Source organism: Sprattus sprattus (genome assembly GCF_963457725.1).
Source record: "Sprattus sprattus genome assembly, chromosome: 1".
NCBI lineage: Eukaryota > Metazoa > Chordata > Actinopteri > Clupeiformes > Clupeidae > Sprattus > Sprattus sprattus.
The window spans coordinates 58,181,137-58,253,225 of record NC_137920.1 but is presented as its reverse complement, the minus strand read 5'-3'; the positions used below and the strand labels follow the sequence as shown (position 1 = coordinate 58,253,225).

The following is a 72,089-nucleotide window of genomic DNA, read 5'->3' as shown; positions in this document are numbered from 1 at the left end:
AGTGTTTTAGTCGCATAGTCAGGAATTTTGGGCGACGCACTTAAGCACGTAAGGGGGGGTATTTTACCGCGCAAGGGGGGGTTGTGTATCTTACGTGCTTACGCGTTACGTCTAAAACAGAGCATAATTCGGCCTTAACACTTAACACAGTGGGCTTTAGAGACACACACCTCTTCATATCTGTTAACCTTTGGTGCAAAATGCACTACAACAACCACACCACAACCAATTCTGCCTTTACTTTACGTAACACATGTTCCTCTCAGAGTACAATTACCTCAAAAACACTAACAACTTGAAGCATTGTCATTTGCATATATAAAATGTCGCTGTGCCCTTCAGTTTGGCATAGATTTCCTGTAGTGTTGCATTGAAAAAAGAGAAAAAACACAGACAAACACTTCTTTGGACTACAGTAATAAAGTTGTTAATTTGACAGTAAGCAAATAATTCTGAAATGCTGAAATATGTCAATCCAAGCCAAGAATCTGCTGACAGTGTTCATATGTCGGTTTTCCTCTCACAATAGATGTCACAATTGACAAGTGTTGTAAATGTACTTTACTGTAATTGCAAATACAGTAAGTTAGTGTTTTATCAGAAACCTAGAATAACAATTTTTTGGGGAAATTACATAGTTCAATTCAATTCAATTCAATTCAATTTTATTTGTATAGCGCCATAACAATACAATTGCCTCTCGGCGCTTAACAGAGCCCAGAGCCTGAACCCCCTTAGTGCATGCACAACGGCAACAGGGGCAAGGAAAAACTCCCTGTTAGGCAGGAAGAAACCTTAAGCAGAACCACGGCACATAAGTGGGGACCCATCTGCTTGAGGTCGGCCGGGTGGAGACAGGAAGGTGGGACGGGGGGAAGGTGGGAAGTGGAAGGGTTGTGTGGCAGAAGGGGAAAGGAAGCAACAGGGGCAATACACAGCCAGCATTTGGTCACTGGACATATGTATACATACATCTGGTGGTAAATACATGATACAGACAAGACCAGATTACTGTGCCAATAGGGTTACTGTTACAGGGGTAAGGGATGTAGGGACAGAGAAACATTTCGGTGGAGGCAATAATGTATATTGTATATAAAGGCTAGCATAGGGTATTGGGTAGAGAAGGTGTACGGCAAAGCAGTGGCGGTGGGTGCGGTTGGCCGAGGGTTTCTCTAGGTAGACCAGGTAGAGAGACTACGTGCAGAGTGGTGGGGGTGGGGAGGGATAGGTCCACTTCCATCAGCGATTGGAACACGCCTGGCTCCGGGGAGGCAGTGGACCTTGCAGGGGCCGCTTGTTGAAGGGGGGGTGTGGACATCTCGGACCATGTGGGCGTTGGTTATAGACCTTCCATCTTTTTTTGAGGAAAGGAGAGTACGGCGGCAGGAATAGGGACACCATCCTAGGATGCGCTGCAAACTACCCTGTGACTTGGCGGGAGTTGTGAAAGGCCAGAATATCCCATACAATCACTAAAGTTGCTAAATTCTGCCTGTCTAGCAGTATTTCAAAAAAGGAATTCCATGCCAATTCACCAAGAACTATGGTGCACTGGAAAACAAAAATAATAATCATTAAAATAAAATAAATAAAATATCTGCTAAAATAAGAATAATTTTTCTTATTCAAACATATACAGTAACTTACAGTTTTTCACTATTGTTAAGACCTAAAAAGCGAAAATTCGGCACAATCTGCACAACCTTCACGTCATGTATCAATCGCTCAGCCTAAGTGGGCAATATTCAAGACTCCCTTATCTGCATTAGACTCTGATTTTCCTTGTGAACACTCTAATGTTAATTACACATCACGTTGTTGTCAAAACACTGTACGCAAAGTTCTGTTGTTGCACACACTTCTCAAGTAAAATCTCAGAGCATCAACCTGCAAGACACAAATAGTCAAATCTCTAAACTTTCAGGTCTTTTGACCAATTTGCAGTGAGGACTGCACCATAAAAGTGTCTTGAGCCTCTGTTTTGTTTGGTAAACTATTGAAAACTTTGATAAGATCGACAACCAGAGAAGGAGAGGGGTAAGAGTGAGAGGAGGAGGAAGAGGAGGAGGTTGAGGAGTAGGAGGATAGAGAGAAGGAAGAGGAGGACAAGGAGGAGGAAGAGAATGAGGACTAGGTGAAGGAGGAGGAGGAGGAGAAAGAAAAAGGAGAATGGTCATCTCTAATGAGATTTGGGCCGCTGTGGTAGACCATGTTTTCATGGTTTTTCATTAGAACCTTGGGGATGGATAACAAGTACGAAATCTGTTTGCCTTGTATACTGTAATACTGCATATCAATAGAATATAGTGTGCTCACAGTATTTGTATTTTGCAGGACTGAAAGAGAACCACACTGTGGATGTCAGGGTTTAGGCAGGAAAGGATCCAATGGCAGACCAGATACAGTTGAACTCAGGCTTTATTTCCAAAAAGGTTAATGCACAGAAGATCCAAAGCAAAAACTCAGAGGATCAAAAATGGCAAGACTCGAAAAAACGGCAAAGAGACACAACAAGGAAGCTAGGCAGAGAAGGAATACATTTAACAAAATCTCTCACCATGCTACTCGAAACTGGGAACACAAGACTTGGACTGACGCTGACGTTGGACAACGACCCGACAAAGGACACAGGAAACACTGAACTTATAGCACAGGGGACAGGTGAAACAAATCAAACAGGGTGATATTGGGAACAGGTGAGGGAAGGAGAGACAACAAGGGAGCACATGTCAGGAAACACAATGACAAGACACAGGAAGTAAACCAAAAGCACATGTACAGGCAAACAAACACAAAAGCACATGGGCACACAAGTAAGACTCGAGTTGGCGGCCTCTAGAGGCCCGGAGGTCCCAACTGGTGACACAGGGTGTCAAGTCGTGACAGTACCCCCCCTCTAAGGGCCGGATCCCAGACGGCCCAAAGACAATCAAAATGTCCATATAGGGTGGGTGGAGGGGGTCCAGGGCAAGGACGGTGGGCAGGCAGGGACCAGGCTGAACAGGGAACAAGGGTCCGGCGACCAGCCGGGTGGGCGGCAGAAGAGGGGTGGAGAGTCTGGTGGTCGACCGGGTGGGCGGCCAAGCAGGGGCAGACTGTCTGGTGGCTTGCCGGTTTTCCGGCCAAGCAAGGGCAGAGTATCTGGTGGCTGGACAGGGTCTGCCTGGGGGGCTCGAGACAGGGGCGCTCGGGACAGGGGCAGGAGAACCTGGGACAGGGGCACAGGAGACATGGGCACTCGAGACAGGGGCAGTCGGGGCACTGGAGACAGGGGCAGTCGGGGCACTGGAGACAGGGGCAGTCGGGGCACTGGAGACAGGGGCAGTCGGGGCACTGGAGACAGGGGCAGTCGGGGCACTGGAGACAGGGGCAGTCGGGGCACTGGAGACAGGGGCAGTCGGGGCACTGGAGACCGGGGCAGTCGGGACACTGGAGACCGGGGCAGTCGGGACACTGGAGACCGGGGCAGGGAATGGCTCTGGGGCCAGAGCAAAAGCTCTGCGAGGTGCAGGGGTAGGCCGGGTTGCTGGAGCTGGAGCTGGAGCCCTGCGAGGTGCAGGGGTAGGCCGGGTTGCTGGAGCTGGAGCTAGAGCCCTGCGAGGTGCAGGGGTAGGCCGGGTTGCTGGAGCTGGAGCTAGGGCCCTGCGAGGTGCAGGGGTAGGCCGGGGTGCTGGAGCTGGAGATGCCTGGGCAGAAGCAGGAGGTGTAGGAGAAGGTGAGCGAGGAACTTTGGGGGCAGGGAGGTTTGGAACAGGAAGGGACCAGAAATCAATGAGGTCACCAGTGATCGGCAGAGCAGGGACGGAGGCAGTCGCCCTGCACGGAGCAGGAGGGGCAACTGCAGAAGGAGCAGCAGCAGGAGCTGCAGGAGCAGCAGAAGTGAGGAATGGCTCAGGGGCTGGAGCTGGAGCCTGACGAGGTGCAGGAGTCAGCCGGGGAGCTGGAGCTCGAAGAGGTACAGGGGCCAGCCTGGGAGCTGGGGCTCGACGAGGTGCAGGAGTCAGCCGGGAGCTGGGGCTCGACGAGGTGCAGGAGTCAGCCAGGGAGCTGGGGCTCGACGAGGTGTAGGGGCCAGCCTGGGAGCTGGAGCTCGACGAGGTGCAGGGGCCAGCCTGGGAGCTGGGGCTCGAAGGGGTGCAGGGGCCAGCCTTGGAGCTGGGGCTCGACGAGGTGTAGGGGCCAGCCTGGGAGCTGGGGCTCGACGAGGTTCAGGGGCCAGCCTGGGAGCTGGGGCTCGACGAGGTTCAGGGGCCAGCCTGGGAGCTGGGGCTCGAAGAGGTGCAGGGGCCAGCCTGGAGCTGGGGCTCGAAGAGGTGCAGGGGCCAGCCTGGGAGCTGGAGCTCGACGAGGTGCAGGGGCCAGCCTGGGAGCTGGAGCTCGACGAGGTGTAGGAGCCAGCCTGGGAGCTGGAGCTCGACGAGGTGTAGGAGCCAGCCTGGGAGCTGGAGCTCGACGAGGTGCAGAGGCCAGCCTGGGAGCTGGGCCTCGACGAGGTGCAGGAGTCGTGTCCGCCATTACCAACTCATCCGTGTATACAAAGTACTGGTCACGCATGAAATAATCCCCCCCGATCCACCCACCGGGCTCACAGTGGACCGTAGGAACGGAAGGGACCGAGACCTGAGGTGGCGTCTTGAGCGGGGTGTGCCTGAAAGCCAACCGACTGCCCGCATACAGTGAGTCCCATCTGGGTCCGGGCTCAAGCAGAGATGAGAACAGTTCTTCCTCCTCATCTGAACTGTCCCCATAGGTGAAGTCAGTGTAGTCGCCTCTGACTACAGGCTTCTCAAAAAAGCGATCACCTAGGATAGGACCCCCATCAATAAACGCACCTTCTGTGAGTTGATCATCTGGGTCGGGGTCCTCCTCACTTGATGAGCTATTGTCCCAGAAAAGTTCCCAGGGGAGCAAATGTAAGGCCTTATTGGCCTCGCAGTCAAAAACTCTGCAATCTGGGTCAAAAAGTATCCGGTCTGCTGGGTCCATCTTGGTCGGGTCGTTCTGTCAGGGTTTAGGCAGGAAAGGATCCAATGGCAGACCAGATACAGTTGAACTCAGGCTTTATTTCCAAAAAGGTTAATGCACAGAAGATCCAAAGCAAAAACTCAGAGGATCAAAAATGGCAAGACTCGAAAAAACGGCAAAGAGACACAACAAGGAAGCTAGGCATGCTACTCGAAACTGGGAACACAAGACTTGGACTGACGTTGGACAACGACCCGACAAAGGACACAGGAAACACTGAACTTACATAGCACAGGGGACAGGTGAAACAAATCAAACAGGGTGATATTGGGAACAGGTGAGGGAAGGAGAGACAACAAGGGAGCACATGTCAGGAAACACAATGACAAGACACAGGAAGTAAACCAAAAGCACATGTACAGGCAAACAAACACAAAAGCACATGGGCACACAAGTAAGACTCGAGTTGGCGGCCTCTAGAGGCCCGGAGGTCCCAACTGGTGACACAGGGTGTCAAGTCGTGACAGTGGAGGAAGAAAACACACTTTCAATATTTTTTTTTTTTACAGTTTTTCACTATTGTTAAGAAGTAAAAAGCGAAAATTCAGCACAATCTGCACAACCTTCACGTCATGTATCAATCGCTCGCCCCAAGTGGGAAATACTTAAGACTCCCTTATTTGCATTAGACTCTGATTTTCCTTGTGAACACACTGATGTCAATTACACATCACGTTGTTGTCAAAACACTGTACACAAAGTTCTGTTGTTGCCCACCATTTTTAAGTAAAATATCAAAGCATCAACCTGCAAGACACAAATAGTCAAATCTCTAAACTTTCAGGTCTTTTGACCAATTTGCAGTGAGGACTGCACCATAAAAGTGTCTTGAGCGTCTGTTTTGTTTGGTAAACTATTGAAAACTTTGAAAAGATCGACAACCAGAGAAGGAGAGGGGTAAGAGTGAGAGGAGGAGGAAGAGGAGGACAAGAAGGAGGAGGAGTAGGAGGTTGAAGAGTAGGAGGACAGAGAGAAGGAAGAGGATGACAAGGAGGAGGAAGAGAATGAGGACAAGGTGAAGAAGGAGGAGGAGGAGGAGAAAGAAGAAGGAGAATGGTCATCTCTAATGAGATTTGGGCCGCTGTGGTAGACCATGTTTTCATGTTTTTTCATTAAAACCTTCAGGATGGAGAACAAGTACGAAATCTGCTTGCCTTGTGTACTGTAATACTGCATATGTAGTGGGTTGGAATGAAGGTGCCTACACCTTTAAGCCCAAAGCTGCCTGGCGGCACACCTGAACAACGTCACTTGATGCGACGCTGTTGTTCTCAATGATTAGTTGCAGGATTTCTTTAAAAGCACTGCATTGGTGGTAGTCAGGCAAGCGTCAGGACCGATTGTGTCTTTTGGTGTCCGGTTGATGTTGGCTGTTCGTCCCGGTGGGTAGTAGCCCGTGGATGCGCTGTTAGGTACCTGGAGTGAAGGTAGGCTGGCTAACATTGTAGCTTATACATCCTATGGTGTTATCCTAAACTCCCCCTTTCGCCTTAGGGTGCGATTGTTGGAGTATGCTCCAGAATCATTGATTTGCGTGTGTTTTTCGTGACTTTTCCGTCGTGGGCAACCATCATTGTTGCAAACCCGAGGCTGTGCGGCTGTTCTCCACTTTTACGGGTACGTAGCTACTTGTTGGCTAACCGTAGCTATTGTGACTATGTTGTCATTCATTCTTAATTGTCCACGTTAGGCTGCTTGGCGGTCGTGGCACTACCTTCTGCTGCAAGTGGAGTCTCTGTAAAACACTACAGGCCGAATTATGCTCTGTTTTAGACGTAACGCGTAAGCACGTAAGATACATAACCCCCCCTTGCGCGGTAAAATATCCCCCCTTACTTTTTACTTTTAGTCGCATAGTCAGGAATTTTGGGCGACGCACTTAAGCACGTAAGGGGGGGTTGTGTATCTTACGTGCTTACGCGTTACGTCTAATACAGAGCATAATTCGGCCTTTACGTGCTTAAGTGCGTCGCCCAAAATTCCTGACTATGCGTCTAAAACACTACGGCCCTACACAGCTCGCAAAGGCTGTGATTGGCCGGCTACAACAGCCTTTCACAGAGTCTCACGTTTCCGGGTTAATAGCATACAGTCTTTTTTAGACCCAGACATTTTTTTAAATCATGAATACCCCGCAGACCGTCTCACAAGCCGTTTCTTATGGGTTAGGAACAAACATAACAGAAGAGGTCCGCAGACATGAACTCCTTTACAAATCCTCTTTAAACACTTACAGGACGCTCAAATTACCGCGAATATCCCACTCTCACCCGCGATTGTTTGGAGAGAATGTGGTCATTCACGAACAAATAGGTACTTTCATATTCATTTTCCGCCACTTGTGAGTCATGGTGATATCTTTCATTGAGTTCATATTGACGTGAATCCATCAATTGCACCAGCGAGTTTGATAGAATGAACCCGGTCTGCTCATATACAAAAGTTAACAGTATCCTGCCGTTACCTTGTGGCCAGCACCATTGTAGTTACAAGCATTGACAACATGATGAGATTCTCTCGCCGTTTACCATCTCATCTTTGAATAATGTAACTCATAAACACATCGTTTTAAAGCCTGTCGCAGTCATTAAAAGATGTCAATAAACGAACTTTTGCGTCATGTGCTGTCTTTTTCGCCACTGGTACTGAATTGCCAACATTTGTATTTTGTGTAACACATGTATTCATAACATCAAGCCTTTCGCCCACTACACTTTCATGCTCCGGTAAGTTTTTTTCCTTTGTCCTGCTGCAATAAATAGGCTTACTTAACTCAAAATAAATCTACAGTTCTGGCGTCAATTTGCTTTGCAATACACAACACGGCTCACAAGCCTTGCAACACGGCTCTGCGTCTAAAACGAACCTTAAATCAAAACTTGTCTAAAACAAGTTCCTTGTGTAAATTACGTGCTTACGCGTTACGTCTAAAGGCTGATTCATGCTTCCTTACGTAAGCGTAAGCGCAAGCGCAAGAGGCCGCGCAAGCCCCTTGCCTACCCTTGCGCGACTTCTTACGTCTTGCGTGCGTCGGCCCCTTTTTCTAGACTTGCGTCATTTTTTACGTAAGCCCTTACGCGAGCCTCGCAGCCTGCATTCTATCAACGAATGATACGAGATGAGGTTACTAAAATATTCTGCATGTCTACTCAGTTTTACAGTGCTTCCCAAGTAAAGGTTTGAAAAGAACTTCAAGCTTCAGACTTTCTGTTGGGAACCTGTTATCTATCTGCAGAGCAAATGTCAGGCTCATACAAAAACATTAACGTGAATTACTTGATGCTAATACCTAGCGCGGTGTCTATAGGATTTTCCATATACGTTAGCATTAAGCTAACGTATTTTATACCACAGTAAAACATGCAATACTATGTGATTGTTTTTAGAAAACGAATGTTACGTGATGAGATTACTCAAATGTAGTCTGCATGTCTGCTCAGTTTAACAGTGCTACCCAAGCAAAGGTTTGAAAAGAACTTCAAGCTTCAGACTTTCTGTTAGGGAAACAGCTTTCTATCTGCCAGGCAAATGGCAGGCTCATGACAACACGCGCAACCTTTGGGAGCATGAACTGCACCGAGTAAATTTTGCGCAACCGTTAACCCCCAACGCTGTAGCATGCAGCCGCCTTAAAACAGAGCATAATTCGGCCTTACGGCCCTACGCAGCTCGCAAGGACTGTGATTGGCCGGCTAACCTCACCTTTCACAGAGTCTCACGTTTCCGGGTTAATAGCATACTACAGTCTTTTTTTAGACCCAGACATTTTTTTAAATCATGAATACCCTGCAGACCGTCTCACAAGCCTTTTCTTATGGATTAGGAACAAACATAACAGAAGAGGTCCGAAGACATGAACTCCTTTACAAATCCTCTTTAAACACTTATAAGGACGCTCAAATGACCGCAGATTTATGGAGAGAATATCCCATTCTCACCCGCGATTGTTTGGAGAAATGTGGTAATTCACGAACAAATAGGTACTTTCATATTCATTTTCCGCCACTTGTGAGTCATGGTGATATCTTTCATTGAGTTCATATTGACATGAATAAATCAATTGCACCCGCGAATTTGATAGAATGAGCCTGGTCTGCTCATATACAAAAGTTAACATTAACCTGCCGTTACCTTGTGGCCAGCACCATTGTAGTATACAAGCATTGACAACATGATGAGATTCTCTCGCCGTTTACCACCTCATCTTTGAATAATGTAACTCATAAGCACATATTTTTAAAGCCTGTCGCAGTCATTAAAAGATGTCTCAATAAACAAACTTTTGCGTCATGTGATCTGTCTTTTCCGCCACTGGTACTGAATTGCCAACATTTGTATTTTGTGTAACACATGTATTCATAACATCAAGCCTTTAGTCCACTACACTTTCATGCTCCGGTAAGTTTTTTTCCTTTGTCCTGCTGCAATAAATATACTTACTTAACTCAAAATAAATCTACAGTTCTGGCGTCAATTTGCTTTGCAACACGCAACACGGCTCACAAGCCTTGCAACACGGCCCTGCGTCTAAAACGAACCTTAAATCAAAACTTGTCTAAATTCACAAGTTCCTTGTGTAAATTACGTGCTTACGGCTCTGCGTCTAAAACGACCCTAAATTGGCCTTTAGTCCCTGGCTGTGGTAGGTCCCTTTCTTAAATTTCTATGTTGCGGGAGTCCAATTGTATTTACTTTAATATTTACCTTTGTTATCCAGCAGGTTGGCGGCCGACCGATAAATTAAGGCTGGTTTTCCATCACCAGCTGCTGTTTTGTTTCCGTTTGATTTTCCCTTTTATTTCATGTCAACTTCCTGAGTGTTGCCGTTGCGCTGCGTGCGTGCGGCCAGGTCCTCTAGGTGGTAACCTGCGTGCGCGCGTTTGTGTAGGTGCTCGTGGGTGCTGTAACCGGGTGCATGCGTGTGCGTTGTGTGTGTGTGTGTCTGGTTATATGGATTGTGTTAGTGTTTGTACGTCTACATTGTCTGTATACTTTTCTGTTTGTTTTCTGTGGAGCCTCACTGGCGAACTTACCCCTGTGCCTGAGTGCATAGCCTAACACTAGATGGTTGTGATGTGCAGTGTTCTACTTTAAGGCGCTTGTAGTGCCCATTTGGGGGGTGTATGGTCTTGCAGGGCTTGAATTGTGTGCTCTTTTCATTTCTTTTACCGCCCAATCAGTCCAACGGGGTGAGACGTCCGTTGGTCTCCAGTGTCTCCATTTGTGTATTGTTTTGAATGCGGGTTTGTGTTTCCCGTGTGTAGTTACGGTTGTCTATCTTGTTGCAGGAGTTGGGTACTGTCAGCGGGGGAGGCCTGGCACCTGGTGGTGGGTAACCTCATCTGTGTTTCACCATCTTTTGCAGTGTAGTGTCACTTTGGTGTGCAGTGTGTTTATGCGTGGTCCTTGGGACCCCATTCACCTAGACAGATTGCCCCCTGCCGCTGGTAAGTCCCCTCTCCTGCATATGCACACAGATTTATGTTCATGTGTGAGTGACCACCAGAGCTCTTTTCCCTAGCCAAACTCCATTATCTCCCGTCCTGTCTCGGTGTTTTATCACCTGCTCTGTTGTATGTCTTTAAATAAAGAAATTCATTTTGTAATAGATTCCTGTCTCTGCCTCGTCCTTGCACGAACCTGTGTGCTGATTGCATGTTCATGTTCATTACTGACTTGCAGTCTGCCGTAGTTTCACTTAGTTCCTAAGAGGGGCCTAACTCCTCTAGGTGGTGTAGTCGACAACACAGTCCAATCATTACCTTGGTACTGCCACACATATCAATAGAATATAGTGTGCTCACAGTATTTGTATTTTGCAGGACTAGAAGAGAACCACACTGTGGAGGAAGAAAACACACTTTCAATATTTTTTTTAAAGCAAAGTAGCATTTTCCAGGAGATATAAAGGGTTTTGCATTTTCTGTTAGTTGTTTTGGGATTTGTGTTTAGAGTTTTGCGAAAACGAGGCATGCTTTCAAAAAATGTGTGCAAGCAATTGAGAAAAACTATAAGCATTTTGTATAAAATTTTATGTCAATACAATCTAGTGTTTGATGGAACAGGAGACTGAAATTGTAAATATGGTTTGTGAGAACAACGGTATTGCTGTTTTATGTTTGACTATGAAAAATGTAGGCCTACACTGATACATTTTACAAAAGGAGAAATGGCTCAATGAGTCATTGTCATTCATATGGTGTGTTTCGATGATTGTGTTTTCAATTTTGCACTTCTGTGTGCTGTAAATGCTTGGTAGTGTGCAGCAAAAGCTTAGTTGTGTGTACTAAATTAATGTATGTGTGTGTGTTTTGAAAATATGGCTGTGTGTACCAAATGAAAACACGAGTTCCATTTTGTGAACAGTTAAGAGACTTGATAGCAAAGAGTCATCTTGCAAAGGGAGTGTCAGGTTTAACATTTTGTGTGTGAGGTTTTCAGTTTTCTATGTGCAGTTTTGAGAAAGCCGTTATTGTTTTGAAAAACGGGTTTTAGCAACAGTGAAAAACTGTAACGGATATTACAAAACAACTGACCAACTTAAACGGTTATGTTTCAATACTGTCATGAGAAATTGTGGTGAAACACAAGAGAATTTCACATCATTTATCGTTGGGTGTTACAAAATGTATTCATTACAACTACATCTCTTGGCACATCTTCCGTTGTGACATTGCATTACCTGCTACACACCACTCTTATTCACCCGGATGGTGTGGGGGGGGGGGGACTATGTGAGGATGCTGTTCGTTGATTACAGTTCAGCTTTCAATACCATAGTCCCCTCCGCCTGATCGTCAAGATGAGGACTCTGGGGATCACTACCCAAATGTACAACTCGGTGCTCAGCTTCCTCACTGACCACCCCCAGGTGGTGAGTGTAGAGGCTGGTGTAACCTCTGGGCCGCTGACTAAACATAGGTTCCCCCCAGGGGTGCGTTCTGAGCCCGTTAATGTATAACATCTACACCTATGGATGCACAGTCTCCGGAAGCTCAACCTCCATCATTACATTTGCCGACACCGTGGTGCTGGGTCTAATCTTCCAAAACAACGAGCAGCCCTACCAGAACCAAGTGGCAGACCTGGCACTGTGGTGTCAGTCCAACAATTTGGCCCTGAATATAAAAAAAACAAAGGAAATGGTGGTGGACTTCCGGCGGAAGCAGGACAGCGGCTACACCCCCCTCATCATCAGCGGGGAGCCTATGGAGAGGGTCCCTATTTTTAAGTACCTGGGGGTGCACCTCACTGAAGACGTAACCTGGACCCTCCACACACAACAGGTGACAAAGTCATCTAGGGAGCGGCTGTACTTCCTCTGCAAGCTTAGGAAATTCAAGGTCTCCCCTCCATCCTGAGGACCTTCTACTCCTCAGCTGTGGAGAGGGTCCTCACAGGATGCATCTCCGTTTGGTACGGAAGCTGTACCGCCCAAGACCAGGCCAAACTTCAGAGGGTATTGTGCTCAGCAGAGCAGACTTTCAGAGCGTCCCTACCCAACGTGAATGATATCTTCCACAAGAGGGTGGAGTCGAGGGCAAGAAACATCATGAGGGGTGACACACACCCCAATGCCAGCCTCTTCACCCTGCTGCCGTCGGGTAGATGACTATGCAGTCTTAACTCAAGGACTGAGAGACTTGATCTCAAATTTCTAATTCAGCACCTTATTTTTTATTTATTTATTTAAAATTTTATTTTATTTTATTTTTGCACAGTGTGGAGCGTAGACCCTTTCACATTTCACTACATTTGTTGTGACAAATAATACACTTGAACTTGAACAATATGTGCCCTTTGTATGATGTCAAGGTCACTGGACAATAGGATAATCACTTTCAAGTAGTTTCTGTAAAATGTGTATTTCTAAATCCAAAAAATATTAAATTACAGTTTTTCACTATTGTTAAGAAGTAAAAGCGAAAATTCGGCACATTCTGCACAACCTTCACGTCATGTGTCAGTCGCTCGCCCCAAGTGGGAAATACTTAAGACTCCCTTATCTGCATTAGACTCTGATTTTCCTTGTGAACACACTGATGTCAATTACACATCACGTTGTTGTCAAAACACTGCACACAAAGTTCTGTTGTTGCCCACACTTCTCAAGTAAAATCTCAAAGCATCAACCTGCAAGACACAAATAGTCAAATCTCTAAACTTTCAGGTGTTTTGAACAATTTGCAGTGAGGACTGCACCATAAAAGTGTCTTGAGCCTCTGTTTTGTTTGGTAAAATATTGAAAACTTTGAAAAGATCGACAACTAGAGAAGGAGAGGGGTAAGAGTAAGAGGAGGAGGAAGAGGAGGACAAGAAGGAGGAGGAGGAGTAGGAGGTTGAGGAGTAGGAGGACAGAGAGAAGGAAGAGGAGGACAAGGAGGAGGAAGAGAATGAGGACAATGTGAAGAAGGACGAGGAGGAGGAGAAGGAAGAAGGAGAATGGTAATCTCTAATGAGATTTGGGCCGCTGTGGTAGACCATGTTTTCATGGTTTTTCATTAGAACCTTCAGGATGGAGAACAAGTACGAAATCTGTTTGCCTTGTGTACTGTAATACTGCATATCAATAAAATATAGTGTGCTCACAGTATTTGTATTTTGCAGGACTAGAAGAGAACCACACTGTGGAGGAAGAAAACACACTTTCAATATTTTTTAAAAGCAAAGTAGCATTTTCCAGGAGATATAAAGGGTTTTGCATTTTCTAGGTTTCCTCCGGTAGGAGGTAACCTATTGTTATCGTAGGTATTATTAGGTTTCCTCCGGTAGGAGGTAACCTATTGTTATTGTAGGCTTTCTTATTATGTTGCTGCAATGGGAGTCAATGGCAGCCCCTAGAACCATATGGTAACTTTTTGTCAAATTTGGCACACTCATTAAGGACAGTCCCTTCTTCATTCACACCAATTTTCATGGCTCTCATTAGACCACTCTAGCGCCACCAACAGGTCAAAGTTGGACTTTTGTAACACACGCAACTTTTGAACCGTATGACCGATTTTCAAAAATGAGGTACCATTGGATTCCCTGGATCAAGACGAATTAAACCCACCCCTTGCCGTCAATTTCTGGTTATATAGATTTTCCGCTATTTCCGGTTTTATCAAAAACCTTTGAAAGCCTACTCCCAGGGGCGAATCTAGGTTCCGACTTTTGGGGGGGCTAAGCCCCTAGAGAAATCCTATTATTTTTCCTGTAACCCAACAGAACTAGGGGGGTCTGGGGGCATGCTCCCCCAGAAGATTTTTTTTGAAAATATTCTTTTAAATAGTGTCCTCTAGTGGGTTTTAGGTGAAAAATTAACACATTTAGATTTAAAATATGGCACAACAACATATTGAAGACATCTGCTGAGAGGTGCTTATTATACTGTAGCATAATCATTTAATGAAAAGAGACAGATTAGTTGCCTGTTTCACAGAAGACAATCAAATTAAATGTGACATTGTGTCCCAGCTATTAACATTGTTCGGTTATGTGTTCTAAGATAAAGATCCTAAAACATGCATATCTACCCCAGGTGAATTAATGAAAGCCAATTAATACAATGTTGATACTGGAATTTTATTTAGTTATGTATAGAAAGATACACTTTTTAGAGAAAACATTTTAAAATAACAGCAGCTGTTGTAAGAGAGATGAGGGAGTCAAAGATGTACGCCTTTATGGCTAATGAGGCCAGAAATGGAAAGACTGCACTGCTGGCCCTTTCACAGGATGCTGTTAGGGAAAGGCTGCTATCCCTTCACAGAACTGACTCACTTTGATGCTGTCTTAATTAGCACGGTAATTGAGGATCAATTAGTTGCTCATGGTATTGAGGACCTGAAATGTGTAGCTCAGACTTACGATGGGGCAGCTGTAATGGGCGGGCCTTGTTGGGTGTGTGTATTTACGATGAAACGTACCTTGTGATAAAGGCAGTCCGAGTACTTTTCTCCGGCGCTTTCTCCTTCCAATCCTCAGTATAATTCAAACTATTAACATGGGGCGGCATCAACGGTTAACGTTGTAGGCTGGAATTCACTAGCTAGTTATATCTGGCTGAGCTACTGAGTAGGCTAGCATACCCACAGGATCAATGATGATCACTGGCATGATCAAAAGAGCCACGACATCTATAATAAATCCGCGATGATTTAACCATTTCGTTTAGTTTACCATTTTAAACGTAATGCGCTATACCTTTGTATCGAGCAGCTGATTATGGCAACTTTCACAGCTTTTTTCCGGCTTGAGTCGGACAGTCGCTCCCAGTCTGTTTATTTGACATTGTCACCGTCTGTCTGCACGCTCTGTCTCACTCACTCACTCACTCACGCACGCAGGCACGCACGACCAAACAGAGCTGTGCGCTTGCCACACAACAGTCTCAAACAGGCAGGAGTCCTGTGCAACTCGAGACTATTTTATTTCTAACCCTAAAAATGAAACTTAATACGTTCACAAAATCGGTTGATAGGTGTGAGTTTGACGATCTCCGAATACAAAAAATTAAACCATTTTTGTTTGGGGGGGCTAATGAAACTTTTGGGGCTAGATCCGCCCCTGCCTACTCCTCCTACAATTTTTGGCAAATCTTCTTCAAAATCACCAGATATGATCTTCAGACCTAGCCTCACAAAAGTTAATTTTTAGAATTTTGATCCTCACAACCGTTTGTCCGGTACAGCCACTCAAATTCAGCAGAAAAGTCGCCAAACAGGAAGTGAGGTCATATCTTGGCAAATCTTTGACAAATCAACACCAAACTTGATGTGTCACTGGAAGACACTACAACATGTTGCCATGTGCAAAGGCAACTTCATATCTTGAAAAATGATTGATATAAAGCAAATTGGATAGATTGTTAACGCTAAAACAATGCTTTACACATCAACAGGTCAAAAAGTGATACTCTGATTGAATCACAAGTTCATGTGAAGACACTTGAGAATGTTTAGAACACAAATCTGAAAAAAATTTGACTGTAAGATGAAAAGTAGATTTTTGGTGAATATTTGAAATACGCATGCTTGGCTAATTGCTAGGGTGTTTCTCAAGTCTGCCTCTCTGCCCCTGCCCCTTTGGTCTTGCGCGCGTGTGCGCTCCAGATTCTCTCTCACACACACACACACACAGGGACAGGGACAGGCTCCTTTGACATGCGCAAGCACACACACACATCATTTAAGGACATTTAGGGATGACCACACCCCTTCCCACTCTTAGCTTGAAGCCATGGCCCTTGAGGATCTTCAAAGTAATGCATTTGAAATGTAATATCCCATTGGCAAGTCTGCAGCATGGATTTTTCTATACAGTGACAAATTGTCACAAAAATACATTTTTCCAATTCTTGAAATAATAAATACAGAACGATATGGTAACTTTTTGTCAAATTTGGCACACTCATTAAGGACAGTCCCTTCTTCATTCACACCAATTTTCATGACTCTCATTACACCACTCTAGCGCCATCAACAGGTCAAAGTTGGACTTGTGTTAACACACACAACTTTTGAACCGTATGACAGATTTTCAAAAATGAGATACCATTGGATTCCCTGGATCAAGACGAATGAAATACCCCCCCCTTGGCGTCACCTTCCGGTTATATAGATTTTCCGCAATTTCCGGTTTTATCAAAAACCTTTGAAAGCCTACTTCTCCTACAATTTTTGGCAAATCTTCTTCAAAATCACCAGAGATGATCTTCAAACCTAGCCTCACAAAAGTTACAATTTAGAACTTTCATCCTCACAACTGTTTGTCCGGTACAGCCACTCAAATTCAGCAGAAAAGGCTCCAAACAGGAAGTGAAGTCATATGTCAGCAAATATTTGAGTGAAATTGACGCCATAGGGTGTGTTTAATTTGTCTTGATCCAGGGAATCAAATGGTGCCTCATTTTTGAAAATCGGTCATACGGTTCAAAAGTTGCGTGTGTTAACACAAGTCCAACTTTGACCCATTGGTGGCGCTAGAGTGGTCTAATGAGAGACATGAAACTTGGTGTGAATAAAGAAGAGACTGTCCTTAATGAGTGTGCCAAATTTCACAGCCTTCTAGCACAGCATTGCATTTCAAATGTAATATCCCATTGGTAGGTGTGCGGCATGAATCTAATGAGAGACATGACACTCGGTGTGAATAAAGAAGGGACTGTCCTTAAAGAGGGTGCCAAATTTCACATCCTTCTAGCACATTATTGCATTGAATTGAATATCCCATTGGTAAGTCTGCAGCATGAATTTTTCTATACAGTGACAAATTGTCACAAAAATACATGTTTCCCTGGTTCGCAATGTTTGGAGGAGGAAACCGCCATCGCTGCTTGCAGCTATATTTAGGTTTCCTCCGGTAGGAGGTAACCTATTGTTATTAGGTTTCCTCCGGTAGGAGGTAACCTATTGTTATCGTAGGTATTATTATTATTCTTGTACCATGGGAGTCAATGGCAGCCCCTAGAACCATATGGTAACTTTTTGTGAAATTTGGCACACTCATTAAGGACAGTCCCTTCTTCATTCACACCAATTTTCATGGCTCTCATTAGACCACTCTAGCGCCACCAACAGGTCAAAGTTGGACTTTTGTAACACACGCAACTTTTGAACCGTATGACCGATTTTCAAAAATTAGGTACCATTGGATTCCCTGGATCAAGACAAATTAAACCCACCCCATGACGTCAATTTCCGGTTATATAGATTTTCCGCTATTTCCGGTTTTATCAAAAACCTTTGAAAGCCTACTCCTCCTACAATTTTTGGCAAATCTTCTTCAAAATCACCAGAGATGATCTTCAGACCTAGCCTCACAAAAGTTATCAACAGAATTTTGATCCTCACAACCGTTTGTCCGGTACAGCCACTCAAATTCAGCAGAAAAGCGGCCAAACAGGAAGTGAAGTCATATGTCAGCAAATATTTGAGTGAAATTTACGCCACAGGGTGTGTTTAATTCGTCTTGATCCAGGGAATCCAATGGTACCTCATTTTTGAAAATCGGTCATACGGTTCAAAAGTTGCGTGTGTTAACACAAGTCCAACTTTGACCCGTTGGTGGCGCTAGAGTGGTATAATGAGAGACATGAAACTTTGCATGAATAAAGAAGGGACGGTCCTTAATGATTGTTCCAAATTTCGCAAAATGTTACCATATGGTTTGTCCGGTTCATCCACTCAAATTCAGCAGAAAAGCGGCCAAACAGGAAGTAAAGTCATATCTCAGCTAATCTTTGAGATATCAACACCAAACTGGTATGTCACTTGGAAGACACTACAACATGTTACCATGTGCAAAGGCAACTTTATATCTTGAAAAATGATTGATATAAAGCAAATTGGATACATTGTTAACGCTAAAATAATGCTTTACACATCTGCATGTCAAAAAGTGAAACTCTGATTCAATCACAAGTTCATATGAAGACACTTGGGAATGTTTAGTACACAAATCTGAAAAAAAGTTGAATGTAAAGTGAAAAGTGGATTTTTGGTGAATATTTGAAACATGCATGCTTGACTACTTGCTAGGGTGGTTCTCTATAGAATGTCTCTCTGTCTCCTCATCCGCGCGGCTCCTAAATCTCACACACGCAGTCTCCCCTTAACACACGCGCAGGCTTTGTTTTACGCACACACATTCTCACAGACACACAGCTTGCTGTCACACACATACATTCTCACAGACACACAGGGTAAGCGCACACACACAACCTCCACTCAGTCTAAACTTCAAGGCAAAAGCATTGTAAATGTTGGATTTGAAATGTAATATCCCATTGGCAAGTCTGCAGCATGGATTTTCTATACAGTGACAAATGTTTTTTTTCTTCCCCTGGTTCGCAATGTTTGAAGGAGGAAACCGCCATCGCTGCTTGCAGCTATATTTGTAGGCTTTCTTATTATGTTGCTGCAATGGGAGTCAATGGCAGCCCCTAGAACCATATGGTAACTTTTTGTGAAATTTGGCACACTCATTAAGGACAGTCCCTTCTTCATTCTCACCAAGTTTCATGGCTCTCATTACACCACTCTAGCGCCACCAACAGGTCAAAGTTGGACTTTTGTAACACACACAACTTTTGAACCGTATGACCGATTTTCAAAAATGAGGTACCCTTGGATTCCCTGGATCAAGTCGAATTTAACCCACCCCATGGCGTCCATTTCCGGTTATATAGATTTTCCGCTATTTCCGGTTTTATCAAAAACCTTTGAAAGCCTACTCCTCATACAATTTTTGGCAAATCTTCTTTAAAATCACCAGAGATGATCTTCAGACCTAGCCTCACAAAAGTTACTTTTTAGAATTTTGATCCTCACAACCGTTTGTCCGGTACAGCCACTCAAATTCAGCAGAAAAGCGGCCAAACAGGAAGTGAGGTCATATGTCAGCAAATATTTGAGTGAAATTTACGCCACATGGTGTGTTTAATTCCTCTTGATCCAGGGAATCCAATGGTACCTCATTGTTGAAAATCGGTCATGCGGTTCAAAAGTTGTGTGTGTTAACACAAGTCCAACTTTGATCCGTTGGTGGCGCTAGAGTGGTATAATGAGAGACATGAAACTTTGTATGAATAAAGAAGGGATTGTCCTTAATAATTGTGCCGAATTTCACAAAAAGTTACCATATGGTTTGTCCGGTACAGCCACTCAAATTCAGCAGAAAAGCAGCCAAACAGGAAGTGAAGTCATATCTAAGCTAATCTTTGAGACTTCAACACCAAACTGGTATGTCACTTGGAAGACACTACAACATGTTCCCATGTTCTCAACTTCATATCTTGAAAAATTATTGATATAAAGCAAATTGGATACATTGTTAATGCTAAAATAATGCTTTACACATCTGCAGGTCAAAAAGTGAAACTCTGATTCAATCACAAGTTCATATGAAGACACTTGAGAGTGTTTAGTACACAAATCTGAAAAAAAGTTGACTGTAAGATGAAAAGTAGATTTTTGGTGAATATTTGAAACATGCATGCTTGACTACTTGCTAGGGTGGTTCTCTATAGAATGTCTCTCTGTCTCCTCATCCGTGCGGCTCCTAAATCTCACACACTCAGTCTCCCCTTAACACACGCGCAGGCTTTGTTTTACGCACACACATTCTCACAGACACACAGCTTGGTGTCACACACATACATTCTCACAGACACACAGGGTAAGCGCACACACACAACCTCCACTCACTCTAAACTTCAGGACAAAAGCATTGTAAATGTTGGATTTGAAATGTAATATCCCATTGGCAAGTCTGCAGCATGGATTTTTCTATACAGTGACAAATTGTCACAAAATTACATTTTTCCCTGGTTCGCAATGTTTGGAGGAGGAAACCGCCATCGCTGCTTGCAGCTATATTTATTATTCTTGTACCATGGGAGTCAATGGCAGCCCCTATAACCATATGGTAACTTTTTGTGAAATTTGGCACACTCATTAAGGACAGCCCGTTCTTCATTCAAACCAAGTTTCATGGCTCTCATGACACCTCTCTAGCGCCACCAACAGGGCAAAGTTGGACTTTTGTAACACACACAACTTTTGAACCGTATGACCGATTTTCAAAAATGAGCTACCCTTGGATTCCCTGGATCAAGACGAATTTAACCCACCCCATGGCGTCCATTTCCGGTTATATAGATTTTCCGCTATTTCCGGTTTTATCAAAAACCTTTGAAAGCCTACTCCTCCTACAATTTTTGGCAAAACTTCTTCAAAATTACCAGAGATGATCTTCAGACCTAGCCTCACAAAAGTTACTTTTTAGAATTTTGATCCTCACAACCGTTTGTCCGGTACAGCCACTCAAATTCAGCAGAAAAGTCGCCAAACAGGAAGTGAGGTCATATCTTGGCAAATCTTTGACAAATCAACACCAAACTTGATATGTCACTGGAAGACACTACAACATGTTGCCATGTGCAAAGGCAACTTCATATCTTGAAAAATGATTGATATAAAGCAAATTGGATAGATTGTTAACGCTAAAACAATGCTTTACACATCAACAGGTCAAAAAGTGATACTCTGATTGAATCACAAGTTCATGTGAAGACACTTGAGAATGTTTAGAACACAAATCTGAAAAAAATTTGACTGTAAGATGAAAAGTAGATTTTTGGTGAATATTTGAAATACGCATGCTTGGCTAATTGCTAGGGTGTTTCTCAAGTCTGCCTCTCTGTCCCTGCCCCTCTGGTCTTGCGCGCGTGTGCGCTCCAGATTCTCTCACACACACACACACACACACACACACAGGGACAGGGACAGGCTCCTTTGACACGCGCAAGCACACACACACATCATTTAAAGAAATTTAGGGATGACCACACCCCTTCTCACTCTTAGCTTAAAGCCATGGCCCTTGAGGATCTTCAAAGTAATGCATTTGAAATGTAATATCCCATTGGCAAGTCTGCAGCATGGATTTTTCTATACAGTGACAAATTGTCACAAAAATACATTTCTCCCTGGTTCGCAATGTCTGGAGGAGGAAACCGCCATCGCTGCTTGCAGCTATATTTGTTAGTTGTTTTGGGATTTGTGTTTAGAGTTTTGAGGAAACGAGGCATGCTTTCAAAAAATGTGTGTAAGCAATTGAAAAAAAACTGTAAGCATTTTGAATACAATATTATGTCAATACCATCTAGTGGTTGGTGGAACAGGAGACTGAAATTGTAAATATGGTTTTGTGAGAACAACGGTATTGCGGTTTTATGTTTGACTATGAAAAATGTAGGCCTACACTGATACATTTTACAAAAGGAGAAATCAATGAGTCATTGTCATTCATGTGGTGTGTTTCGATGATTGTGTTTTCAATTTTGCACTTCTGTGTGCTGTAAATGTCAGCCTATTAGGACAGTGTAGTTGTAGTTTGTAAAGATTGTGTGCTGTGACTGTTTGATTGCTGTGCTCAGAAAAAGTATTGATTTGCTGTGATCTCATATTCACTGTTCACTATTGTTATGTACGCTATGACACTGACAAGGAATCAGACACCACGAGAAAGCAACGGGCGAATGTTCCAACGCTCACAATATTCGGCGTAAAGGGAAGTACTTGTTTCATCCGAATCCCATTTCATTGTTTTATTGTACCAGCCGAACCTTGATTATCGCCTTTTTATTGTTGTTCATGTGACTGCCTGCTCCGAGAGGCCGTGACTGACGTCATTGGGAGTCCCCGGGGAATCCCTTCTTGAGGGGGGCGCCGCCCACGACGTCAAGCCATCCACACTGGACGGATCTCAGCCGGAGTGACTACAAGTGGAACCCAGCTGTGACCGCTCGAGACTGGGTATTCATTGTGGACATCATATTTATTGAAAGACTGCTTTTAAAGATATAGATTATCTTCAACCTTTTAAACACAAAATAAAGTATTTATATACATCTAGCCTATCTATGTTGTGGTAGCCTACTTCTATGTCCTGGGCATTCCTAAATTTAAGGAGGGGGTCATATGGCTGACATAAATGCTTGGTAGTGTGCAGCAAATGCTTAGTTGTGTGTACTAAATGTATGTGTGTGTGTTTTGAGAATATGGCTGTGTGTACCAAATGAAACCACGAGTTCCATTTTGTGAATAGTTAAGAGATTTGATAGCAAAGAGTCATCTTGCAAAGGGAATGTCAGGTTTAGCATTTTGTGTGTGAGGTTTTCAGTTTTCTGTGTGCAGTTTTGAGAAAGCCGTTATTGTTTTGAAAAACGGGTTTTAGCAACAGTGAAAAACTGTAATTCAGAGATACTAGTTGTGAAATTTGACTTTTATTCAAACTTGCATCAAACAGGCTTAAACACAAATCATAATTACTCCATCTCTTGTGTAAGTGTCTGACTGTTTTTAACTAAACTTAAATGAAAGAAGGAACGAAATATGCATGTTGCTTGATCCACACAGTGATCCTTTATGGATGTCCTTCACTTGGAATTTTAAACACAGCATCTGACAAAAGAAATATAATTTCATGCCACAAGTCTTATGCACACAGTGAAAGGGCATAAGATGTCTACGGAAGAAAATCAGTCTATATATTTAACAAATATGAGAAATTAAGGCATTATGCATAAATAGCCAGCATAGCCAGATAGACCTCACATAATCAAGCGATCAATCGTAAAGAAAATGAGTTTGCATCACAACATCTGTCGTTCTCTTTTTTTCTCACATTAAAAGTGTCCAGCAGCATACACTAATGTAGTTTAGATTGAAGACAAAATTAATTTAGCAATGACGGGCTCAAGAAGCCTCCCAAATTAAGTCTTAGGACACCACAGGTCAGGATGGTTCAAACTCAATTGTAGCCTATCAGATTCATAAAGGCCATTTTGTGACATTTTAATTTTAGTATCATTTGGAGTTGCAACAGTGAATAACTGGTTTGACTGCTGCATGTATCTCTGTACACATGGAAAATATAATTAGCTGATGAGTTTCTGTTCTAAGCCTTGTAGCCTTAACCTATTTTTGATTTTGTGTTGGGAAGTCCTATCACAGTTGTGCACTGTGAAGTTAATACATTTGTCATGAAAAGAGCCATCTATTTGTTATCTTTCTTATTTTCATCTCCCATCCAAGCTATTTGTGCCTTCTGTAACGTGTGTTTACTTGTATTTTATGTCAAGGTCCGTGGTAAATAGGATAAGCACATTTGAGTAATTTCTTTAAAACCCTTATATGTATTTCTAAATCTAAAAATATTAAATTAATTCACAGGTACTCGTAGTTATGAAATTTGATTTTGTTCAAAATGGCATCAAACAGGCTTAAACACAAATCATGATTACTCAATGTCTTGTGTAAGTGTCTGACTGCTTTTAACTAAACTTACAGTTTTTCCCAATCGTTTTCAGGCATTTAGCGAATCATGGGTCAACTTCATCTAATGCTCACATCTTCTTTGCACAGCAAGAGTCTTCTCTGGCGAATGGGTTAACCATTTCTCATTGCTTTCACACAAATTTCATTGAGTTTTAACACACTTTTCAAAACAGTTTACACACTTCTCAGAGAAAGACACAAAACCTAATTGAATAACCATGTCAACACATTGCAGGCACTTAGTAGCAGCCTACTGGCACTGCTCTCTATATTCTAAATATCGTCAGCACCTGTGTGAACTCTCTGTGCAAAACTAATCAAGCAGTTCTCAACCTCTAAAAAAGGGTCAATAGATCGAAGTTGATACTACAGTTAGCATGTATCGAATAGGCCACCAGGATGAGGACAAGGAAGAGGTTGTGGTAGAGGTAGAGGGGCCCCTGTCAGGGGATGTGGCATTCGTGTAAGATGCTCAAATGAAAGTAGGGCAAGAGTCATTGATCTATAGTGAATCATGACCACCATGAGAGAGGCTGGCCAAATGGTTCTTTCAAACCTGAGCTGTCATACTGTGGCATCAATTGTTTGTACGTTCAGCAATGACAATGACACTTTGCTGGCCTTCACAGTCAATATAATGTATTGTGTTTCACTGTATTTGCACTCTTGGCAACAACAATTTCTATACTTTTGTAAAGTATGTTGTCACAATACAATGTATACTGTAGTTTCACTAAAGTTATTTACAACATATACGGTCGAATTCTGATTACTTTACGTAAATTTACAGTATTTACAGCTTATTGCACTATTTTTACAGAATCAACACACTAGCCCAAACTGGTGGCAGGGGGAGATTGTTCACTGCAGAACAGAGTTGACCTCATTTTGACGTACAGAATATACATGTAATGTGGAAAAAGGACTGCAATACTGTAAAAATGTTGTGTCAGAATCTTTGCCATTTTGTGCACAGTAGAACAAATGTTACGTAATCATATATATCATCATGATATAGTGTTTAGCAATACAAAAACAGAAATACTAAATTTTACTGTATACAAATGTGCAGGTTTCGAATACTTTCTGACAGTATATTCCTTAAGTAAGAGTGGTCAGTACAAAACCCAAATTGTAGTACGTTGTCAGTGGTAAAATAGTCAATACTGGGAGGGTGTTGCACAAAAGTTGAAGTGATGCTTTCATAGGTTAATATTGAAAGCTGTATTTTGAATTTTGCTATCCATTGTTAAATAAATGAGAAAACATACATTTTTAATTGAGCACAAATTGTAGGTTTTGAAGGAATTGTTTGGTTTTGATGGGTGTGTGATAAGTTTTTGAGAAGGTAGTGTCATTCTGCAACCATCATATAGTGTTTTGGTCATTTCAGCTTCAGTTAAGGGCTGTGTGTGAGCTGTTTTGAAAAAGTAAACAGTGAATGGAAAAATTCGCCAAAGCGATTGAGAAAAACTGTAAATGGAAGAAAAAAAACAGCAATGTATGGTGATTGATCCACACAGTCTTCCTTTACGGATGTTCTTTAATTGCCTTTTTCAACACAGCATCTGACAAAAGAAATATAATTTCAAGCCACAAGACAGGCTTAAACACAAATCATGATTACTCCATGTCTTGTGTAAGTGTGACTGATGCATGTTGCTTGATCCACATCTTCCTTTACAGATATTCTTCACCAGCCCTTTTCAACACAGCATCTGACAAAAGAAATATAATTTCAAGCCACAAGTCACATGCACACAGTAAAAGGACCAAAGATGTCTATGGATGAAAATCAGTCTATAGAGTTATACTTACATATTTCCACCTCCACAGTATGAATTGCGGTCTTTATATTCATCACGACTACATCTCTTGGCACATCTTCCATTGTGACATGCAGCATAAGCATCTGGAACGAGTGAACAGTACAGTTGCTATTCAATGGCAGTAGAAAACAGCCAACAACTTATTTATACACTACAGTTTATATAAGCAAAGATGATTTATCCAACAGGAAACACAGAGGTATGAAGTGACAGTAAAGTTAAACGGTACTTACTGCACACCAGTGCAATCATCATCAGCGCAATATACAGCGCGATCACTGGCTTCATGGCTCCTCTTTAGGGTGTTGATGCTCTCCAGTGATAATCGAGGAAAATGTCTGACTGTGACCTGGTTGCACCTGCTTTTATATATGATGAACTCTGCTGCAATCGCATTCAGGCTGTTGCCACACACGTTACCTCATCTTGGATTTTACAGGATTTGTCAGACAACTAAGACAAAGCAAACACAACTTCCAACACAGCTCAGGGTCAGCTGACTAATTTATTTCACCCGAGAATTTCCCAGAAAAATAATATGTCAACAAAGAATATATTACAGTTTTTTACAATTGCTAAAACACTAAAACCCACTGGCTGAACAAAGTTCTCAGTTGCCTGAACTCATGAAGCTAATTGTGCAGTCTGTTGTCAATACCTTAAACTATTTCTCATGGTAAAACACAATTTGCAGGTCTCACTTAGACTTTTCAGCAAAACTCTAAACACATTCTCAGTCTTAAAACACATTCTGCACTCTAATTCACATGTCATCCATACTGATAAACACAAGTGGCAACAATCAAATACAAATAGAGAACAAATGTCATTGATTGAACGCAACCACTCAAAATTGATTTAACTTGTATCAAATGATGTGACACAACCAATATGAGCCAGTTTAGGGAGCAAACAGGTTGTTGAAGGTGGGAAGGAGAAAGTCTTAGAATGAATAGAAGAAACAATGTGAGGGGAGGAGGACAAGTAAACACCACGTTGACTCCTTTGATTTGTGTCCCTTTTACTGTGGTAGTGTATATTGTAGTAGGCCTACAGTGCATTGTAGGCTGTATAGGGACAATACGTAAACAAGTTGTATAGCCCTGAACATTGTGCTTTCTATTTGGTACAGTAACAGTACTGATTGCTCAATAGATTTTGACTGGTTGCAGGTTCATATCAACAAAGAACAAGAGTGAGTTGTGAGTAGTGAGATGCAGGGTACAGTACTAGGGGTACAAGAAGGAGAAAGAACCAACACAAATTAGAGCAAAGCAAAGTAGTAATTTCTGATACATTTGTATAGCTACTATATGAGAGAACCTGTTTTCATTCATCAAAAGACAATGATAGATAAATATGAAATTTGTTTTGAGGTAAAAAAAAAAATGTACTTCTCCCTGAGAACTATATGTTTTGAACAGTGTGTTTTCTATTTTTTGGTTTATTCTTTACTGACTGCTTGAAAGTGTATATCATTTTGAACACTTTGCTTATGATTTGACAGCAGTGTTTGATTTTGAGCACAGGTAAAACTGTTTTGAGGCGAAAGTTTCATTTTGCAAGAGGATTCAGAGGTTTTGTAAATAGTGCTTGAAGATGAGGTTTTGTGTTTAGAGTTTAGAGAAAATGAGTGAATGTTTCGAAAATGTGTTTTTAGCTGTGAGGTTAGTAGCTGGGGGAGGAGGAGGAGGGAGGGTAGAGCATTTGTTTTGAAGGTGGAGAATAGTTTCCGAGCATCAGTTGCACTGTTGATGTTGCCATTAAAAAAGTTTTCTTAGCAGCAGTGATGCTGGATGAGAAGGAGGCAAGCAGCGTCTGGTAGCTTGCAAGATCGTCCTGTGCTGCAGATTTGTGCCACTTTCTCTCAGCCGCTCTGAGATTGGAGCGCTGCATTCGGAGGGTATCACTCAGCCATGAATGAGACTGGGTAGATCAAGCAGGTCTGGTAGAAAGTGGACACAAACTGTCCAGGCATGAGCTCAGAGTAGAGCAGAGAGATTATGTGGCATAATTGACACCTAGTGAGGAGAAGGTGGATAAAGGTGGAAGAGCAGAAGAAACCAGGGAGGAAAAGTAGGTGGGAGAGAGGTTGCGTAGGTTGCGTAGGAACGAGACCATAAGAGGAGGGACAGAGGGTTGCTCAATGAGCCGAACATTAAAGCGAATGAAGAAGTGATCTGAGAGGGGTTACGGGTGTACATGAATGGTAAAGAAAATGAATTGGAATCGCAACACTGTCGTTCTCTTTTTTTCTCACATTAAAGTGTCCAGCAGCATAGACTAGTATAGTTCAACAAAAAACAAACAAACAAGGCTGACTTCAGTCAGTTTTTTATTGCACAAGATCCAATTAAAAGGATATGGATTTATCCCAATTATCAGAGACTCAGTCAAAGTGAATTTCAATGCTCAGGTATTTTTATTCTTGCAATGATGTGCATCAGAGGAGAGAATGAGACTGCGTTTCACTGCTAGAGTTTCACCTAGTCTATTCACTAACTCACCTGGTACCTTCACTAACACTAATTCACTAACTAAATCAGACTTTTTTAAGCCTAGGAAGGTAAGGGGGGGGGGGCACTGGGCAAAATAGGCTGGAATCCGGAGATCTTGTGTTAGGAAATTTCCAATGACAAAGCACATCTCCGGAGTAGATTTTGGTCATATCCGGACTAATTAAAAATCCGGGAAAATATTGATGATTTCTGGCTCCGGATATGTGAATGCAAGTTTCCGGAGATGTGGTGACTAGATATTTCAACTTATGAACCCCATGCGCCAGAGTCCTCCTATCGCATCCATTGGATCAACGCATTCAGAGTGCTTGCTACGGGGTTTCAAGACTCACTCTTCAGGGAATTGACCGTTGGCAACATTTCGCTGAAGGTAAGATGCTATGGTGTCAGTCTGAGTAGTGTAAATTAAGATGACTATTATATCTGCTGGCTTCTTTGGTCTAAATTCAACATGTTGAGACTGTACAACTAAAGCAAGCGTGGTTTAATGTGCAGTTGGTCAAATAGTTTTAGGCTAGCTTAATAAGATAGCGAGCTAAGGTAGCTAGCAAGTCATTAACTAGGGGTTTAACGCGATATAGTTTTCGCTGTTTCGTTAGGGCTGTTTTAGCCACCCATATATACATATATGTCGTTCACTAATTTGCTTGCCGGTGTTGTACCCGATTCAGCACCCCCGTCAGAATATGCACCCCCTTGACGCACCACTCGCTTGCCTAAACAAACGCAGGGGAAAATACTATACTACGATTTCATTATTTGTGAAAGAGATCGAAGAGAAGAACACAAGTGATTACAGTCTTTAGAACTGTTCTAAAGAGTACAAACAACCGATGTTTTTCTAAGAAATCGTAGTATAGTATTTTTCCCTGCGTTTGTTTAGGCGAACTGCGAGTGGTGCGTCAAGGGGGTGCATATTCTGACGGGGGTGCTGAATCGGGTACAACACCGGTCTTGTAAAGAAGTTGAATGAATTTGACACGGTGTTTCACAAGACTAAATAACGAAATGCAGTTTAGGATCTAACAGGAAGTGCAAATAAGCAGAAAGTGCAGAATATGTGCATATGAATGGCAGTGGTATATACTGGGATAGTATAAGATACAGTATGATACTGTACTCTGCTTACTCATACTAGTTCCATGTCTGTACTCTGAAAAGCATTTGATGATCGGATCAACAGAATTATTTTAAAGGGGGGGGGGGGGGGGGGGGGGTGCATATCACGACAGGCCAATTTCATACCATGCAGAATAAGCACCCCCTGTTCAATTCTGCTAGGAAGGTGGCACATGCATGAAACTCACTCTGCCTACTCATACTAGTCCCATGTCTGTACTCTGAAAAGCATTTGATATTGGGGTCAACAGAATTCTTTTAAAGGGGGGGGGGGGGGTGCATATCACGACAGGCCTATTTTCACACCGGTCAGAATAAGCACCCCCCTTAAAATAATTCTGTTGACTCCAACATCAAATGCTTTTCAGAGTACAGCCAAGGGACTAGTATGAGTAAGCAGAGTGAGTTTCATGCATGTGACACCTTCCTAGTAGAATTGAACAGGGGGTGCTTATTCTGACTGGTGTGAAAATAGGCCTGTCGTGATATGCACCCCCTCCTTTAAAATAATTCTGTTGATCCGATCATCAAATGCTTTTCAGAGTACATACATGGGACTAGTATGAGTAAGCACAGTGAGTTTCATGCATGTGACACCTTCCTAGTAGAATTGAACAGGGGGTGCTTATTCTGACTGGTGTGAAAATAGGCCTGTCGTGATATGCACCCCCTCCTTTAAAATAATTCTGTTGATCCGATCATCAAATGCTTTTCAGAGTACATACATGGGACTAGTATGAGTAAGCACAGTGAGTTTCATGCATGTGACACCTTCCTAGTAGAATTGAACAGGGGGGTGCTTATTCTGACTGGTGTGAAAATAGGCCTGTCGTGATATGCACCCCCCCTTTAAAAGAATTCTGTTGATCCGATCATCAAATGCTTTTCAGAGTACAGACATGGGACTAGTATGAGTAAGCACAGTGAGTTTCATGCATGTGACACCTTCCTAGTAGAATTGAAGAGGGGGGTGCTTATTCTGACTGGTGTGAAAATAGGCCTGTCGTGATATGCACCCCCCCCTTTAAAAGAATTCTGTTGATCCAATCATCAAATGCTTTTCAGAGTGCAGACATAGGACTAGTATGAGTAAGCACAGTGAGTTTCATGCATGTGACACCTTCCTAGTAGAATTGAACAGGGGGGTGCTTATTCTGACTGGTGTGAAAATAGGCCTGTCGTGATATGCACCCCCCCCCCCTTTAAAAGAATTCTGTTGATCCGATCATCAAATGCTTTTCAGAGTACAGACATGGGACTAGTATGAGTAAACAGTAGCCTGGATACCAGCCCAAACCCCGCCCACAACATTTTTTGTCAGGGAGATTTGGTCTGGCTCTGGGTTAATTGGGAGAGAGTTTCATCGGTAGGATCAAACCGGACCAATCAAATTGGCAGGGCGGGCTTTATACGTTGATGGACAGATACCAACGCTTGAGTTGAATTAACCGGTAGATTCGAACTCCGACCAAGATGGCCGCGTCTCGGGTGCTTAGTGGGGAATATTTTATGTGAATTAAGCTATCTACACGACTTTTTAATGTCTACATTGACTCGGTTAGTTGTGCATGTGCAACACGAATGTTACAGAGTATTGTTTGTCTTAACTAAAGTTCTCTAGACCATTATTGTTATATCATTGCTAACGTGTACACAAAAAACCCATCTAAATAAACTGTAGCTTGTAGCCTTAATGCTAATTAATTAACGTGAGCAGGCATATCTCAACAGACATTGACAGCGCATTCATTTTGAAAGAGGAACAGAGAAACGCGATTAAGGCATTTGTCATTGAAAAGATGTTTTTGCCGTCCTTCCTAGGGATCAGGTAAAAGTTTAATCTATCAGATGGTAATAGGCTACTACGTTGCTCTGATTGGTTCTAGGTATCCAATTCAGCGAATAGGCATTTTCTTTCCTGGTTCGTTGAAACACGCCCCATAATCACAGCCCAAAGGTCCGGTATCAGACTCATATTCTGACTAGAATCATGAGTATGACATCGTCAGGCTAAGTAAACAGAGTACTGTATCATACTGTATCTTATACTATCTCATTATGTATATACCACTGCCATTCATATGCACATATTCTGCACTTTCTGCTTATTTGCACTTCCTGTTAGATACTAAACTGCATTTCGTTATTTAGTCTTGTGAAACACCGTGTCAAATTCATTCAACTTGCTCATTCAAAATTACATTAATTCATTTTGTAGTCATGGCTGGGGTAGGCTATATATTTCCACAGAACAAAAAGGTGTTCTTTTGCGTTCGCTATTATCCGAGGCTTTTGGAAGAAAAACATCGGTTGTTTGTACTCTTTAGAACAGTTCTAAAGACTGTAATCACTTGTGTTCTTCTCTTCCATCTCTTTCACAAATAATGAAATCGTAGTAGGCTATAGTATTTTTCCATGCGTTTATTTAGGCGAACTGCTTTCCTTTCCGATCAAGCGAGTGGTGCGTCAAGGGGGTGCATAGAAAAACATCGGTTGTTTGTACTCTTTAGAACAGTTCTAAAGACTGTAATCACTTGTGTTCTTCTCTTCCATCTCTTTCACAAATAATGAAATCGTAGTATAGTATTTTTCCCTGCGTTTGTTTAGGCGAACTGCGAGTGGTGCGTCAAGGGGGTGCATATTCTGACGGGGGTGCTGAATCGGGTACAACACCGGTCTTGTAAAGTTACTGTAATAAATATTTTGCTAGCTTGCTAAGGGCGCTCAGTCAGAACCGTTAACAATCAGAAAAAAACAACCGGGAAATGTTGGTAGTGCTTACACACGTCAGTTTAATATTCGGAACAACCGTCATGTACTTTGTGTGGTCTATATTATAATATCATACATATAATAATGATTGAGTAGAATATAATATTTTGTGTTGAAATGTCGCTGTTTCCAAAAGCTGGTTCTCTTGACCGGTCTTCCCATTTAATGTAGTGTCATGATACATGACATGATAGCCTGTTAGAGGGGAGGGAATGTATTTTGCTAGCTCGCTAAGGGCGCTCAGTCATTCTACAGACATCCTCGGATTTGTATCATTATAGTCATACAAATAATGAATACGATAATATTTGTATTATAACTTTCATTAAATTGATTGAATATGTACGGTAACTGTTACTGTTGTTCCGAATATTAAACCGACGAATATGTTAGCACAACCAACATTTCCCAGGTTTTTTTTGCCTGATTGTTAAGGGGAAAAACCGAAATGTTGGCACCCCTAACATATTCGTCAGTTTAATATTCGGAATAACAGTAACCGTACATATTCAATCAATTTAATGAAAACTATGATACCAATATTATCGTGTTCATTATTTGTATTACTTTAATTATACAAATCCGAGGATGCCTGTAGAATTGATGTGAACAATCACCAACGATTTCTCCAAAAATGTAAAATGTATGATTTTTTTTTTTTTTTTTTTTTTTCACACTTTGTGACTCTTTCTCTCTTTCTTTTTTTTCTTGCAGATTTTAAATGCAGTGGCAGTGCAAGGTCTGTGGATACGCAACAAGGAATCGAGGTTTGCTTATTAAACACTATAGACTAAATCATGATTCCTTTGTAAGAAACCATGCACTTCCAGACATAGCTACTCCAAATTCTGTTCCATTGCTCTGTTTAAATCCTTGTACAGTATTATGTTCGGTTCATTCATGATTCAGGTACAATTGTGAAGGGGTGGGATTATTTGGACATAAATGTAATAGATTGAGCATCAACGTACACTTTTCCCCTCATCATGTAATTGCATTGCGCTTAAAATAACTTGATCTTCAATGCACTTATACATAGGTCTGTTTCATTCATACAAACTTTTCTAACTTATTGCCTGTGCACATTACTGTATTTTATTGTTGTTCAGTTTCAAGCCGTCTCACAATGAGGAGGTGACTCGTGCGGTCATTCAGACCCTTGTGGATTCGGGGGAGAACTGGGGAAAGGAGAGCCTAATAATAAGTAAGATACTGTTACTGTTAAACATCTATAACTTTGCAATTATTTGGTTTTCTGTGCTTTGTAGTCAAGTTTTTTATTGTCAGATGCACAGTACAACAGAGTCGGACTGGGCACTGAAATTCTTAGGACAGGACACAGCACCACAACCAACATAACATAACTTAGTTTTGCTGATGTTGAGAGAGAGGTTATTGTATTCTTCTGTTTTATTCATTGGTTTGTTTCAAACAGGAGCCTGCAACAGGTACTTTGAAAACTTAAAAAGTCAGCGGAAAATGGACCTGGTGGGGAGGACAGAGGAAGTGAGGAGAAAAAAACTTCTCCGAAGCAGGCGAGAGCGGGTACGTGGCATGAAGTGAAATAAAAAAATATCACCCCATCTGAAAAGGAGTCAGTTTTCATCCACACTAGGCTTTCATGTAAACTGAGTCTACTCTAGTTACTATTTGGTCTTGACGTTGCTTGACACTATGTCTCTTTCTTTTGCAGCTTTTCCAGAAACGCCTGCTGGCGGCGCGGGATCTGCTGGCACCAGAAGAACACCTGTTCTTCAAGGAGGCAGACGCCAGCTTCATGTCTGATGAGGAGAGTGATGAAGAGGACAAGCTTAAAATCAACGTCCTGCCTTCCAGGTGGAGGTGCGCTCGGCTGAGCCGCCTCACCCTGCGCGGCCAGCAGGCGCTCGAAAGCAATGGCGGGAGGGGCGTCAAGCCGGGTCATACCAGGCGGCGAGTGACAGAGAGGGGCCACTTCTCTACAAGGAGCCCTCCAGCCCAAAAAGAGGCCTATGTTGAGAATTAAAATAAAAAAAATGAAATAATATTGTTTTTGTTGTCATAGTGTGTAACTTAGTACCAATCAGTCATATTGGTTATAGATGGGTCATGCATATCCTAACCGTAGTCACTTGAGCAACTTTGTTTATAGGTTAAGAAGGAGGATTTACTGTTTGCATGGTAGACTTTGGCCAAATGGTGCTTCATTACAACTTCAACATGGATAATTGAAGATTAAGATTTAAAAGATATAATGTTTTATATGATAAAAGGGTTGATGCATGCCGATTTATTATTTAAATATTGCAATGTTAAACATAATATACTACTTAAAACAGGCATGAGATAAATGCCAATAGACATTCGGGTCCTGAAGCCTTTTGGATCGCGCCGTGCGCGCGGCCCGGGCCATTCTGTGGGTATACGGAGTTAAACACCCACGGAAACAATGACTGTCAGGAGCGTTTCCGTGCAGAATATTAGATACACGGGCGATTTCTGGTGAGTATCCGGGGTCCGGATTGGTCGCGTGTGACACAGTCCCATTCCGGAGTCAAAACATGCTCCGGATATGAGAATTGAGACTAACGTTTCCAGCGTGTTTCTGTCCGGATTTTTCCGGAAAGTCTAAATATCAGGTAGTCTCACGTTATTACAGTTTTTCACTATTGTTAAGAAGTAAAAAGCGAAAATTCGGCACAATCTGCACAACCTTCACGTCATGTATCAATCGCTCGCCCCAAGTGGGAAATACTTAAGATTCCCTTATCTACATTAGAGTCCGATTTTCCTTGTGAACACACTGATGTCAATTACACATCACGTTGTTGTCAAAACAGTGTACACAAAGTTCTGTTGTTGCACACAATTTTCAAGTAAAATCTCAAAGCATCAACCTGCAAGCCACAAATAGTCAAATCTCTAAACTTTCAGGTCTTTTGACCAATTTGCAGTGAGGACTGCACCATAAAAGTGTTTTGAGCCTCCGTTTTGTTTGATAAACCATTGAAAACTTTGAAAAGATCGACAACCAGAGAAGGAGAGGGGTAAGAGTGAGAGGAGGAGGAAGAGGAGGACAAGAAGGAGGAGGAGTAGGAGGTTGAAGAGTAGGAGGACAGAGAGAAGGAAGAGGAGGACAAGGAGGAGGAAGAGAATGAGGACAAGGTGAAGAAGGAGGAGGATCAGGAGAAAGAAGAAGGAGAATGGTCATCTCTAATGAGATTTGGGCCGCTGTGGTAGACCATGTTTTCATGGTTTTTCATTAGAACCTTCAGGATGGAGTACGAAATCTGTTTGCCTTGTGTACTGTAATACTGCATATCAATATAATATACGTAGTGTGCTCACAGTATTTGTATTTTGCAGGACTGAAAGAGAACCACACTGTGGAGGAAGAAAACACACTTTCAATATTTTTTGAAAGCAAAGTAGCATTTTCCAGGAGATATAAAGGGTTTTGCATTTTCAGTTAGTTGCTTTAGGATTTGTGTTTAGAGTTTTGAGAACGAGGCATGCTTTCAAAAAATGTGTGTAAGCAATTGAGAAAAACTATAAGCATTTTGTATACAATTTTATGTCAATACAATCTGGTGGAACAGGAGACTGAAATTGTAAATATGGTTTGTGAGAACAACGGTATTGCTGTTTTATGTTTGACTATGAAAAATGTAGGCCTACACTGATACATTTTACAAAAGGAGAAAGGGCTCAATGAGTCATTGTCATTCATATGGTGTGTTTTGATGATTGTGTTTTCAATTTTGCACTTCTGTGTGCTGTAAATGCTTGGTAGTGTGCAGCTAATGCTTAGTTGTGTGTACTAAATGAATGTATGTGTGTGTGTTTTGAAAATATGGCTGTGTGTACCAAATGAAAACACGAGTTCCATTTTGTGAACAGTTAAGAGATTTGATAGCAAAGAGTCATCTTGCAAAGGGAGTGTCAGGTTTAGCATTTTGTGTGTGAGGTTTTCAATTTTCTGTGTGCAGTTTTGAGAAAGACGTTACTGTTTTGAAAAACGGGTTTTAGCAACAGTGAAAAACTGTAAGATCTCCGGAAATAAGGCGTTTTAGCCCAGTGGGGGGGGTGGGGGGTGGATGTCTGAATGCTAATTATTATCTTGTAAACATTAGGTCTAGGATGCTATATATTCACAGGGGTGTCAGCATTCCCACAGTGATCAAGGACTAAAATCTATTCATGTGGACAGGAAGTTGGACCATGTGGGAATTCACAATACACATGAGAGCTCTGCCGATATCCTTAATTACCATTAAGGGTGAGATATAATTTTTGTTTACTAAACTAAATCCTAATTACTGATACTATCACAAGAGACACACTGCAACACACACGTGGATTTATGGAGGCGACACAGGACACACACACATACACACGCACACGCAGGCCTGAGGTCGCTGTGAATGTAATCTCTGCTTTTTCCTATCCTGGACTGTCCTTCCTCCAGGACCCCCCTGGAACAGCTGCCAGCTTTTCAGCCAAGTGCAAGTGAACCGTCCGTCTTGGTAAGGGACGGACAGGAGAGCGTTCTGTTCTTTTTGCATGTTTTTTTTCTGTTGTGGTTCTTAGTGGAGGAAACCCCTTGTGAACACGGGGAGAACATTCAAACACCACACAGAAAGGCCCGAAGATAGCCCACCTGAGCACTGAAGGTTTGGGGGGGGGGGGGGGGACCTGCCTCCCAGAGCCAATGGCGCCCCATTAGATTAGATTGAAGAAGAAATTAATTTAGCAATGACGAGCTCAAGAAGACTCCCAAATTAGGTCTTAGGACACCACCACCTGCTAAAGTTTTAGGACACCACAGGTCAGGAGGGGACAAACTAATGCCAAAGTCTGAGGACACCACAGGTCAGGAGGGGACAAACTAATGCTAAAGTCTGAGGACACCACAGGTCAGGAGGGTACAAACTGATGCTAAAGTTTTAGGACACCACAGGTCAGGAGGGGACAAACTAATGCTAAAGTCTGAGGACACCACAGGTCAGGAGGGTACAAACTGATGCTAAAGTTTTAGCCGTACAGATTCATAAATATCATTTTGTGACATTTTACTTTTGGGATCATTTGTACCTGCAACAGTGAATAAATGGTTTGACTTCTGCATGTATTTCTGTACACATGGAAAATATAATCAGCTGATGAGTTGCTGTTTTAAGCCTTGTAGCCTTAACCTATTTTTAATGTGTTGGGAAGTCCTATCACAGTTTATGTGCACTATGAAGTAAATACAATTGTCATGAAAACAGCCATATACTGTATTTGTTATATTCCTTATTTTCATCTCCTATCCAAGCTATACATGCCATTTGTAACATGTGTTTCCTTGTATGATGTCAAGGTCTCTGGACAATAGAATAAGCACATTCAAAAAAAATCTGTAAAACCCTTTTAAAATTTAAAACATATTAAATCAATTCACAGATAGTCATGAAATTTGATTTTATTCAAACTAGCATCAAACAGGCTTAAACACAAATCATGATTACTCCGTGTCATGTTGCTTGATCCACATCTTCCTTTACGGATATTCTTCACCAGCCCTTTTCAACACAGCATCTGACAAAAGAAATATAATTTCAAGCCACAAGTCACATGCACACAGTAAAAGGACCAAAGATGTCTATGGATGAAAATCAGTCTATAGAGTTATACTTACATATTTCCACCTCCACAGTATGAATTGCGGTCTTTATATTCATCACGACTACATCTCTTGGCACATCTTCCATTGTGACATGCAGCATAAGCATCTGGAACGAGTGAACAGTACAGTTGCTATTCAATGGCAGTAGAAAACAGCAAACAACTGATTTATACACTACAGTTTATATAAGCAAAGATGATGTATCCTACAGGAAACACAGAGGTAGATGTAGTGACAGTAAAGTTAAACGGTACTTACTGCACACCAGTGCAATCATCATCAGCACAACGTACAGCACGATCACTGGCTTCATGGCTTCTCTTTAGGGTGTTGATGCTATCCAGTGAGAATTGATGAAAATGTCTGACTGTGACCTGGTTGCACCTGCTTTTATACATGATGAACTCTGCTGCAATCACATTCAGGCTGTTGCCACACACGTTACCTCATCTTGGATTGTACAGGATTTGTCAGACAACTAAAACAAAGCAAACACAACTTCCAACACAGCTCAGGGTCAGCTGACTAATTTATTTCACCTGAGAATTTCCCAGAAAAATAATATGTCAACAAAGAATATATTACAGTTTTTTACAATTGCTAAAACACTAAAACCCACTGGCTGAACAAAGTTCTCAGTTGCCTGAACTCATGAAGCTAATTGTGCAGTCTGTTGTCAATACCTTAAACTATTTCTCATGGTAAAACACAATTTGCAGGTCTCACTTAGACTTTTCAGCAAAACTCTAAACACATTCTCAGTCTTAAAACACATTCTGCACTCTAATTCACATGTCATCCATACTGATAAACACAAGTGGCAACAATCAAATACAAATAGAGAACAAATGTCATTGATTGAACACAACCACTCAAAATTGATTTAACTTGTATCAAATGATGTGACACAACCAATATGAGCCAGTTTAGGGAGCAAACAGGTTGTTGAAGGTGGGAAGGAGAAAGTCTGAGAATGAATAGAAGAAACAATGTGAGGGGAGGAGGACAAGTAAACACCACGTTGACTCCTTTGATTTGTGTCCCTTTTACTGTGGTAGTGTATATTGTAGTAGGCCTACAGTGCATTGTAGGCTGTATAGGGACAATACGTAAACAAGTTGTATAGCCCTGAACATTGTGCTTTCTATTTGGTACAGTAACAGTACTGATTGCTCAATAGATTTTGACTGGTTGCAGGTTCATATCAACAAAGAACAAGAGTGAGTTGTGAGTAGTGAGATGCAGGGTACAGTACTATAGGGGTACAAGAAGGAGAAAGAACCAACACAAATTAGAGCAAAGCAAAGTAGTAATTTCTGATACATTTGTATAGCTACTATATGAGAGAACCTGTTTTCATTCATCAAAAGACAATGATAGATAAATATGAAATTTGTTTTGAGGTAAAAAAAAAATGTACTTCTCCCTGAGAACTATATGTTTTGAACAGTGTGTTTTCTATTTTTTGGTTTATTCTTTACTGACTGCTTGAAAGTGTATATCATTTTGAACACTTTGCTTATGATTTGACAGCAGTGTTTGATTTTGAGCACAGGTAAAACTGTTTTGAGGCGAAAGTTTCATTTTGCAAGAGGATTCAGAGGTTTTGTAAATAGTGCTTGAAGATGAGGTTTTGTGTTTAGAGTTTAGAGAAAATGAGTGAATGTTTCGAAAATGTGTTTTTAGCTGTGAGGTTAGTAGCTGGGGGAGGAGGAGGAGGGAGGGTAGAGCATTTGTTTTGAAGGTGGAGAATAGTTTCCGAGCATCAGTTGCACTGTTGATGTTGCCATTAAAAAAGTTTTCTTAGCAGCAGTGATGCTGGATGAGAAGGAGGCAAGCAGCGTCTGGTAGCTTGCAAGATCGTCCTGTGCTGCAGATTTGTGCCACTTTCTCTCAGCCGCTCTGAGATTGGAGCGCTGCATTCGGAGGGTATCACTCAGCCATGAATGAGACTGGGTAGATCAAGCAGGTCTGGTAGAAAGTGGACACAAACTGTCCAGGCATGAGCTCAGAGTAGAGCAGAGAGATTATGTGGCATAATTGACACCTAGTGAGGAGAAGGTGGATAAAGGTGGAAGAGCAGAAGAAACCAGGGAGGAAAAGTAGGTGGGAGAGAGGTTGCGTAGGTTGCGTAGGAACGAGACCATAAGAGGAGGGACAGAGGGTTGCTCAATGAGCCGAACATTAAAGCGAATGAAGAAGTGATCTGAGAGGGGTTACGGGTGTACATGAATGGTAAAGAAAATGAATTGGAATCGCAACACTGTCGTTCTCTTTTTTTCTCACATTAAAGTGTCCAGCAGCATAGACTAGTATAGTTCAACAAAAAACAAACAAACAAGGCTGACTTCAGTCAGTTTTTTATTGCACAAGATCCAATTAAAAGGATATGGATTTATCCCAATTGTCAGAGACTCAGTCAAAGTGAATTTCAATGCTCAGGTATTTTTATTCTTGCAATGATGTGCATCAGAGGAGAGAATGAGACTGCGTTTCACTGCTAGAGTTTCACCTAGTCTATTCACTAACTCACCTAGTACCTTCACTAACACTAATTCACTAACTAAATCAGACTTTTTTAAGCCTAGGAAGGTAAGGGGGGGGGGGGGGGTGGATGTCTGAATGCTAATTATTATCTTGTAAACATTAGGTCTAGGATGCTATATATTCACAGGGGTGTCAGCATTCCCACAGTGATCAAGGACTAAAATCTATTCATGTGGACAGGAAGTTGGACCATGTGGGAATTCCAGAATACACATGAGAGCTCTGCCGATATCCTTAATTACCATTAAGGGTGAGATATAATTTTTGTTTACTAAACTAAATCCTAATTACTGATACTATCACAAGAGACACACTGCAACACACACGTGGATTTATGGAGGCGACACAGGACACACACACACACACACACGCACACGGAGGCCTGAGGTCGCTGTGAATGTAATCTCTGCTTTTTCCTATCCTGGACTGTCCTTCCTCCAGGACCCCCCTGGAACAGCTGCCAGCTTTTCAGCCAAGTGCAAGTGAACCGTCCGTCTTGGTAAGGGACGGACAGGAGAGCGTTCTGTTCTTTTTGCATGTTTTTTTTCTGTTGTGGTTCTTAGTGGAGGAAACCCCTTGTGAACACGGGGAGAACATTCAAACACCACACAGAAAGGCCCGAAGATAGCCCACCTGAGCACTGAAGGTTTGGGGGGGGGGGGGGGGGGGACCTGCCTCCCAGAGCCAATGGCGCCCCATTAGATTAGATTGAAGAAGAAATTAATTTAGCAATGACGAGCTCAAGAAGACTCCCAAATTAGGTCTTAGGACACCACCACCTGCTAAAGTTTTAGGACACCACAGGTCAGGAGGGGACAAACTAATGCTAAAGTCTGAGGACACCACAGGTCAGGAGGGGACAAACTAATGCTAAAGTCTGAGGACACCACAGGTCAGGAGGGTACAAACTGATGCTAAAGTTTTAGGACACCACAGGTCAGGAGGGGACAAACTAATGCTAAAGTCTGAGGACACCACAGGTCAGGAGGGTACAAACTGATGCTAAAGTTTTAGCCGTACAGATTCATAAATATCATTTTGTGACATTTTACTTTTGGGATCATTTGTACCTGCAACAGTGAATAAATGGTTTGACTTCTGCATGTATTTCTGTACACATGGAAAATATAATCAGCTGATGAGTTGCTGTTTTAAGCCTTGTAGCCTTAACCTATTTTTAATGTGTTGGGAAGTCCTATCACAGTTTATGTGCACTATGAAGTAAATACAATTGTCATGAAAACAGCCATATACTGTATTTGTTATATTCCTTATTTTCATCTCCTATCCAAGCTATACATGCCATTTGTAACATGTGTTTCCTTGTATGATGTCAAGGTCTCTGGACAATAGAATAAGCACATTCAAAAAAAATCTGTAAAACCCTTTTAAAATTTAAAACATATTAAATCAATTCACAGATAGTCATGAAATTTGATTTTATTCAAACTAGCATCAAACAGGCTTAAACACAAATCATGATTACTCCGTGTCATGTTGCTTGATCCACATCTTCCTTTACGGATATTCTTCACCAGCCCTTTTCAACACAGCATCTGACAAAAGAAATATAATTTCAAGCCACAAGTCACATGCACACAGTAAAAGGACCAAAGATGTCTATGGATGAAAATCAGTCTATAGAGTTATACTTACATATTTCCACCTCCACAGTATGAATTGCGGTCTTTATATTCATCACGACTACATCTCTTGGCACATCTTCCATTGTGACATGCAGCATAAGCATCTGGAACGAGTGAACAGTACAGTTGCTATTCAATGGCAGTAGAAAACAGCAAACAACTGATTTATACACTACAGTTTATATAAGCAAAGATGATGTATCCTACAGGAAACACAGAGGTAGATGTAGTGACAGTAAAGTTAAACGGTACTTACTGCACACCAGTGCAATCATCATCAGCACAACGTACAGCACGATCACTGGCTTCATGGCTTCTCTTTAGGGTGTTGATGCTATCCAGTGAGAATTGATGAAAATGTCTGACTGTGACCTGGTTGCACCTGCTTTTATACATGATGAACTCTGCTGCAATCACATTCAGGCTGTTGCCACACACGTTACCTCATCTTGGATTGTACAGGATTTGTCAGACAACTAAAACAAAGCAAACACAACTTCCAACACAGCTCAGGGTCAGCTGACTAATTTATTTCACCTGAGAATTTCCCAGAAAAATAACATGTCAACAAAGAATATATTACAGTTTTTTACAATTGCTAAAACACTAAAACCCACTGGCTGAACAAAGTTCTCAGTTGCCTGAACTCATGAAGCTAATTGTGCAGTCTGTTGTCAATACCTTAAACTATTTCTCATGGTAAAACACAATTTGCAGGTCTCACTTAGACTTTTCAGCAAAACTCTAAACACATTCTCAGTCTTAAAACACATTCTGCACTCTAATTCACATGTCATCCATACTGATAAACACAAGTGGCAACAATCAAATACAAATAGAGAACAAATGTCATTGATTGAACACAACCACTCAAAATTGATTTAACTTGTATCAAATGATGTGACACAACCAATATGAGCCAGTTTAGGGAGCAAACAGGTTGTTGAAGGTGGGAAGGAGAAAGTCTGAGAATGAATAGAAGAAACAATGTGAGGGGAGGAGGACAAGTAAACACCACGTTGACTCCTTTGATTTGTGTCCCTTTTACTGTGGTAGTGTATATTGTAGTAGGCCTACAGTGCATTGTAGGCTGTATAGGGACAATACGTAAACAAGTTGTATAGCCCTGAACATTGTGCTTTCTATTTGGTACAGTAACAGTACTGATTGCTCAATAGATTTTGACTGGTTGCAGGTTCATATCAACAAAGAACAAGAGTGAGTTGTGAGTAGTGAGATGCAGGGTACAGTACTATAGGGGTACAAGAAGGAGAAAGAACCAACACAAATTAGAGCAAAGCAAAGTAGTAATTTCTGATACATTTGTATAGCTACTATATGAGAGAACCTGTTTTCATTCATCAAAAGACAATGATAGATAAATATGAAATTTGTTTTGAGGTAAAAAAAAAATGTACTTCTCCCTGAGAACTATATGTTTTGAACAGTGTGTTTTCTATTTTTTGGTTTATTCTTTACTGACTGCTTGAAAGTGTATATCATTTTGAACACTTTGCTTATGATTTGACAGCAGTGTTTGATTTTGAGCACAGGTAAAACTGTTTTGAGGCGAAAGTTTCATTTTGCAAGAGGATTCAGAGGTTTTGTAAATAGTGCTTGAAGATGAGGTTTTGTGTTTAGAGTTTAGAGAAAATGAGTGAATGTTTCGAAAATGTGTTTTTAGCTGTGAGGTTAGTAGCTGGGGGAGGAGGAGGAGGGAGGGTAGAGCATTTGTTTTGAAGGTGGAGAATAGTTTCCGAGCATCAGTTGCACTGTTGATGTTGCCATTAAAAAAGTTTTCTTAGCAGCAGTGATGCTGGATGAGAAGGAGGCAAGCAGCGTCTGGTAGCTTGCAAGATCGTCCTGTGCTGCAGATTTGTGCCACTTTCTCTCAGCCGCTCTGAGATTGGAGCGCTGCATTCGGAGGGTATCACTCAGCCATGAATGAGACTGGGTAGATCAAGCAGGTCTGGTAGAAAGTGGACACAAACTGTCCAGGCATGAGCTCAGAGTAGAGCAGAGAGATTATGTGGCATAATTGACACCTAGTGAGGAGAAGGTGGATAAAGGTGGAAGAGCAGAAGAAACCAGGGAGGAAAAGTAGGTGGGAGAGAGGTTGCGTAGGTTGCGTAGGAACGAGACCATAAGAGGAGGGACAGAGGGTTGCTCAATGAGCCGAACATTAAAGCGAATGAAGAAGTGATCTGAGAGGGGTTACGGGTGTACATGAATGGTAAAGAAAATGAATTGGAATCGCAACACTGTCGTTCTCTTTTTTTCTCACATTAAAGTGTCCAGCAGCATAGACTAGTATAGTTCAACAAAAAACAAACAAACAAGGCTGACTTCAGTCAGTTTTTTATTGCACAAGATCCAATTAAAAGGATATGGATTTATCCCAATTGTCAGAGACTCAGTCAAAGTGAATTTCAATGCTCAGGTATTTTTATTCTTGCAATGATGTGCATCAGAGGAGAGAATGAGACTGCGTTTCACTGCTAGAGTTTCACCTAGTCTATTCACTAACTCACCTAGTACCTTCACTAACACTAATTCACTAACTAAATCAGACTTTTTTAAGCCTAGGAAGGTAAGGGGGGGGGGGGGGGGGGGGTGGATGTCTGAATGCTAATTATTATCTTGTAAACATTAGGTCTAGGATGCTATATATTCACAGGGGTGTCAGCATTCCCACAGTGATCAAGGACTAAAATCTATTCATGTGGACAGGAAGTTGGACCATGTGGGAATTCCAGAATACACATGAGAGCTCTGCCGATATCCTTAATTACCATTAAGGGTGAGATATAATTTTTGTTTACTAAACTAAATCCTAATTACTGATACTATCACAAGAGACACACTGCAACACACACGTGGATTTATGGAGGCGACACAGGACACACACACACACACACACGCACACGGAGGCCTGAGGTCGCTGTGAATGTAATCTCTGCTTTTTCCTATCCTGGACTGTCCTTCCTCCAGGACCCCCCTGGAACAGCTGCCAGCTTTTCAGCCAAGTGCAAGTGAACCGTCCGTCTTGGTAAGGGACGGACAGGAGAGCGTTCTGTTCTTTTTGCATGTTTTTTTTCTGTTGTGGTTCTTAGTGGAGGAAACCCCTTGTGAACACGGGGAGAACATTCAAACACCACACAGAAAGGCCCGAAGATAGCCCACCTGAGCACTGAAGGTTTGGGGGGGGGGGGGGGGGGGGGACCTGCCTCCCAGAGCCAATGGCGCCCCATTAGATTAGATTGAAGAAGAAATTAATTTAGCAATGACGAGCTCAAGAAGACTCCCAAATTAGGTCTTAGGACACCACCACCTGCTAAAGTTTTAGGACACCACAGGTCAGGAGGGGACAAACTAATGCTAAAGTCTGAGGACACCACAGGTCAGGAGGGGACAAACTAATGCTAAAGTCTGAGGACACCACAGGTCAGGAGGGTACAAACTGATGCTAAAGTTTTAGGACACCACAGGTCAGGAGGGGACAAACTAATGCTAAAGTCTGAGGACACCACAGGTCAGGAGGGTACAAACTGATGCTAAAGTTTTAGCCGTACAGATTCATAAATATAATTTTGTGACATTTTACTTTTGGGATCATTTGTACCTGCAACAGTGAATAAATGGTTTGACTTCTGCATGTATTTCTGTACACATGGAAAATATAATCAGCTGATGAGTTGCTGTTTTAAGCCTTGTAGCCTTAACCTATTTTTAATGTGTTGGGAAGTCCTATCACAGTTTATGTGCACTATGAAGTAAATACAATTGTCATGAAAACAGCCATATACTGTATTTGTTATATTCCTTATTTTCATCTCCTATCCAAGCTATACATGCCATTTGTAACATGTGTTTCCTTGTATGATGTCAAGGTCTCTGGACAATAGAATAAGCACATTCAAAAAAAATCTGTAAAACCCTTTTAAAATTTAAAACATATTAAATCAATTCACAGATAGTCATGAAATTTGATTTTATTCAAACTAGCATCAAACAGGCTTAAACACAAATCATGATTACTCCGTGTCATGTTGCTTGATCCACATCTTCCTTTACGGATATTCTTCACCAGCCCTTTTCAACACAGCATCTGACAAAAGAAATATAATTTCAAGCCACAAGTCACATGCACACAGTAAAAGGACCAAAGATGTCTATGGATGAAAATCAGTCTATAGAGTTATACTTACATATTTCCACCTCCACAGTATGAATTGCGGTCTTTATATTCATCACGACTACATCTCTTGGCACATCTTCCATTGTGACATGCAGCATAAGCATCTGGAACGAGTGAACAGTACAGTTGCTATTCAATGGCAGTAGAAAACAGCAAACAACTGATTTATACACTACAGTTTATATAAGCAAAGATGATGTATCCTACAGGAAACACAGAGGTAGATGTAGTGACAGTAAAGTTAAACGGTACTTACTGCACACCAGTGCAATCATCATCAGCACAACGTACAGCACGATCACTGGCTTCATGGCTTCTCTTTAGGGTGTTGATGCTATCCAGTGAGAATTGATGAAAATGTCTGACTGTGACCTGGTTGCACCTGCTTTTATACATGATGAACTCTGCTGCAATCACATTCAGGCTGTTGCCACACACGTTACCTCATCTTGGATTGTACAGGATTTGTCAGACAACTAAAACAAAGCAAACACAACTTCCAACACAGCTCAGGGTCAGCTGACTAGTTCCTTTCATGAGAATTTCCCCCAAAAATAATATGTCAACAACGATTATATTATTATTCAGAGAATGAATGTTAGATTCATTTTGAGAATTTATATCCACTCCATTTTTGGGGGATAACGTTGGTTGGGTTCAAAAAGGAATCTCTTTAACAAAGGCTGTCTTATAAAATGATGCCTTAAAATCAATAGTGCTAACAATACCTAAAAGGAAGACCTGGCAATGAATCCTTAACAGAAATCTTTGAAACCATGAGTGAAAGCCCCCACATTCCCTCTTCCAAGATGCCACTGTACAGACATTCAAATACAAGAGTTCAAACAGAGATATTGCCAACTATCATAGCAATTTCTTTAAAATAACTATCTATCAATACTGTAAAAAAAAATACTGTTTCACTTTTAATTCTAATCTTAAGATTTTTGAACCATTTTTTTTTTCATAAGAGTATAGCCTACCTCATGATATACATGTTTTATATAATAAATATGGCACCATTGCTAGCATAACAAATGTGACTCAGTCTGGACTTCAGGAAGTAAGTTATTCCATCCAGGGTTCAAGAGTTCAGGGAAGAGTTGGTTGTGTGTCAATATAGGAAATTCCTGCAACATATACTGCAGCATATAAAGTCCTTCACAGAGGTATAGATCTCCTTGTATTAAAGCTATGTTTTTGTATGACAGCAATCCAAAACACTTGAAATATTTAAAGTTAACCTGCAGTGAACCTAAAATCCTTTGTTATGACACCAAGTTGAAGCCCAGCTGATACAGGAATACCTGTCCGGAGAGAAGTGACATTGCAGTTAGCTTCGTTCTCTGTATGAAAATGTGTCCTTGACTGCTCAGCAAGCTAGATTTACTTCCATCAAAATAGTGAACGAATAAATGGTTACACATAAGAACATTTCCATGTTCCAGGTCTGCACACTCTTGAATCAATAGATAGCCCTAAGTTGCACTGGCCTGATAGTGCAAACACGGCTACTATGAACTTAATAGATGACTGATTTTATGTGTTTTAAAATTATGTAATATAGTGGTTCAATTAGTTGCATTTAGTTGCTAGTGACTGCGAAATTATTCCGTTATTTTCTATTTAATTAAATTCTGACTGAACCCTGTGGCCTATGATTTCCTCTGTAACTTTGACCTTTTACGTAGAGGAAACGTCGCAGAGTATGTGTGAGTAGCAGGATGTTTACTCTGGATAAAGATGGATCAGGCATAGCCAGCTAGCTTGCCTTCTTTTACCCCTTTGTTTGTTTTATTTTATTTTTCTGTATTTTTATACTGCTTCGAATAGCTAGCTAAATGGAGATCGCAGGTTTATCATGAAACAGCGGAGTCAGTATGACAGGTATTTGTTCTACTAAAATCCATTGGTTGATCTACTGCTAATAACATTGTCAACGTAGCATGCAGGTTAGCCTTCGCGCTAGCTGGTGTCATTACTAGATGCTAGCACCTCTATGGCCACTTACTTTCTGGTTATGGTATGTTGACAACTTCCTGTGTAAATAAATGTTAAAGGCAACATGCTACACTGAAAAAGCCCATGCCGACAGCTGATGTACCTACCGATAGCTCACGGTATGGAAATGACACAAGCTACATCAACTATCTAGCTGACATGGCTAGCTAGCATTCATCTAGCTGTAACTGAATTGCTGCGTTTCACGAAACAGCCCCTAGACTCAAGTCTGTCTAGTGGAAACCCTGTACGTGTCAAGGGGTTAGGTGGGTGGCGACCTACTTTCGCCCCCATCAAATTAGAAATTGATCTAAGCTAGCTAATATTTACTGATTTTCGAGTAACGTTAAACGTTACTAAAACTATGTATCATAGTATCATGGCTCATGGATTAACTTTGGGCTTGGGCCTGTTTAGTGTCACAGTCTTTTATTCCATTTTCTGCACAGAGGAAATTCCTACGAGAACCGAAGAGCGTTGAAACTGAGGGAAACTCCCATTGTAATGCAGACTAATTCATCAGAGGAAAACACTCCCTCAGGAAACGGCTTATCCCTAACACTGCAACCAGAGCGACTTCCGAGGACACCCAACACGGATGGTTCCAACACCTCGGAACCAGATGATGTCCGCGTCTCGATGACTGGTTTATCGACAGGACCCAGCGGGAGACCTGCATCCCGAAGAGCCCGTGCAGGTTCTTCTCACAGTCACTCGCACTCCCATGGACACAGCCGACCCCACTCTCACCACGAACCTGAAAACGAATCTATCGATCCCGACTTGGAGTCAGGAGAGCCGAGCACATCCTTCTCTGAATTCCGTTACCTTTTTCGCTGGATTCAAAAAAGTCTTCCGTTCATAATCATCCTTAGTGCTAAGCTTATTATTCAGCACGCCTTGGGTACGTACACCATCCTGATGCGTACACCATCCTGATGTGCAACACATTTTAAGTTATGAACAGGTGACTGGGTTCATACCTCGACTAATAGGTCTGATGTTTTTCTTGTAGGGCTTGCTGTTGGAATTGGCATGTTTACAACTTTTTTATATGTAAACAAAAATATTCAGACCCAAGTGTTTCTCCAGGTAAGTCTACCACTTTTTGAGAAAACAAATAACCAGTTGTAGTTAACGTTTTAGTAATGTTAGGTGTTGACATTGTGTTCTAGGATCGACGTTCAAAGTTGCAGTGTGTTTGGCTTTTGCTGTTTCTGACATCTTCCACACTTCTGCTCTATTACACTTTCCTCAGCGATGCACTTTACTACTGGTAGGCATGAATTAACTAGTACAGACAGACAGTCTCCTTTTCATTGAAGAATTGAATAAACCCTTTGATGTTTCATTTTTTTCCCTCCAGTCTCATTTTTATGAGCCCTAGTATCGAGCCCCTGGGCTTCTGGGAAGTCTTATGGGCTGTTGGGGTGACCAACTCTGTTGTGAAGTTCATGTTCATGGGGTTGAAGTGCCTTATTCTCATACTCCCCACCTCCATGGCAGCATACAGGACTCAGGTGAGCATAACCGAGAGACCTGAATCCAGCTAAATCCAGCTAAACCATAAATACATGCGTGTATTATTGGCAAACGTTCACGTTGTCATGTTAATCCATTATTAAACTTATGTATACTTGTGCATATCGATTGTTTAATAGAATGGCCGATGTTTAACAAACTGTCCGATAACTGACATAGCTACGCTACATGACTGCAAACAACCCACATTTCCTCAACAACACTGTTGAACTCGCATATTCTGAGTGACTTGCAATGTAAAGATATGTGTATGTCACTGGCTTCCCTACAGGGGAAATGGTTTATGATGACCGAGGAGGTTGGGCAGGTCTACCAAGCAGTGGTGCCCATGCCAACCTGGTTTCGCTTCCTGGTGACATACCAGGAGATGGATGGTCGCACCGGGCTGACCCTGGGCATCCTGCTTGCTTTGGGCTACCTCATACTGAAGGTGAGATTCCTTCAGAAAACCACCGTCGTAGTTCCGCTTAACAATTATTTAGGCAAACTTTCCTTGATTATCTCCCGAGTTAAATCTGAGTAGGTTAAACTCCTTTTGTAGTACAGCCCTCGGGTCATAAGTTTTGCGGGTTGCAGTGTTCACTTTAGCTGCATATCCACAGTGTTTTAGTGTACGTCTTCAATTAAGGTTAATCTCTTTTTCAGCTCTTGGAACTTTATGGACAATGGGGTTCTCTCCAGAAGACAACCAGCATCTTCCTCAGCAACGAGGTTTAACACCTTTCATTGCGCTCCAGAGTGTCGGTGTGGGGTTATCTTTCTTGCGGTGTTAAGCTGGTATCAATGTCTTGTTTTCATCGATACTTCCTGTTGTGTCTGTTGTACAGCATAGCGGAGCCGCAGCCACCAAGAGTCAGTGTGCTGATGCAGGGGATGTCTGCCCCATATGTCAGGCAGAGTATAGGGAGCCCAGAGTCCTCCTGTGTCAGGTACGATCATGCAGATCAAAAGAAACGCATAAACACACACACACACACACACACACACACACAAACAAACCAGCTGCATGAAAGCATTATTTTGTTTGTCTCCCAAAGCATATCTTCTGCGAGGAGTGCGTGGCGTTATGGTTGAACCAGGAGAAGACGTGTCCTCTCTGCAGAACCGTAATCACGGACAAAGTACACAAGTGGAAAAACGGTGCCACTTCTGCTTACTTACAAATATACTGACTGGGAGAGAAAAGATGAAAGAAAGGAACTGGGAAGGGGACGTTTAATATGAGAAAAAAACACCTCACTTTGAAAACCACTTGACTAGCGTGTTTGGGCACTAGGCAAAGCTGCTGTGAATGTGTGACAGCTGTTTGACAGCAATACTCCTCAGTGCACAAAGGGTAACCATCCCTTCCCCAGTGTTCATCAAGGGCTGTGTGTCTGACAGGTTGGTTTCAGTCTGGACGTGTCTTTGCAATTTGCACTCCAGCGTGATATCATAACCTCCCCATTACCTTAGAATTTTTTCCCAATACCTTAATGATTTATAATATAGTTTATTCAGTTTGTACAAAAACAAAAAATGCTTTGTTAATGCATCCTCAGGTGTGTATGAGGTGATACAAAACATTTAGGGGAGTTAATCATGTTGAGCTAAACCATTTTGGGGAGCTTGTGGTCAAGTTGGGCTAGACTATTTAGGTCATGGTTATTGTGGGGGGACATCAGTACCGAGGGTTTATAAGATGAAGTCTACTCTTGGATAAGTCAAGTGGCAAGAGGTGGAAAAATAGGTTTCGAAAGATGCTTTACCTTTGCTCTCTACTATTGAGCATTTTCACTTTTTTACCCTCTCTTGCATTCAAAGATGCTTCATTGTATTTTGTGATGGGTGCGGCATGGTTCTACAAATCTTGCCCGATTCATATATTAATTTTTCATCTGTGATCAACTTTACTCATTGATCATGATTCGTGTGTATTTCAATTTTGCAGTATGTGCAAACATGTAAAACACCTCCGGATGTTGATGTGATTTATTTTTCTATAAAAATGCACACACATATTAGAAAGAAAACCAAAGAATTAAGGAAGAAATAGATTAATCTATTTTCTTACTATGTCCCACAATATATTTGAATCGTGTACAGTGTTTTTCCTAAATGATATATTTCTCATTAATAAATAAATTGTAGTTGATTAACTTCTTCCTCATCTCTTTCTTCCATCTGGAGTAAACATCAATACTGTCAGGCAACAGAATGAATACAACAAACAAATGAATCAAAATGAACTTATTTTTATTCAGCAATTTACATCCATTCACTTTCAATATCAAAAGTTTTAAGGTCCAAGAGATTCATCAATTTAACGTGACCTTTCACGCCAGTGTGTTATTGCAAGATTTTTCTTCAGATGCACTTTCACAAACAAGCCGTATTGGCCTGTAAGAACTGGCGACAGTGTGGGAACGAAATCAAATCAGAACTCCCCTATAGTAAGTCACTATACATCCAAGGTACAGCCAGTTAAAGGCCTTTTTCAAGCATCTTTGCTTATGCACAAAAAGGCCAAGCAGGTCCATTTTCTGACTAGCTTCACTTGGGTGCTGAGCCCCAGTGGCACCTGTGCATCGTCATCGGGTCGCCAGTAGGAGGAGCGCCTTAGCCATGTACAATTGAAGTCCAACCTTAGCCAGACACTAATGTGTGCATTAAGGGTTAATAACAGTTTGAATCTGACAATACAGTTGGTCACTTCAAAAAAAAAAAAAAAAAAAGCTCTATGAAACATGTAAAAACTATACACAAAATTAAGATTCCCATGGTGAAAAGTGAGGTTTTTGTTTCGAGTGTCATTACACCCAAAGACAGAAGGCAAGTGATGTGAGTTTGTTTTAAGACCGATCCAAGTTCGAGCTCATCAGCTCTCGCACAGTGCAAACTACAGTAATGGAGTTCACACAGTGATAAGCAAAGGTCTGGTGAAGACGGTACCAAGAGCAACACCGTTTCCCTCAAGTCAGTGTCCTTGGTGTCCATCCCACCAAGCGACACCCTGGCAAGCTTGGCCATTTGCTGATATGAAGGTGTTTACCCAATGGAGAACTGTTTCTGATCGCCTAGAATCCCTAGTTCTTCTGCCTAGTACTCAAAGGTACAAAACCAAAGGAGGTCTTGATGTCTCGAAAGGAAAAGAAAGCAATACATTGAGAGCAGTAACAGTGATACTGATAGATCGACAGCAACAACTGCTTGTTTCGTGTGTGTGTGTGTGTGTATGTGTACGTGTGACAAGTGTGAATGTTACTATTTCCATCCCTCTATTATCCAGTCATTTCTGCATCATGAGCAAAAATAGAGATTACACATATAATGCCAGGCCCTATACACACACCAGCAAAATGCGGTTCCCTATCAAATATGTTAACATGGTGGCAAGCCAAGAAGGGTTGGTCACGTCCAAACAAGATCAGCTCTGATACAAGCATAGTGGAATGGATGAAAAGGGTTGTAAAGCTTTGGACTTGGTGCAAACGGCAGAAAAGTACACTGCGAGATTGGATACAAAGCATGATATAAGATGACAGTGCAACACTAAACCAAAAAACTGTTATTGTTGAAACTACAATCTGTAAGCCTACAAACACCCAAAATCAGAAACAAACTGTACTCTCACTCTGCAAGGTGCCAGGACATAGACTATATTTCAGGAGCAACCTGGAGGCTTATCTTGTTGTTCATGTGTCGTCTCTTTATGTCTTAAACCTGTTGCAGGTATTTCATTCAGGGGGGTACAAAACAAAAGCTCTGGGAGAGACGTTGCGCTAAGCTAACACTGACTCAACAAACATAGCTTGTTAGTTGCATAGTGCAGGAAATACAGCTGTTGAATGGCACTTGATTAAATAAATACCCTAAAAACATCAAACCTCATAACCTTCATAAATATAAAACAAATCCCAGGCAGTGCGAAAGAATTTCAAACCTTTGGAGTGACAGCAGTGTAGTGTTAAATTGTGTCTGTGTGTCAGCATTAACATAAGCTGCATATTTAATAAATTAACAGACTATGAATTACAGTTCAGACTGACAGTAATTCAGGAGGTTGTTCCAAGCCTAACGATGCCCTTGTTCGAGTGCATGTGTTTGGTTTCACCAATGAATCCCAGTTGCATTGGGCGCTCTATTGAAAGGGCCTGTCTATACACGCAGACTTAAAAAGCTCTTGTTTAAAAAAAAAAAAAAAAAAGTTAAGACAGAATAAATAACTTATCTGTAGAATAATTAAAATGACTCAAATGATTTAAATAAAACATGGAGTACATTGGACAGGCCTGCTTTCAGTCTAGGCTGGACTATTCGGACAGTTGCAAAGACTCGGAATAAGTATGAATATGAAAGATTTAAAGGGGAAAATATCTCATGATGTGAAATAATAAAAGTTAATTACACATGTCTTTAAAACAACGCGTCACAATGTTAAACCCTATAAGTGGGTTAAATATCTTGGCTGAGTGTGTACACCTTTAAAGAACCATGGCAGTTCTAAAAACACAGTAGTAAAGAAGATATGCCATGAGCAAATCCTTAGAAAGTTATGTGTACACTCCTTCCCACTTTACCGGATTAAGCAACATATTAGAACCGCTTCATTTAAAGAGCTGCTCCAATTCTGCTCGTGTCAAAAGGAATCCTCACTGATCCTGAGTTTCACATACGGAAACACTTGAATTACCTAATTAACCTCCAAAGGCCTCCATTGTTATGGTACCCTGCATGTTCATTTTTGCCACAATGATGGAAAGTCTGGGTGCTATTTTCCCCCACTAATGAAATGATCTCGTCTTATGGCTTCTCCCAAACTCAGTCAGTCGAAGATACAGCAGCAGTTCAGGTTACATCGACACATACAGTAACAGACATTTAAGACAAAACATGTCTTGCAGTGACTTCAGCTTCTGCTCACGTTTTTGAACAAGCTGCCTGTGTAGGACCACAGTTGAGGGTTTCTACGAACAACTGCCTTGTTCGCATGGATGTACAACATATGGTTCCGGCTCTACGCGAGGCTCTCACTTGACTCTCTTAGAGCAAGAAGAATACCGACCACCGAAATCGTTGCAGCAAATAACGAGGTCATGGAACAGAACTGTAAGAGGTAGGCTGAAACCAAGTCAAAAGTCTTGAATCCTTGAGGGCTCATAAAGGAAATGTGGGTATACAGCATTCAATATCAACAATTCATAATAAAGGGGTTTTCTTTAACTTTCACAAGCAAAACCAGAGATTCGTCGACTGAACATACACATTCGATCAAGCCAGCGACCATCTCTCATAGTTATATTTATACATAAAATGAAGAAAGCTCTTAGTTTGTCACACAGAAATCAATCTCAAAGAGGTCATGAGTCCCAGCGGGACTGCCTGAGGAGTCCCTAGGGAACCATGCACATTTCAATATTGTTGTCAAAGAGTGTGGGAGTCTTTTTTTCAAGTCTTCAGTCCAGATGACCATCAAAAGAGTTAAAGCCTAGGCATACATTCTACAAAAAAAAAAGAAAAGAACCGAAAGCCACGTAAGTAAAGCAAATTGATCGGAACCAAACCATCATCAAGAAATATTTGGAAAGCAATCAATTGGATGAAACCACACGGAACAAAGTCAAAGTGTCCAGAAACAGGAGCCTTCTCTGTTTTCCTCAACAATGTCCACGGCCATGTGTACCAAAAAAAAAATGGTTTTCTATCTGTCAACTAAATATGAAAGCCCTGACCACACAACCAAAATAAGGCAGGGGTGTTAGCATTTTCTCTCTCTCTTTAAAACAAAAAAAGCCCATTTTGCTTTTAAGTGATTGATTCATGACAACGTGATTTGAGTGTGTTTCATCCATCACTTCTCTGTCAGAGCATTCTACCGAGCAGCACTGTGTTGCTCCGGGCCCAAGCCTCTCGGAGTATTTAAAGCACCAGTAATCAGAAGCTAGTTTTAACACACATGCAGAACACCAGGGGTCTTTTTCGAGCGCCGTCCACCAAACCTCGCCAGCGTGTGCAAAGCGCAAAAGGCAAAAAGGAGACCCGGAGTCTGTGGCATGCTTCTTCCTCTTGCCACACCGCCTTCATCGTGCAATCTGTGATTGGAGAAAGATCATTAAGACACCTCCTGGTGAAGCTCCTCCCTCACGGCCTCATCGGTTATCAAAAAAAAAAAAAACAACAACAAAATCGGGAGGCTGGAGGTGTCAGAGGCACATGAAGGGCCTACTGGGTAATTTCATTCATAATCTAAAGTGTCTTTAGGTTAAAAAAATAAATAAAAAATGGTGGAAGAATAACTCGCCAGAGCGTCCAGCAGGCCGGGTGTGAGCCGCTGCTCTGCCTTGTGTCATAGATTCATGCGCAGATGCGAGGGCCGCTTGGAGATCATGGGGTAGGCCTGCTTACGCAAGGAGCCCACGGCCACGCCCAGGGGCTGCCGGATGGGCAGGGGCGCTGATGCCTCGGCAGCGCTGTTGCTCACGTCCATCTGCTCCGCAGAAGCCACCTCCATGGGCTGGTCGCCGCCGCCGCGGGAACGCAGGGAGGACGAGGACGCCCCGCCTGGGAGAGGGGATCCCCGCAGCCAGTGGTCACCCCCTGCAAACTTCACAGGGCTGGGAGAGAGGAGGAGAGGAGGCACAGTGACGACACATGATGCTACACGATGCTTGTCATTTGCAAATATTATTTCAGCTGCTAATGGGTCAGTTCATAATGGTTCTGGAAGTTATACCAAGGGAAGAAAAAATAAGCACATTGCCAACAATGGCCCTGTAATTAAAAACGAAGTACAAATAGGTGAAACTAATTTAAGTCCAAGGAAGTGAAACTAGCTAAATTATTATATCACTAATTATTTAAGCACTTAATCTAAAAAAAATCCAACCAGCCACACATGAAAAAGCATTGTGTGAAACTGAGCTCAACGGGGAAACTGCTGTGAAATGATCCATGCAGAGATAAACGTTCAGCAATGAATGTTTCTATAAGACCTCTTTATATAACAACCTGTTGAGTAGGTGTTGAAAACAAGTTCCATTTGTGTGAAGGTATATCAACACAGCACAACAAAGTCAACCAAGCATACTTCAACAAATGATGAGGGTCTCGTGTTGAAACCACTCTCCAGTCTGCTCTTACGGTCAGTGTTGTTCTAGTCTGACGGTGGCCAGCTGTGAGTCCCTTACGAGAAGGAAAACAATTACCTCACTGGTGTCCGTGGGCTTTCCAGAAACTTCCGTGGGGAGCGGACTTTTGGCTCGAAGCAGAACTTCTCCTTTACGTTCTCAAGTACGGATGGGGCCACATACGTAAAGCCCTGTTGAGACAGACAAAAGAGAGGGGATATTCAGACAAGCCTGTGGTTGGAACTGCCGAGCAAATCCACATGGAAAAAAAATAAACAAATTGAAGCACGATGGAGGATGAGCAATGAGACTAATGTGAAAACAAAATCACGGTATTTGCAGGAACAAAGTTTCCATTTAAATAAAGAGGGAAAAAACATGCACCCACACACACAACACAGATGAAACACATTAAACATTTCTCGTAAGAATGAAAGACATAAAAAAGACTGTAAATCCATCTGGCCTTCAAAAACAAACTTGAAAATCAAGAGCAGCTCACCAGGAAGACCTGGTTGGCACTTTCGCTGAGAGTGGAGTCATCGGGGCTATCCACTGGGGTCTGGCTGGTGAACTTGGAGTCAAACTGACTGACGTCATCTGCCGATTGCTATCAACAACAGAGGAAGTACACGGTCAACTACTGAAACAAGTCATTACACTAGAGCTCAGGGTTGTAACCAGTAGGTCTGTAAATCAGAATCACAACTCCTTGTCCAGAAAAAATTAACTAATCTGCACACTGCAAGGAAATGGTCGACCCGATCTGAGCGGTGATGTGAATTATTTGGCATCGCCTTGATCCTCTAATAGGCACTGTCTTCACCCTGAGATGCATATGCTTACCAGAAAAGGCTTGAAAGGAGGTTCAACTTTGCGGGCGAGAAGATCATCCCAATTAGTTTGCCTGAAGAAAGGGTGGGCCTGAACATGCAGTAAAAAGTGAGAATAAAGATTAAGAAACAAACACATAAACAACCACAGAACTGAATCAAACACATGGTTACGTTACAGCACAGTGGCGTGCACCAGAGAGCTGGCCTTAGACACTAGAGAAACATGAGCACACTGGAGGCTGTCCTGGCTCTGGCCTGCAGAGAGCGTGGTTCCTGTAGAAATGGTTGTGATGTGTATGTGTTTATGTGTGTGTTTACCTGCACATCTGATGCATCTCCTGGCCCGTTACCCAACCGCAGGGAGGCATTTCTTTTGAGCAGCTGGGGGAGGGGGGGGGAGTAAAACAACAGTTACTGGCAGCACAATCATCTGCTAACTCAGGACCCAGCTGTGAGAGTACTGGAAGACTCAGGATCAGGATATGTTGCAATAAGCCAGCACACACAATTAAGCACACACACTGAATGCACAGCCAGAGGACCGTTGTGGAGCAATTTGCTGAATTTGACATCAGAGTCGCAGACTGTACGTTTAAGAGGATCGATCTGTTTGGTTTAAACTTTCACGCTCTGGTGCATACTTCTTTGCAATACTATTACAGAATGTCTAGTGTAATCAATTCAATTCTAACATGCCTACACAATGGCTTTTGGCTTAGTTCACCTTTTTCAGAAGATCCCTAGCCTCCTGTGTGAGGTAAGGTGGAAGGTTGAGTTTGCACTTCAAAATCTTGTCAATGGTCTTCTTCCGGTTCTCACCAGTGAACGGTGGCTAGACGGACACAAATGAGAGTCCCATTAATCTATCTGAAATGTGCACTTTTTATAAATAACGATGACCCTCTACACCTGTAACAACAATGTCATCCTAAGGGCAACAGGTTAAAGTAGCAGTAATGAGTTTGTCATTTGGATCATTCATTTGATGATGATAACCGTTTACTTATAAAAACATGCTTCAAATAGTTGGAAGTTGTTGCATATGGACTCTTAACACACTCATGTGCACTCCACACCACCACATTAGTCCTTGTCACAACACAACAGGCTTGGCTCTGCCTACTTACAGCTCCCGTCAGCATGTCATACATCAGAGCTCCCAGACTCCACCAGTCCACTGCCCTGTTGTGGCCACTCCGCATCAGGATCTCAGGAGCCCTGCAACAGCCAATTAGTAACGTTTAACGCATGCACCGCTGCCAGGATATGGATTACATCCAAATCTGCCACAATAGTTTTTATGAATTGAATCCTTTTAGAGGCTCAACAGGGTTTCAGAGTTGGAAAAAAATTGCCATTAAGGTCATGTCATTCCTACACTGCAAAAATGCTTTTCTAACCTAGTGTTATTACTCTTATATTGAGATGAAAAAATCTAGTTGGTCTTGTTTCTAGCTAAATTGTACTTACCTAGTGCTTTCTTGGTAAGGTTATTTTTGCCTAGTTCAAGCAAATATTACTTATTTTAAGAAATCTTAACAAGCCAAATTTGCTTAACGCACTGGCAGCCAAATTTGCTTGTTTTAAGCAGATTTTGCTTAAAACAAGCAAATTTGGCTGCCAGTGCGTTAAGCAAATTTGGCTGCCAGTGCGTTAAGCAAATTTGGCTTGTTAAGATTTCTTAAAATAAGTAATATTTGCTTGAAATAGGCAAAAAAATAAAAAAATAGGCTTACCAAGAAAGCACTAGGTAAGTACAATTTAGCTAGAAACAAGACCAACTAGATTTTTTCATCTCAATATAAGAGTTATAACACTAGGTTAGAAAAGCATTTTTGCAGTGTATGTGAAAGAAGATCGTTGCATGCTTACATGTATTCTATAGTTCCACAGAATGTGTGAGTAACGGTGCCGTCGTGGATGGACTCTTTGCAAAGCCCAAAGTCTGTCAGCTTCACGTGACCTGGAGAGAGACACACAGTTTCTACTTCAAACTGTTGACTGCTGTCGTAACATTGCAGAACTCCATAAAAGCTCAAATTGGCCATCTACACAGCAACACTTTAGTAACTGAGCAATTACCATGGATGGCATGGGTTAACTGAACAAAAATGGAGAAAATAGAAAAGTACATATACAACCTCTCGGATAAGAGAAAAACAGACTCCAGTAGTACATGGTATTGTATTGTTTCAACTTCCTTTGTCATTAGTAGGAGCGAGAAGACCTTCTTGCTTACCCTTGTCATTGAGCATGATGTTCTCTGGTTTAAGGTCACGGTAGATAATGCCCTTCTGATGTAAGTGTCCCAGTGCCATAGAAATCTCTGCCAGGTAGAAGCTAATAGGGACATAGCAGATAAACACTTACATCAGTCTCCAGTTATGCACGTCATGTTTTCATTTAGTCTACTTTGAGACCTTGAACTTTCACTGCATTCCTGAAGCCAGTGCTTCTGGCTAAAAGTGCACTACGACAAGAAACACTGTACATCAACTTATTTCAAATCAATCCAAGAAAGACAATGTGCTACATCATTGAGAACAAAAAGTCAAATTTGGGGTTTATTTCTGGTTAAAGGATAAATTAATTCCGGTATGCGCTAGGCAGCACATTTACACCCCAACCCCAAACTCTCCTCTGCAGCCTGGGAATGGCTCTAAGCCATGGAGGGTTACATAGTTGTGAGTTCTTTGTGTGTGTTACAACACTGGTGAGAACAAAGACCTGCATATGCAGCATTAGTTAGGGACTTCCAGAGAATATCGTGCAACCCACCACCACCCCCACACACACACATTGCGTGTGTGTACAAAATAAGAGCGTGAGGACTCAGGTCTCAAAGGGCCTGCAGTGCATTCTGCCCTTCTCCTCTGTGTGTGTGTGTGTGTGTGTGTCTCTGAGTGTGTGTGAGTGTGTGTTTGAGTGTGTGTGTTTGTGTGTGTGTGAGTGTGTGTCAGCCATCTCCTCCTAGCTCACCATGCCGTGTCCTCCATGAAGATGCCCTCTCTCTCCAGCTGCATGAAGAGCTCTCCACCTGCATTTAGACAAACGCACGTTACAAACTGATAGACACTTTATCCTGTAAATAAAACTGAGAAAAAAAATGAAACCCTATTAATGAGTGTAACAGTAGCTCTTCTGACAAAATCAAGCAAATGGCAAAGCGTCTTATCGCCATCTCCGAAAAGAATAACTCGCTGTGTGTATGTGTTTGATTTTTGGGCGTCAGTTTTGTTTGTTGGGCTACAGGACACAGGATCACAAAACCATCTGGGCGTGCCCTGCTTGCTCACCGCTGAGGTACTCCAGGATCAGGTACAGCTTCCCCCCGGTCTGGAAGGCATAAATCAGGTCCACAATGAACGGGTGCTTGACCTCCTCCAGGATGTTCCTCTCAGCCTTGGTGTGAGCTGTGTCCTTAGCATTCCGAACAATCATTGCCTACCATGAGAGAAAAATAAACAAAGAATGGACGATGTTCACATCAACTTCTAATTATGGACTCATTGGTAGAAGGGGGTCGTAAAGTGAGATAAGACAAAAGGCCACTGTTATGATTTACAGTACATATAGCTCCACTTACAATCCAGTTAGGAGCTGCATTATTATGGTGATTTGTTTGCTTGGCACACATGGGCCTGCAGGGACCCGGGTCATGCGGAGGCCCTGCAGGAGGTGAGCTTCTCTGAGGATGCTTACGACGGACCTCACAGGGGAGCCTAACGCTTCTGACCCATGGGCCTCCACTGCACAGCAGATCCTGTGGCTCAACTGGTAGAACTAGGTGCTAACATCACCAAGATCACGGGTGCGACTCCAAATCACACACAGGCTACTGATGAAAATGTATAATGTATGTGCTATACGTTGCTTTGAATGAACCAAATGCTAAAACGAATAAATGTAGATGTAACAGACAAGTACAAGTATCCAACAGCAAACAATGCCACCACAGGGCTACTTATTTTGAGAAGAGGAGACTACGGAAAGGCATGTTTGGTTTATGACATCTCTTTCCTACTGTGCAGTGAAAACGCCCAAACATTCTCACACGGTAGCATTACTGCTTTAATTACAGCCTTCATCTTGAAAGTAACAGACACGTGCCAAGGTACGGTAATCTAAATCTGGAATCTGAAAAATGTGAAGCATTCTAACGAACGGAAACAACACTGTTACTGGTTGAGGATAATTGAGCCACCTCTGTACCACAAGTATGCACACACATACAGTGGCGCCCACACCTGTATGCACACCGCTTACCCTAGCAGTGGCACAGCGCCGTGTTTTGATTAATAATGTTGAGGGCAGTGAAAATGCTAATCGTGAAATTTTACGGAAATAGCAATGATGTGTTTAAAATATAAAAATAGAAATGAATGTGGTTTTAACATTTTAAACGCAAAAAGAAAAGCAGGCAGTGGAGCCTTTAACTTGGCAGTAAAAACAAATCTTGACTTGGTGCAGACTGAAATGCTGAGCTGGAGCTGGTGCAACACAATGATGCAGCAGGAAGTGGTTCCGATCTGTGAGAATGGGGACATGAGCCCAAACATTCACAATATGATTATAGTGCTACTGACAATACCTGTCTCGCCTGCTTCGGTGGTCAATCAGCTGCTTGAGATGTATAAAGACTCACCTGAGTAACAGTAAGACAGAGGCATTTGAACTAATAACAGAATTGGTTCTAATATTCATAAAGACGTTTTGAAGGAGTTTGAAGCAACAGGGACCAGGAGAGTCGATCTTTCACTGTAAGGTAGGGATCTACCTCAGTAGATCTACATCAGTAGATGGTTTCTCTACGTTTACTGGGAAATTAGCTGCTGTTGCTTAGGTTGTGCGTGGCACACTCTATGGTGGGACAACTTTCTTGAGTGTGTGTACCATGAACTAGAGTCCGGAGCGCCCCTGCATACACACGCCTACCTGTAGCATTTAAACCATCACATCAAAATTAATAAGACTTGAAATATCCCAAAAAATGGAAAAAGATCAATTTTCCACAGTCTGACAGTGTGGGGGTTTCAGAGGTCTCTTGAACTGCCACACTTAACCACACCCAGCTTAGGCTTTTGGACATACAAGTATGGCTTGTCTAAAGGCAGCTTAAGTAGCAACCGGCAGTTGTCTGATACGAGGGACACAGAAGAAGGACTGTAGCGGCTGGAGACACTGCATGTGCTGAGAGCAGGTCTCCACGGTTGCTGGGTGAAGAAAGGGAGGGTCATAAAGGCTGAGAATGCTGGAGATGAGAGTTATATTTGGCAGCATACGCTCCATGCCCCATCAAAGTATTTTATTGTCAACCTAAGGAACAGGAAAAAAATAAAACTGCTGTACTCCACGCATGATGGCTATAGTAAATACAGGCCCATGCAAACCATAAACATAGCCCCAACACTGGGCTTCTGGGAAAGCACAGCAGTTGTCAATTATATAAATAAGGGCATAGAGGGCACAAGGAAAAATAGGAAGAACAGCTATCAGGCGCGAGATTGAGGGGAACAATTACATTCCTCTGGACTTAGAGCAAGTTCCTCATAAAATCCCTGTATTTACTAGTCCTAGATTGATCACAAGCCCTTGAAGCATTAGCCTCAGACGGTGTTATGTTCGGCTGATAGTGTGAGTTTGACGTCCTGAGTTCTCTCACTGACGTGCCAAGAGACTACTCGCCATTATCCTTCCCAATCTCATATAGAACTGCTACAGTTTGGAAGCGAAACACTTGAGAATGACATTAAACCTTCATTTCCACCCATATTTTCCTAATGATTAAAAGGATGTCTTATGCCTAGGTATGTCACATCTCAGATTATTGGTGCCTACTGCGATTAACAGATGTAACTACCTCTATGCAACAGATAGGTCACCCCCAATTAACACTTTCTAGGAAGGATTTCCAGTTGTACGCAGTGGTGCCGGCAGCATCTCTCACCTATTGTTAAATCATCGTGGAAAGTGGGCAAATGCAGAAGACACCCAAACGAACTTGTTAGGACAGCAGTCACCTGGCCCATGAACCTTCCCCTCTGAGGCTTTGATAACACAGACAGTGATAACAATTCAGTTACCTTCTTCAGGACCTTCATGGCAAAGATTTTTCCTGTAGCAGCTCCAGACACCTTTCTGACTTGAAAAACCTGAAATAAAACAAATAACTTTGGTTGGTGGACACTGCGCAAATCTCTAAAACTGAAACAAAAATGTTCTATTCAGTCAGGAACATGTAAAGAACAGAAAAGGGAGAGCATAATGGAGTAAGAGAAATGCAATTCTATACCTTTCCATAGCCCCCTTTCCCCAACACGCGCAGCAGCTCAAAGCACTCGGGCCGAATCTGCTCTGTGCCTTTGTTGACGCTGTCCTCAGAGATCTCAATTTTTTCACAGTCATCCATGTCGCTAGAAAACAAAACAAATACCCTACAATGGAATTCTGAGTCGAAGAAACGGGAACATAAATAGTATGGTTTCCCTCCCGCTCAAAACATGATCCTGCATAAAGGTCAATGCCAAAAGAAATACTCACAATTCAAAGCTGCTGGACTGCTCCATACACTCACTGAGCTGATTCTAAAAAGAGGAAATAAAATGTGTAAATGTTGGCCAAACTTGAACATGAAAAAGACCACATTTCAAATGTGTATCTGTCTTTCTATGCATCATTTAAAAGACCAATATGAAATAAATTGTTAAATAATAATAAATTGTAGCCTTATTGAAGGCATTCACACGCTTCAACCAGCTACAGGTGACTTTCCAATTACTATCCAAATACTCAGGTCCTGTATCCAAGCCTTAAGGGACCAATATGTAATGTACTGTACTAAATCATAAAATGACCATGATATGTCATCAGAGACTAAGGAATCATAATAAACTGAAATACTGGCTTCTCTGACAACAATGCTACAGCAAAGATATTCTCCTTTTAAAATGTACTAGTGCAGTGCCCGTAGGAATTATGCATTCTGTAGTGTTAGCAGACGTAGGTGTAGGCTAGCTGTTGTTCAGTGCAGAACTGGGAGGATAACATGACGACGTGGCCCGACATAACTTACAGCGAGAATTGCGCGTATTTCGTGGACTCCATAGCAACAGCTGGGAAAGCAATGTATAATCTGAAAGCCTCCGAGGCTTATCAATATAAGCTACCATTTGTAGCGGCCACTCTTGCGTTGTGATTTTGATTGGCACCCAGCCGTTTATTCATACACTCTGACAGGTTTAATGAACACAGAGCAAAGGCGATCACACACAGTATCTTCCGAATGACAGCCTCTCACAGCCAGGGTAAATGCAGACTAAGGTTTATAATATTGCAATAATGAGAAAACAAAGTCTACACACGAATTACAACAGATACATCGGGACACATCTGAAAACCTCTCATTGCGTCAGTAGATGCATGAACGCATGGTCACTGGTCTAGGCTTACCATCAACATTGAATAGAAAGCTAACTCTTATACAAATACATCAAACTACAATATACTACTTAACATGGTAATGAGAGTTGGTTACATGCGAGGCCCATACGCATCAACTTTGAAACGTAATATAAAGAAGCTTAAAAATAAACGAAACGAAATCAATCACTGTCTTTAGATTATAAAGAAGCTTAAAAATAAACGAATAGATAAAATCAATCACTGTTTTAAGATTACCTGAGCAAAAGTCTGTATCGGTTCACCAAGAAGAATTTGAATGCGGACCTCCTAATCATATCCAACGCTATTCTGAACTTTGAGTGAAGGCAGGATAGTTTAATAACGCTACGCGTTTGATTGTGACGTCCCTACCCATAGTGCCGACGGGACGGGAGACGATAACCCATTGTTTCCTACGGGAAACGGTAAAATACAAATATCTCGAAAACTATAAATTCTAAAATCTTCAAAATCAAGGATGCACAGGTTCATGACATGCGTAAGCTACTTGCGAAATATCATAACTAACGTATCTACCGTCAGGGAGATACGCCCTAGACAGACTGACACACCCACACACCCACACACAGAGATTCCTGGATTTATAGATAGATGTTGCGGAGCGGAACATCTGTTTGTATTTTGGCTCGGTGATTCCGCCTATTTGTCCAGTACCAATTTGACACTCTTGGTTGCAAGATAAGAAAGCGAACAAATCATGCGACCACCATGGAAATAAGCAAACGAACTGGACCAACTGAGACCAAAAAAGCAGCAGCACCCTTCTAAAAAGCTGCATGACCAGAGACGTAGTAAAAAACGGGTACATTTATGTTGAGTTGGCTCATTTTCTCCTGAACAGGTAAGCAATGAGCTTCAGCTAGGGTTAGCTAACCTCAACTTATTTATCACAGCTACTTGTAGGGTTGGGCATTTTAAGTAATTTCAATATTCAAGTACTCGCATTCATACCCTCTCGTAGGTGTGGAGCTGCCTGGGTTATCAAAGCAGCAAGCATTTGAGACACATCCGGTGTAGTTATCCCAAGTAGAGCTGGCCAACACAGTAATGCAAACACATGCTAATATACTACTATCAGCCACACAGAAGAAGCGACTGTTTCCTACCTCTGCAACGTACATAGCCAAGCCATGCATCTCTCTAACACTAACAGAGTATAAAAATCCATATGAGCTGGTTTATAATTTGCAAACAACAGCCACACTGCAAACTACACATTAGCTGATCAACTTAGTTTAAGACTTGTTTTCGCTTGCCATGTCAAAGTTTAATGTTAGCTCCTCTTGCGCTTGTTCGTGTGGGTTCAGTGTCCTCAACCAGGCAACCCATGAGTCTGGGGAGAGGAGAGACAACACTCTCCAATATTTTCAATTTGGAATGCAGGTACAGTGTGTAAGATTTAGGGGGATCTATAAGCAGAAATGGAATATAGTATTCATCATTATGTTTTCATGGGTGTAACTACGAATCGTTGTGCTTCGTTAGTTTAGAGGGCCTTTCGTGTTTAAATAAATATTTAACAAAAGAAAAAGCAAGTGAGCGTGAACCTCATTGTCAAAGAAACAAAACATGAAAAAAAAAGAAATCGTGACAACAAAACACAAGGCAACAAAACACAAGGCAAAACATTGGTGTGGCCTTTCCCAGATGGAAATCGCTGAAGGAACAAATGTTTTCAGAGTGAAGCCTAAGTTGCCCGTTTTCTGCTGGCCGTGTAATTTAGCCTGCCAATCTAAATAAAATGTGTTGTTTGATACCTGTTTGCACCCCATGTCAATGTTGAAATCTAATTGCTACCAGGATCGTAATTTTACATGTAACCGCCAGAACTATAATTGATCATTATTATGTTAACCCAAAAGACCCGGTGACATTACCGAGATCAGCCTTTGGAGCTCATACCAGCCTCACAACTTCACAATGTACCCTCCATGGAAGCCATGACCTATAGTTTGACAGACAAAATAACTAAATACAATTTCTAAATACATATATAAAATTAACCTTATAATTTACATATTATGGCTACTCAATGCGGCTGTAAACGATGACAACATTTTGGAAGTAGGTACTGACACCTGACAGACACCTTACATTCTTCCACACACTTGTAAAGAAAGGGTGAGGGAGGGGTATTCAGTTGTTTGCAATCTACAATCTCACTGCTAGATGCCACTAAAGCCTACACACTTCACCTTTTAGTCCAAACCAATGATTTCAGTCATGGAACTAGAAACTGGAAACATTAGCCAGAATTATTCCCAATCCCTCATGAATTGCTACTTTGGCATCTCGTGAATGTATTTATTTAGTCCTGCAAGTCAGGTCTTCAGTTTCCAATGAGAAATATATTAGTGCCTGAGCGTAAATGAGTCAATGAGATGTGTACGGATGGAATTGTGATCGGTGTGCACGTATGCAGATCAACGCTATTAGTCTTTATCAGTATTTAGGGCCAATCACTCGGAAAGCCTGTCCAAATAATATTTCTGTCTACACATCAACACAGTCATCAGCATTCACTGAAGAGCCCCCAATCCTTATTCAATGGAGAGGGTCAACACACTCCATGTCAAACAGCTTAATAAACCAACTCTAACCAATGTCTGCTTAATTGATTCACTATACCTCTCACAGAAACATAACATTAACTACCTTGTGCACACTTGTTAGGCTAATTCAGAATCAGAAACAGATTTATTGTCAGGTAGGTATAGCCTACATATAATTGGCTAGTCTGCTAGAAAACTAAAGGGCATCTTTAAACGGCCAAGATCGTTGTACAGTGACTTCATTTCTAATGCCCAAACCATGCTGAACATACTTAAAAGGGCAATCATTTTGGACGATTAGATACCTTTAGCTAGAGTTCCGTTATCAGCCCCGTGAAAGACACCGGTAAAGCACAGCCGGTGGTTAGCTAAAAAAAATCTAGTTGGATTTGTCGTGATTTTACGTTGTTTGCTTAATGCAACGGGCGTTTTTAGTGTTTTTTATTGTACTGTTAATTTGCGTCTAGGTAACATAGAACTGGTAACTGGTAAGTGTCGCTAGCAAATGTTAGCCAACGAACTTAATGCGCATCGCTATCTAGGAACAGCAACCCACAAGACTTACGATATCCATCGTAGCTAGCTAATGCAGCTAACCGAACCGTAAAGTTAGTGTTTGGAGAAAGACTTACACAGCGCAGAAAAGATAGTTACAGTAACTATTCTCTGCAGCAAGATGTTTAAAATTAGTAAAGTCGTATGACAATGTTTTTTTTATCCCGAATTACTTAAAACGAATAATACAACACATACGTTATCGCTACTTGGTCTGTGAGTGTTAGGGGCTAGCTTTCTAGCTAGCTACTCAAAGTCAGTGCTAGCTAATGCTAGGCTCTTAAAAATGTCTGTGACGCCGTGCTATGATGATGCACGATACCATGAACTTCCCCGTTTGAAGTAAGCGCGCTGTTCCAAGTTTGCAGAAACTTCCATTTTTACTTGGCATTTGGTTTGTCATGTACAATATCGACACTGTAATCGTTCGCTAGTTAGCTATGTAGCCAGCGTTAGCCATGACAAAACGTATTGCTGCCTTCAGGCCCGCGTCTGTTCCAAGTCTGAGCAGTGCATCTGACCATTTTCCTTACCCCATCCTCAAGCTCATCGTCAGACACATTTTCCTCCGGTTGGTCCAGATCAATATCAAACACGCCTGCCATAGCTTCAGACTCTGGTTGTTTTCTCTGGCTTAAGGTGCTTGTTCCCTGCCTCATGAAAATACACACACTAGCGCCATAACCGGCTACTACTAACGTTATGCCCCATGCGGACAGGACTCCGTAGCAGTAGCAGTCAAACTAAATTCCTGAGAGGGGAAAACAAAGCAACTCTTGACGCGCGGTTCTTGCGCAGACGCATCATTTCGGCATTTAATCCCAATGCAACATTTGATGCAACGGCAGTTCAATATGTATCAAAGTTTATGCTTCTGCAAGCAGGCTTAGTCTGTTTTATGATCTTGTGCAAACCTTATGTTAACCTTTGCGAAAGTTTTGGTGTGAACCTAAGATACATACATTAAAAGCACAATAAGACACTTGGGTTTCGCTGGCTCCATAGATGACTCCAAAAAATGTTTTAGTTCTCTATCTAAGTTGGCTCAAAAATAATTAAAAAAAACTATAAATGCTGTTAGTTTGGGAACAGGGCTATGGGATTTTATACATAGTCACAACATCCTATCATGACATTCGCCATATTACGAATCTATTATGTAGTTTAAGCTTTCAATCTGTAAGTCTTTTTCATATTTAACTGATGAATAAGTGCACACAAAAATATTCATAAATAAAGAGACATAACGTTCCCTGACTTCACTGTTCTATGTGATTGAACGTAATCCCTACACCACAGGTACAGTTGTGACATAGGACCACCATGATAAAAACGTTTTATGCAAAAGTTATAACTTCCTCTGGTTCTCTTTATTCACCATCACACACACACCTCACCCTCATTTTTAATTGTCATGAGTTCTTCTGATTAGTTGGCCTACTAGTGCTTTGTTAACATGCTATAATTTATTGTTATATTTCTGAATTGGAGACAAAGTATTGGATGAAGAACAAGTATTGTTCATCATACACTGAAGTGCCCCCAATCCTTACAGTTTACAGCTTACATTAGTTTTGCAAATCTGCTATTTATGTTTTCATTTTTGTGCAGTTTATCAGCTGAGTTATGCTCCACTGATGTATCTGTGCTATGTAATCTAAATGTATGCAGGGGCATGCTTTATTAATGGCCAAAAACAATGATATATATATATATATATATATATATATATATATATATATATATATATATATATATATATATATATATATATATATATCGCTGACCCATAAATGGACATAGGCCTAATGCAGAGAAAAGGTTACCTTGCTATCTTTGCTACAGCAGCAGTAAGGAGTTTTAGTGTAAAATTGACAAGCTGACTACCTAAAAGGTATTTAACCTGGCAAACACCAACAACACCAATGAAAGTTGCTAGCATGATAATTATTCTTTCGGTGAATGGTGATGTGCTGTGAAAGTTTTCCACATTTTTAAGGCGTGGTCCTCCCCATACCACATTTAGTGCATAGTCTGGGACCAGGTGTGTTCATCTGTCCATATACCATAAAAATGAAGATTTTGTCCATTCAAAACATACCATCATACGGTGGTAAATCGATGCATGCTGGTGCCAACCTTCAGGGGGACGTTACTTAATGTAATTGTAGTTGCCTTTTATTAACAGTAGATGGCAGGTTATCACCAGGCAGGAAACTCAAAATGCCATGACAGTATCTTTGCAGCTGAGTCAAATTGGTTAAAACCCGCGACAGTCATTTCACAGTTCTCTTTAACAGTTTCCCCCTAGAATTGTTTGGGTGTTTAAGAAAAGGCAATGGACACATGTGAAGTAACACTGATTGCACTTCACATAAAGGCATGTATTTTAATGACGTTGGCCTACGACTTATAGGCTAACACGCAATGTGGCCACGATTGTGACTGTCAATAGCAATAGCCGTTATCTAAGGACAGGCCGGGGGAAACGAGTAGCCTACGCGCGATGGTATGAGCAACAATGAAAGGTCAATTTCTGTCAGTGCATGGTTAGCCTGTACTGCTCCTAGTGCCAGTTGTCATATTGTCTTATCCAGGACCGTTCTAGGCTACTAAGCATACCGTTCGCTCCATTTCTCACTTCGTAAAACCACAGAACAATGGGGACATTGTGTCTCGGGCACGCTTTCATAGAGTAAGAACGCGTTTACATGCAAATGACAGAAAAGGGGGACTTCCCGAATACTCTGAAACTTTCACATTGTGTCCGACAGAGAGGAGAGAACAATTCGTTTTTTCCTATGACGTTTAACCCTATAATAGGCTTAACCTTCTACCTCAGCAGAAAAGCTTTCAGGCATCTGTGTAAGAAAGGTTCATTTTTTTCCAGGCCTTGGATACGGTGTGTCCAAGTGACTCGTCATTTTGTACACTGCGGATTAGCATGTTTGCAAATTCCGATAAAAAAAAAAAAATCCCTATGAGAGAATGAATGAGGTTTGGAAAAACGACAAAATAATTAAGGTAGTAGCTAGATAATGAACTGTTGAGAGACCCTGCAATCGATTCTGTTCAATAAGATGTATTTGTATGTCGTCTTCATATACTTAAGACCCATTTTTTTCTTTAAAGTATGTCTGTTGCTATCACTCTGCTAACTCTGTGCAAAAATAACGGACTAATATTATAGAGTGGAAGTTAACCTCAAGTTTGCAGTTTTTAGTGTTAGCATTTTAAAACACCCTAGTTCCAAAGAAAAAAGTCCTAATTAAATGGAAAAATGAATGTGTTTTGCCAAACTAGGCGAAAATACGGTGAGGGCAAAACAACGCCAGTCGACAACCTTGGCAAACCATTTGCTGAGTAAAGAAGTAGATATCAGTCATTCAATTGTAGCTAACTGTTGTCTTGTCTCATAGAAAATAAGATGTTGCTACCAATATGCTAAAGCAGAAAAAAAGACAAACTACATTGTGTCGCTTGCCTCAAGAAGCATATTTGACTTTAGAGTGGTATCCATGGTTATAGACAACTTTTTACTCACCCAGTACATGGCAAAGGGAGTTAAAATTATGAAATTACTACATATGGTAGATTGTCTGCTGTGGCTGACCTGATGCGATCTGCTCTGTAAGGCCTATGTGTCTTATGCAGAAGTTTGTTGCTTTATGCAGATAACCTTTACCCTACTTCCCAGCATTTTTTTTAATTCAATGAGGTTGCCCCACGTCATGACTGGGCTAGGGTGTGTCCATCTTCTTTTCCACATCAATGGCAGTGTGTGTGGCACCTGTGTGGGATAAACAGAAGCAATGCAATGTGGGCTCAGGTTCGAACAATGTATTTATAAAGATCCCAGAGGTAGTCATGAGCTGTTACCGTGACGGCAGTCCCATGAATGAAT

General features: G+C 41.8%; 2 protein-coding genes and 3 long non-coding RNA genes across 6 annotated transcripts; 1 reads left to right on the top strand and 4 right to left on the bottom strand.

Annotated features, from left to right (window-relative positions):
- Positions 1-37,596: 37,596 nt before the first annotated feature.
- LOC308372762 lies at positions 37,597-38,107 on the bottom strand. The gene is made up of 3 exons (XR_013968833.1): positions 38,000-38,107; positions 37,754-37,847; positions 37,597-37,653 (listed from the first exon to the last, which is right to left on the bottom strand). It is a non-coding gene; the product is annotated as an uncharacterized lncRNA (long non-coding RNA).
- Positions 38,108-41,787: 3,680 nt separating this feature from the next.
- On the bottom strand, positions 41,788-42,298 carry LOC308377990. Its single transcript, XR_013968964.1, has 3 exons — positions 42,191-42,298; positions 41,945-42,038; positions 41,788-41,844 (listed from the first exon to the last, which is right to left on the bottom strand). It is a non-coding gene; the product is annotated as an uncharacterized lncRNA (long non-coding RNA).
- A 3,673-nt stretch (positions 42,299-45,971) lies between these two features.
- Positions 45,972-46,496, bottom strand: LOC308361244. Its single transcript, XR_013968545.1, has 3 exons — positions 46,389-46,496; positions 46,143-46,236; positions 45,972-46,042 (listed from the first exon to the last, which is right to left on the bottom strand). It is a non-coding gene; the product is annotated as an uncharacterized lncRNA (long non-coding RNA).
- Positions 46,497-47,858: 1,362 nt separating this feature from the next.
- Positions 47,859-51,730, top strand: rnft1 (ring finger protein, transmembrane 1). 2 transcript variants are annotated; one of them, XM_080833512.1, is made up of 9 exons: positions 47,859-48,019; positions 48,644-49,037; positions 49,149-49,225; positions 49,309-49,409; positions 49,500-49,653; positions 49,947-50,105; positions 50,321-50,386; positions 50,503-50,604; positions 50,713-51,730. In XM_080833512.1, the coding sequence occupies exons 2-9, from the start codon at positions 48,773-48,775 to the stop codon at positions 50,845-50,847; spliced, it is 1,059 nt and encodes a 352-aa protein (XP_080689638.1). In that variant the 5' UTR covers positions 47,859-48,019; positions 48,644-48,772; the 3' UTR covers positions 50,848-51,730. The 2 variants fall into 2 exon arrangements, with proteins under 2 accessions (XP_080689638.1, XP_080689637.1); XM_080833511.1 differs by having other exon boundaries at positions 48,583-49,037.
- Positions 51,731-55,996: 4,266 nt separating this feature from the next.
- On the bottom strand, positions 55,997-68,868 carry LOC308377393 (ribosomal protein S6 kinase beta-1-like). The gene is made up of 15 exons (XM_080854035.1): positions 68,719-68,868; positions 64,158-64,201; positions 63,910-64,030; positions 63,701-63,769; positions 60,914-61,061; positions 60,597-60,654; positions 59,857-59,957; positions 59,490-59,580; positions 58,745-58,835; positions 58,342-58,449; positions 57,936-57,998; positions 57,628-57,705; positions 57,284-57,391; positions 56,860-56,972; positions 55,997-56,268 (listed from the first exon to the last, which is right to left on the bottom strand). The coding sequence occupies exons 1-15, from the start codon at positions 68,842-68,844 to the stop codon at positions 56,001-56,003; spliced, it is 1,587 nt and encodes a 528-aa protein (XP_080710161.1). The 5' UTR covers positions 68,845-68,868; the 3' UTR covers positions 55,997-56,000.
- Between the last annotated feature and the right edge of the window lie 3,221 nt (positions 68,869-72,089).

What these genes read in the sequence shown, in the direction of transcription:
- rnft1 (XM_080833511.1), top strand. Translation starts at nt 47,994, where the DNA reads ATGAAACAGCGGAGTCAGTATGACAG. An exon ending in AGACCCAAGTGTTTCTCCAG is followed by an intron (nt 49,226 to 49,308) that starts GTAAGTCTACCA and finishes ATTGTGTTCTAG; the next exon opens with GATCGACGTTCAAAGTTGCA. An exon ending in GCATCTTCCTCAGCAACGAG is followed by an intron (nt 50,387 to 50,502) that starts GTTTAACACCTT and finishes TCTGTTGTACAG; the next exon opens with CATAGCGGAGCCGCAGCCAC.
- LOC308377393 (XM_080854035.1), bottom strand. Translation starts at nt 68,844, where the DNA reads ATGAGGCAGGGAACAAGCACCTTAAGCCAGAGAAAACAACCAGAGTCT. An exon ending in TGTGGAACTATAGAATACAT is followed by an intron (nt 58,836 to 59,489) that starts GTAAGCATGCAA and finishes TGGCTGTTGCAG; the next exon opens with GGCTCCTGAGATCCTGATGC. An exon ending in GAGATGCATCAGATGTGCAG is followed by an intron (nt 57,706 to 57,935) that starts GTAAACACACAC and finishes CTGCATGTTCAG; the next exon opens with GCCCACCCTTTCTTCAGGCA.